The 72,089-nt window shown below is 38.5% G+C and overlaps 2 protein-coding genes across 2 annotated transcripts in view; one reads left to right on the top strand and one right to left on the bottom strand.

Annotated features, from left to right (window-relative positions):
• The first annotated feature begins 29,994 nt into the window (after nt 1-29,994).
• LOC120769582 (myosin-G heavy chain) lies at nt 29,995-58,570 on the top strand. The gene is made up of 7 exons (XM_040096641.1): nt 29,995-30,281; nt 47,216-47,853; nt 48,008-48,613; nt 48,716-49,423; nt 52,142-53,750; nt 53,860-54,011; nt 57,692-58,570. The coding sequence occupies exons 1-7, from the start codon at nt 30,191-30,193 to the stop codon at nt 58,217-58,219; spliced, it is 4,332 nt and encodes a 1,443-aa protein (XP_039952575.1). The 5' UTR covers nt 29,995-30,190; the 3' UTR covers nt 58,220-58,570.
• A 13,193-nt stretch (nt 58,571-71,763) lies between these two features.
• The window catches only part of LOC120769574 (diuretic hormone class 2), a 55,512-nt gene continuing 55,186 nt past the window's right edge, over nt 71,764-72,089 (bottom strand). The window contains exon 4 of the mRNA XM_040096629.1: nt 71,764-72,089. This exon is cut by the window's right edge and continues 695 nt beyond it. The gene's annotated coding sequence lies outside the window, so the exon portion shown is untranslated.

Raw genomic sequence — 72,089 nt, 5'->3', positions numbered from 1 at the left:
TTAGTTCTGCTTTCTCCAGACTGGATAAGGAAGCGAAGCGTATGTTATCAAACAAACAGTCTTCGCACTCGCTAGGCTCCCACGTCACTGTTGACAGTCATAACTTCGAAGTCGTAGATAATTTCGTCTTACTTGCAACCAGCATTAACAGAGGTCTCGTCGAACAAAGACCAAACTGGTGCAGAGGCATGGACGAGGACAACGGCGATACGAGTTTTCGAGGAAAAGTCTCTCCAGTAACCGCCCTACAACACCAAATTTCTAAAATGAACTCTTATGTAGCGACCACTGTGCACTCTTCCACCGCACTAAGCAGACTAGCCGAGGGTGAGGTGTTGGGACGCAACGCCGCTTCGCCACAATTCGCAATGGCATGAGAATAATTCTCAAAGCATGTTCTTGTAATTTTTGCGCTTGTGATTATACCAACTTGCTGCGTGCTGTCTTCCTTTGGCCAACGAAAGTTTTTTACTGCGATTCCGCCACATTCGTTTGGCAACATTGAGTAGATGAATTGATGTTTTATTCGTGCATAATTCCGGCATACGAGTGTGTGCACAAGCGGGTGGGTTGGACCACACGATGGCCACAATAATCAATTTGAAGCCAAGTTGAAAGCGTTTTCGGTGAACAACGGCACAAAAAAAGGAAAAAGGAAAAAAATTCACACAAAAGAAAGAAGAAGAGGAGAGTATAGACTACTTTTGGCATAGAAAAATGACTGGTATGTGAGAGCGCGTGGTAACGTTGAGCGCAATTACCGCTTGTAATGCGAACAACCACAAATTAACAGCCGTAAGAATTTCGGTTTGACCGCAAGCGTTGCTACGCGTCCGACGTGTGTTTCGCCTCTGCCAAGCCAAGCTATCGATTGTAGACGGGATAGATAGGGGTACAGATAGGAGTACGCCTACAAATCACTACATATAAATATAGATACACACAAACATATGTTTATATTTACTGCCAAAGCATGCATGCTTCCGGTCGCCAATGTGTGGCATGCCACACTCAACACATTGCATGATTTATGCGTTTTATTTAGTTTCGCTTTACATTAGTGACTAACGATTAAATATTCCGCATGTCAGCAACACAATTGTTGCATTTAATGTTGCAGCACACATACACATATACAAATACATGCGCGGCATGCAGCACAGCAGCAGCCGCCAAGGTCCTAGGGCGCAAATGTGCGCTGGCGCGCTGTAAATTGCCACGGAGAGTGTGAATTGTGTAAAGTGTCTGTTTAAAATTGCAACTTCATCAGTGTTTAGTGCGCGTTTCCGCCGGCGTCTGTGCCACTGTTTCGCTGGTCTCCAGTGCTGAAAGTTCCCACATTCGTTTGACAACAGCAACACGTGTTGCACAAACAGCTATTCATTAATGTGCGAAACAACAAACCTGCTGCCGTTGCAACACGGGTTACATATGTTGTACATGAGTACAGTGGCGGACAAAGAGTGAGGCACTAAAAAAAAAAATAAAAAAGCATTGTGGTTAAGGCATAAAGTCATAGCAAGAAAAAAGTGTACTTTGGCTGGACTGAAATAAGTACAATTGCTTATAGTATAAATGGTATGAAAAGTACTTTATATTGATTTAAATCGGAAAATTTGCTTGCCGTGTCGACACCATAGTCAAACCCATTATGTTCTATGGAGTCTTTACCACACACCAAAAAAACATCGAGAGCGTTCAACGGACGGCGCTCATTAGCATGCGTGGTGCAAGGTCCACTTCAACCATGGCACTTAACGCTATCTTGCACATACTGTTCGTAGACATCGTCGGAAGGCGAATAACTGCGAAAGTTACCATCCGACTCAGAGAATCTGGGTTCCTAAAAGAACACGTGTCTGAACACTCGGAAATCCTTACATACTTTGACTTCATATCGGATCACTTGGATCTTGGAGTCACCAAACTGAACTCTGTCGGCTCCTTCTCTGCTCATATGCCGGCGAGAGAGTTATGGTTGGAAAGAAGTCGGTGGAGGGCAGTGAGCTTCTCTACGGAGTGCAACCTCCTTAGAAAGAAGAGTGACTATCCACTCAGATAACAGTAGAATAGGAGCGGGTTAGTGATCCCGTATCTTCTTGAGTTCTACTACTAAATAGCTGACCTTCGCGGGAGTTTGACCAGCACTTGGCCACCGTTGGTACCATATATGCGCTGTCGCAAAAGCCTTAGAACCCAAAATCTATAGAAAGCGATCTATTGATCTCTTTGCCCTCCGTAAGGCCAGCTCTCCCTAGTTGTGGGGCTTTCAACAGGCCATTTCCCTACCTGCAGAAGCCATATGGAAGAGGATGTGGTGAAAAAACTATACACTTACATCTTGACTGTCCCGCGTTTGGAAGCTCAATACTTAAATACTTGACCACATACTTGTACATACCTTCAGACATCCCAACAAACGGGCGGGAATGGAAATTAAATGCAAATTTGTATTTGCTACTAAGCATTTTCCTAATTTATAAGTATGAACACAGGAGTCCTTCATTTCTATGCCTTCACAAAGGTCTACATATAACATACACGTGCGATTTCCCTAGATCAGTCATCTAACCTAACCTAACCATTACCTTGAGCAAAAATTTGTGCCAAATTTTCCGAAGATATTTTGCCAAAAGAAATTTTTTCACCCAACGACCCTTTTCCCTCCATAAGTTTTTGTATAATACCGACAGTAGTCGTTAATCTTTGTGCTATGCACCGGGTAAGCAAATATCCCACAGACCTTAAGTTGAATCCGAATACTTGTTCACTGATGTTAAGTTTGCTGCCCTTATGTTTCTAAGTCGATTTACTAAAGTTTAAATCAATCTAATGGCGATATTCGACACATTTTATCTGCTCTTTATTTCAATTCCAAAAACAGAACATCTTCGATTTTAATCCATTTCCGAAATCTGCAGAGATATTCTGATTTTTCAAAAAGACGGCCTTATCTTTCATTTATTGCTTCATTTCAAGAACTCTCTGCGCTTTTTTGGCGAAACCTCATTCGAATTATCAAAGAAGACTTAACCTATTCTTCTAGTAGTATATTACATTTTTTGAGAGGTTTTGTAATTACTTATATTGTGTCTATTAGACGTCCTTTTTATATACGGTTTCTGTTTCTTTGAAACATATGAGGCTCTCCATTCCAATATGGATCCGAAAGGACTCTTTTTTTTCTTTCATCTATACAAAGAAGTACTACTTTGAATTTTTTCTCGAGCTCCTTTGAATTTGAGTCTTTTTGATCTGTTTATGAAATCATTTGGAAAATCGAACGAGACTTAACGGCTTTCAATCAAGAATTTTTCCCAAAAGAAATGCTGTACAAAGTCTCCGAAACTTCGCACATTTCACAGATTCTTATAATTCCAATACAAGGTATTTTTTAGACATGTGGTTTGCAAGGAGAAATAAAACGCGTACAATTTAGTTCTATGACCAAGAGTTTAACTTCATTATGAAGCCAAGGGTTTGCTATTATGTTTTGAAAATGATTTCGGGTGTGTGACCGGGCAAGTGACTATAGGAATTGGGGCCGTATGTTAGCAATAATTCGCCGAATAATTTCTTACAAGTCGTCAATCTTCTGGGGCTGATCTGCGTAGACAAGCGACTTCCCATAACCATAAAGACCCACGACAATACTATGTAGATTATGCGCTCACCAAAAGTTCCCTTCAATAAATTGATTGTTTCATATTCTGTAAGGCATGTAACGCCGTTGCCTTGTTAGAACCATAGAACGTCCATATCAACATCCTCCAAATCAGTAACAAAAAAGTCATTCATCATGGCTCTAAAGCGTTCTTCATTGACTGTAGTATTACTGAAAAAATATGGTCCAATGATTGGATTCCCTCTGCGCATAGAGTACGTCAAACGTTTGTGAGCTTCATCACTGAACAAAAATTTCTTGAGAAAATCGGAATACATGACCATCTCGTTTTGGGTCCATTTACCGAATTTTTGCACGAGTAGGATTTCGTTAACCCGCAAACCAACATTCTTCCGAAAAACTTCATAAAGTAGATGGGCATTGCTTCAATTGTTGTGCTCGATGACGGATGGAAGCTTTCGGGTCTTCTTCGATATTTCGCTCCTCAAGAGCAACTACTTCTTCCTCGGTGCACACTCCTCGGCGGCTTTGAGGATCATACGCTAGAGTAAAAGAGGTGTGACATAGATCCATGGTTGCCCGAATTGCCGGCTCTGCTGAGCGTATATGTCGACCGAATATTGGATGCAACGTCGATGCAAACTGAACCATTATTTATAGCCGAGTTTATAACAGCGCACCAGCCGTTTTTCCCTTTCATTAGTTGTTGCCAATTCGACCTTCCAAGTGAAGCCAATTCCTCCTACGCCTGGTCCTTCCAACTGACGTCATCCTCTTCCTTGGTTTCCCCCGGGTACTGCGTCGATTACTCTCAGAGCTGGAGTGTTCTTATCTATTCGAACGACACGACTTAGCCAGCGTAGTCAATGTCTTTTAACTCACTGAAATATGTCAATGACGTCGTATATCTCGTACGGCTCATCGCTCTACCGACTGCAGTTTTCGCCGTTGCCAATGCGCAAAGGACCATGAATCTTCTGCAGAATCTTTCCTCAAAAATTCGTAACGCCGACTCATCAGATGTTGTCATCGTCCATGCCTCTGCATCATTTAGCAGGACGGTGGTGATGAGAGACTTTTAGAGTTTGGTCTTTGTTCGTCGAGAGAGGAGTTTACTTCTCAATTGCCTACTCAGTTCAAAGTAGCAACTGTTGCCAAGAGTTATTTTGTAGTCTTCGAAAACTACATGGCTAAAAACATATCCTTTATAAAGTCAAGCATTCTTAACTTGACTTTTTCAAATGAATTCTTTATGGCTTTTTTAAAAAATTTTTATTCATCTTCATTCTTCACTCTTATTAGTAATACATTGTAGATCCCTGACGCAGAATTTTATAAGAAACCACTCTAAATGAAACCAGATATTCAAAGCTTTAAATATCAACACATCTTATACTTGGGTTCGCCACTGTAACACTGTACCACAAACTCATCTAGCCTAGATGCTCTGCTCTCAACCTTGCTTCTTTCTCCATTGGTGATGTCTTGCTACAAAAACGCCGTTATTGTATTGTCACGCGAAGCTGTCGTTGCAGTTGCACAAACACAGCTCGAAATATGGCCTTACAACTACCTCGAGTCATTACCACACCAACGCCACCGCCGCCTCCGCCACTGCCAACTACTCGCTGTTGTATTCAAAGTTCTTTTGCCACTAAACTGTTGCAAGACATCTACTGCCGGTTGTCATTGTCATGCGGCTCATTAATTCCCATTGTAATGTTTGCTGTGGCATGGCGGAACTCGGCAAGTGTGATGGTGTTGATGCTGTTGACGGCATTAATGGAAGTGTTAATTAATTGTTTGTATAACAGCAACACCAGGGATATACGACTGTTGCACAAAAACAGTACAAATGTTGCACAAAAAAAGGGTTAACGAAAAACATTCGCAATGCAAAATTTACAGTAACGATTATTGCGTTTGTGTGGGCGTGTCACAGCGACAAACGCAGGTGGGAAGTAATCCATGAAGAATTTTCATAATGCACTTTTTTATTTGCGCCGACTTACAGACATATTTACACAACAGACTGTTGGCGACGTCATGCCAGCTTGCCTAGAGAAATTAAGAGACAAATGTCAATTAGTAGCGACTAGAGTAAAGCTGTTTACCGGCAAGTGCACTGAGCCAGAGTCCAGACAAAACGGTTGTACTTACACATGTCGTTGCTTGCAATGAGCTGCAGTTCTGAAGATCGTAAGCCTGTTGCTTCGCTGATGCCACTTAGATCTCATACAACATGTGCGCTTAAAGACAGGTCGAAGATACTTGAAGCGAAGTCAGCGGAAACGTACGCTTATGTTGGTAAAGACCTGCCAGCAGTGGGTTATTGACAGCTCGCGGGCAGTGTGGGCCAGTGTGGTGGCGCTGCTGGCGTATAATGTGTCAATCACATTCACTTTGGAAGATGTCAACGCCAAAACAACATTACGATCGTGTACTTACACAAAGTTTATACATTGTTGTTTGGAATGATTTCTTTGAAATTCACAGGAACAGTGTGTAAATCAAGCTGTATCAAGATAACTAAGAATTAACTGTAGAACTGCATCTTTTTTGGCGTAAAAATTGTATGAATATCTGGTGATAGCGGAATAATTAGAAACTATGAAGCTGAAGATCTTGTAAGGGTTTTGTGTCGACAAAAAATGTTGGAGCTTCGTCTACCTAGATGGCAGGGATCAACTGAGCCCGTTAAGGTCTTGTCAACCACCAGCTGTGTAAAAGTTCCATTGTACTAGTTCTAGGTCTTAAGGGAATATTTGGAGGCTATAAAGCTACAGAGTTTGTACGGAGATTCTATCGTCAGTCTAGGCCGGAGCTCCATCACCTTTAGTTTTTAAGTGTAGACGGCAGGGATCACCTGAGCCCAGTGAGCGCTTGTCAAACACAAGCTGTGTAAGAGGTCCATTGTAGTAGTACAGGTCATAACGGAATAATTGGAGGCTATAAAACTGAAGAGTTTGTAGAGAGATTGTATCGACAGACAAGGCTGAAGCTCCGTCGTCTCTTGTTGTTAAATCTAAATGGCCACCACTACAAGGCTGCAATATCTTTCTAATCCAAACTAGATTGTAAGAGTCCCGTTCCTACGACAGTCGGATCTAAGTAAACGGAACGGACCCGGATTTTTAACGGCCTAGAACTGTCGACACTATTCCTAGAAATTACTTCAGAAATATTTTCTGCCGCTGCAACAACAACAACAACAAATGTTCTAACCTCAAATTGTCCAATAGGAATCCATTCGGTGAGGCGCTAAATATTTTGCCGAACGCCAACTGCCAAGTTTTTTGGAAGAAGACGTGGGAGAAACACCTCGTTACTGTCCAAGACAAAAGTTGAAAAATTACAGTTGTTATATCTTCCGTCATCCGAGCGCATTTACTTCAATTGCAGTTATCCATGTCAACAGATTCTAATAGCTTAGTCGATACGGTTTTTGATTTATTTCTTCGACATTCTTCTGGTATCAGAAAGCTTCGGTATTCTAACTGTTGCCAGAAGATCGGCTGAAAGTGCTCAAAGTTGGTCGTATTTAAAGAAAAGGAACATGTCTTCAAAGCCAAAGCTAATTAAAAAAAAATTGAGTGTGAGCTTTTCTGGTTTATAATAAAGAGAAACTTTCGTTTCTTTCTTAGAAAACTCTGCCTTGAACCTTTCATGTAAGGGAGTTTCAGCATCGTCCGAAAAGTATTCTATGATTTTTAAGCAGCTCCAATGCGGTTCAGACACTATAAAATCATCCAACCCATTCTAAAACATATAAATTCCTAGCTTTCTGCTTTCAAATGATTCAATTTTATTCCACTATCCTTGTCCGTTTTATGCCTCATCTTGCCACATAACTATACGAAGATGCAACCAGTCTACCATTGTTTGCTTCTTTGCATGCCACATTTTTTTCGCACACTTAATTCTCCAACTGACAAGTTCGATTGTCAATCATTGGACTGGTGACGAATGTCAACACAACACCAAACGGAAGGGGAGAGAATTGGTTGGCAGTTATTCGTTTCTACACAGGAGCTCAACAGTGATTATGCTCCGATGGGATTTACATATTGAGACAATAGTTAAACAAAAGATTTACTGCCAAACATTTACATATTTACAGTGGCAATATTTTAGGTAATGCTTTGAGCACGTGTAGAAGGAATTGAATAACAACAAGATTAGTTAGGTATTTCGAAAACTTTTCTTGCAAAGATTTTCCAAACGGTGGATAAATAGCCAAATCCAGCGCATAAACCTGGGGAGGGATGTTTTGCCTTCTCACATTAGCTCGCATTCAAACGGATATTTTTTGGTTACCCAGATGATAATTGGTCTAAGACAGGAAGTCGTGAACTGCTTAAGTCATATGTAAGAGAATCGTTTCCTGCCATTCCCAAGTCAATGGCAATCAGAGAAATTTCCTCATTTACGTGACTCCATTTTCCAATAGAATCTTTAATTTCAAGCAGTAATAATGGGTTTGGACTGCGCTGAGAAATTTATACTCAAAAGGAAATCTCCAGAAGCTTTGGATATCATCAACAATATAACATCCATTGGCTACCTTTTTGGGGTTTCGAAGATAGGGAAGTAAAATGTCTGATTCTTGAACCTTTGCCTAATTGGTTGATGGTACTGACCCCACCCACGAGATGCGATGTCTGGAGATTAGCAGAAAGTAAACATTAAAGTCGGTCGGCACTTCTTTTGTTGCTCTTGTAGACTAAAAGTTTTCAAGCATTTTCTGGAATGCCGATAAGGAGACAAATATTTCGGACCGTTCCCTTTATGGAATTTCGATTTTTTCGAGAGAAATGCCTTAATTTAGGTAACATTGTAGTGTTAAAATGTATCCCAAAAGATTTCGAGGAATGATGATAAGGTCACAGTTATTTGAAGGAATAAAATACGAGTTCGTTGCAGTTATGGACATCCGATTGCCGAGGACTTTCGACATCTTCTCCAGCGGTTATTTAATGACACTCAGGTTTGGTGACAGTCCTTGCCTAGGTACTATATTACATGTTCGTTCTGGTTATACGGACTCGCTTGTTGAAAGGGAAGAAGGCACTTTATGTTTACTTATGTTAGGTTAGGTTAGATGGTTAATCAAAGATCGAACGTCAACGGCTATATGTAGTCCTTTATGAAGCAATAAAAAATAAGAATTCCTGTACTCCAACACAAATTTGCACAGGCGTTTAATTTCCCTTCCCGCCAGTTCGGTGGTATGTCTGAACGTATTCGCTCCCATGTGTTTAAGCCTTGACCTTCCAAACGTGGGACAGTCAAGAAGGAAGTGTTGAGTTGTTTTCACTCCATCTTCTTCCGTACAGCTTCTGCAGATGGCGACTGGTAAGACTTCCAACCTTACAGTATGGACGCCAATATTAATAGCTTATTAAAAGCTCTTCATCTAGGGAAAGGCTAGTCTTGCTGAGGGCAAAAAAATCACTAGATCTCTTGCGATCGATCTTGGGCCAAAAAGATTTTCCGACAGCGTATGTACCGATGGAGGCCCAGCGCTGGACAAGCTCCCGTCAAGTCCAGCTATCTAGTAGCAGAACCCATTAATTGATAGCTGTTCTAGGGTGCCTTTCCTTGCTAGCTCATCAGTTTTGAAATTTCCTGCGATTCCGCTATGGCCTGGTATGCTATTGATAGTGAGGTTAAGCACTCCTCGACCAACCATGAACGCAATGTTAATGAGTTCAAGGATAGTATCGCCGCTCTGCTATCTGAGTGAATGGTCACTTCTCTGAAGGAGGCTTCACTCCTAAGCAGTAAATCTACTGCTATCTTAATGGCTGCAACCTTGGCTTGAAAGGCACTGAAAGAGTCAAGAAGTATGTATCTGGAGTTGATAGAGAGCACCTGACAGTAAACCGCTCCACCAACCTTCCCCCAAGCTTTGACCCATTCGTGAAGAAGCTCAATGCCTGTCTCCTCTAACGGCATCTTCCCATCCATAACTTCCTCATCGTTCTATGGGCATAGAAGGAGACGCCAGAACTCGGTTTGGCGACTCAATGATCCGGTATAAAGTCAAAGTATGTGAGGATTTCCGAGTATTTAGGCACGTATTCTTTTAAGAAAACATATTCTCTAAGTCTGATAGCAACTTTCGCAGCCATACACCTTCCGGCACTGTCCACGGGAAATACATATGTGCAAGATGGCGTTAAGTGCCATGTTTGGAGTAGATCTGATGAGCAGCCGCCCGCGCTGCACGCTCTTGAGTTTCTTTGCAAGTGTGGTCTTTTTTAGATCCCTCCACCACATAAAGACTCCATAGAATATAATGGGCTTGACTTTGGTGCCGTAGAGCCAGAAGACCACTTTCCGTGAGAGTTAGCGTCTTTTGCCAATGGCCCCTTTTCAGCCGTATAAGACATTTGATACTTTTTTTGCTGTCTCTTCAGTAACCGGCTTCCACGAAAGCTCTCTATCTAGGATGAGTCCTAGATATTTCATTGTATTCGTCGTTTTCAGACATTTAAAATTTAAAAATTATGTTTACTTACTTTGTCAATTTTGTTTAGTCGTAAAACGTATCCCAAGGTCAAAGTCTTTTAGTAAATGAAAATTCAAGTTCGTTCCAGTTATGTTCATTGGTCAAAGAATTCCGATATTTCCTTCAGCGGATGTTCAAAAAACTCATTTTTACTGGAGATTTTTTCAGGAGAGATTCTGATCCCTGACTCTTTGGTGGATAACGTCTCTCTATAATCAAATAAGATTCTGCAACATTTTGTTGATTTTTTTTAGTACTGTCAAAAACCAGTACGAATCTAAGAAAAAATCCCGAACGCTGAGCTTGATATTATCTAAATATGAAATATTTTGGGGTTCCCTGCTGGGTTCAGCAAATATTCCAATTTGTCTTTTAACTTCAAGCCACTTGGGGTGATTGAGGATTTGAATAGTATTAGCCGATTGTTTGCCAACAGGAAATTAACTTGTAGCATTAGTACGAGTATATATCACTTGCAACAATACAATGTAAAGATGTCTGTATACATATGTCTGTATGTTATGCAATGGCCAAATGTTTGTCCAACTGAATATTTATTACAAGTGTTTTGCTAGCGAATTTATTTGCTTCGCAGTTGAGTGAGTGATGATGCAATTGAAAAGTGCCGTACAAAAGCAATGTTGCAGCACTGTGTTGCAAGTAACTCCATTTAACTTTATATACATATATATGTATATGTGTTTGTATAGAGTTCTAAATAAAGAGTATCGTTGACATTCATCAGCTGGCAGACAAAGCGCAATTAATTTTAGCAAATCGCTAACACGCTGCTGCCACAATAAGCGGCAAGTGACAGTGCCACACGCAAGCAGAGCTTAGAAAATGAGCACAGAGGAGACAGTGAGAGAACGAAAGAGTTGAAAATTCAAAAATAAAATACTTACATTTTTTTTAACAATTTTTTTTTTCTCCTACAAAAGCTACAGCTGTTCGTTGCCGCGTTGGCAACATTTTTTCCTATTTCCTTTTGCAACGCTTCTAATGCAGAATTTATGATTTCGCTTAGTTTTATTGTAAGCAATGCATTTAATAACTCATTCAACATATGTGTGTGCTGTGGATTTCCGCTGTTTACTGGCGCCAACAACAGCAACAGCAGCAGTAGCTGCAACAATGTCCGTCTAGCAGCCAGGTGAGCGCATAGCGGTTTTTGTGGGTACATAAATGCATAAATTTTGTGGCATCACCTGCTCTACCTCATTGGTGTTCATCTGTTTGTCAGCGGTCTGCTTTATGCCGGTGTATTATGTTTTACAAGCTTTACTGCTACCTTTTACCTGCTTTTCCAGGCATTTTATCGTTTATTATGCCACAGCGTGCAGAGTGTTTATAACGCTTGCAACACGTTGCACTAATGATTCTATTTTTGACCGCAAAGTTGCGTATGCCGAGAATAGTGGGACATTTTACAACAATAACTGTTTAAAAAAATGGATTTTATTAGCTATTTAACTAGACCGTTACTAGTTAGATAGGATGATAACTAGCCGATCTCGCCGATTATCTATGATACTCATATTGGACTAAAAACAAAAAAAAACCTAAATTTCGGCTGTAATCGAACAGTTTGTATGGCAGCTATATGCTGCAGTACTCTTATCTGAAAGCGTTCCCTTGGATAAGAAATAATGGCAATATTTGTGAAGATATCTTTTCAAATAAAGACGTTTTCCATACAAGGTCTTCATTTTGATCGTTCATTTTGTATGACAGCTATATGCTATAGGGTCCGATATTGATGGTTCCGGGAAATGAGTAGCTTCTTGATATCTACTTCGTATATACAACAAGTAGACTGACAGAAGACAGATGGAAATGCCTAAATGGACTCAGCTCGTCACGCTGATCATTTATAAATGGTGATCTATTCGATATTCCCTACTTTTTTTTAGAGAAAAAACACAGAAACTTCAATTTTAATTGGAATGTTTATTATCATTCGAAAGAACATTCTTTAGCGTTTATTTTTCGAAGATCATCTCTTTCAAATGTTGGCCGCGCCTACGTTTCAGATGATTCATCCAATTTTAGACGACTCGTTCAAGTATTTGGACTGGTAACTGGCGAATGACATGAGTGATATTTTGCTTCAAAGCCTGAATCGAAGCGGGGTTAGACCTTAGACTTAACATATCCCCAAAGCCTAATGGTGTGATATCACCAGATCTTGGTGGCCTATCGATCGGCTCAAAACGTAAAATTATCTGCTCTCCGAAGTGTTCTCTCAATAAATCTATTGATTGATTCAAAATGTGGTAAGTGGCGCTGTCTTGTTCAAACCAAATGTTGCCGAGATCATAAGCTTCAATTTCAGACATGAAATAATCGGTTATCATGGCACAAGAACGGTCGCTATTGTCGGTTACGTTCTTATCGTCATCATGTTTGAAGAAATGTGAGTCGAATATTCCACCGGCCCACAAACCGCACCAAACCGCTGTTTGTTGTGAATGATGAAATGGCAGCTCTTGAATCTCTTCAGATTCCTCTTCGTCCCAAATGCGGAATTATTGCTTGTTACATACCAATTGAGCTAGAAATGGGCCTCCTCGCTGAACAAAATTTGGCTCGAAAACGTCGGATCTTCTTGGAACTTTTTAAGAGGCTATAGAGCGAAGCGATGTCTTTTAGGAAGGTCAAGGGGTTTCAGTTCTTGCACAAAATGTATTTTCTACGCTTTTAATTTAAGATCTTGACATAAACTGGGTCAAGTCGTTCCATACTTCAGTCCAAGTTGTCCTGAACGGCCTCTCAGCTACGGCAGCTATATTTTCTTCCCTGTGTGCTGGACGTGGGCTATTCGGTTGAATATTATCCTATAATACATGCAGGGTCTCAAGATGGGTGATGGTGTTGCGAATAGTAGGCCGATTATGTGGACCAAAAGTTAAGCGAAGCGCGCGAAACACATTCTTTACAGAACGCGAATTTTCGTAATAAAGTTCAACGATTTGTAAACGTTGTTCAGGCGTAAGTCTTTCCGTGATGGAATGTCAAACCATACTGAACAAAAATAACATGATGGCTATTGAAGAAAGTACCACTACTGGGTCCACCCGTTATATACAAATATATATTTAATAGGGTCTCCCCGTTTCCTTTTGAATATAACAACATTAGCTCATGACTCCAAAATTTGTAGGTTGTTTCATTAGAACTCGATAGTTCGTTGCAGTTCAGTTGTACAAGTCGGGCTTGTCGCAGTAAAGTAGTAGTAATGCTGGGATGATGAAGTTGAGCATAGATGGTGCTTGTTACAACTGCATTACCCGCAGGAGCGGTTATCGCTCTTGGATGCGGCTCGGCGACGCCATCGAAGTTTGTTGCGGGGGCAGACTCCTATAGTAAAAAGCTACGAATAACACACTCCACTCATCTGTAATGCGCAGACCGGAACATCTCGGAAAATGACATCAGCCTGAGCAACAATTTCGTCTAATGTAATAGTAGTCCGTGTGAATCACTCTCTTTGTGCCTTAAAGCCTGAACAGGTCGATGCCACCTCGAATCAGGAGAATAAGGAGCAACCCTGCTGCTTGGTGCTACTCTAAAAGTGTTTACAGTATTAAATGATTACTTACATATTCAAACAGGATTAGATCCTCGAAATAACAGTCCTTGGCTTGTAAAAACTCTGTTCAATTCCGGCACCGCAAAACCGGTTTTAGTGGGAACTTATTGGAACACTATTTTTTTGGCTTGTAATCGCTGGCACGGGCGCACATAATAATGAAAATATGTCAGCATAACAGTTTGATTTGTCCGCAGCTCAAGCTTACCGGCAGTCGTACTGAAATGACCCTGGAACATTAGATTCTCTGCAGAGTTTAATTGGAGCCTTATTGAATATGTCTATGAAAACCCAAAAGAATACTCGTATTTTTCAGTTCTTGTTGCAGCTTAAGAGCAATGGACCAAATATATTGGGTAATAATGTCAAGATTATAATCTTATACAGGATACTTAGCTGCGGTTTTTGTGTAACGTCATATAAGAACTGTTTCGATAGTCCTGGGAGTAAATATGGCATAAAAAGCTTTGTGGAACTATTAAAATGGGACTGGATATAAAGGCTTGATGTATGGATACCAAACGAGTTAACCCAAAAACAAAAAATGTCTCATAGAGCGAATTCGGAGTAGAGTCGCAACAAAATCGATCCATTCCTGGGAACCTTAATTCGGTACTGATCTTTCAAAAATTTAACCGTCGGAAGGAAACAATCTCTTAAAAGCGGCCAGCTTTGACCAATAGGTGAATTTTTTTGTTCCGTTAGCACAACACCACGCCGTACACCTCGATAGTGACTCGCCAGAAGAAGGTTGAGAGGTTCTTATGCATTTACCATTAGTCCGATACTGATCCCACTCGGGATAAACTTCCTATATTTGTCTAAGAACGTTGCTGGGGAAAACTTTATGAAATTATCTTGAAATGACAACAAGTTATCGGACATATCTATGGCTATTTAGCTTAAAGCAGATTACTCTAAATTCTTCTTCATTGGCGTAGACACCGCTTATAGCCGAGTTTACAACAGCGTGCCAGTCGTTCTTCCTTTTCGCCCCTTTCGCTGTTTGGAGCCAATTAGAGATTCCAAAAGTAGCCAGGTTCTTCTCCGTCTGGCCTGTCGTCGTCGTCGTATAACTCGTGCAGGTCCTCATTCTGTCGAATGCGATATTCGCCGTTGCCAATGAACCTTCAACATTTCCGTTCCGTCGTTATTTTTCACAAGCCACACTGACGAGGTAATCATTCCAATCAGTTGACGATGGGTCTTAATTTTTCACACAGTTTGCTCGATAGAATCTTATATGCGATGTTGATGCGGCTTATCCTACGGAAGTTGGCACAGATTGTTGATTTTGTAAATTGGACCGAGCACACTTAAATTCCAATCGTCGGGCATGCATTCGTCCGATCATATTCTACAAAGAAGCTGATGCAAGCTCCTTATACGTTCTTGTATAGCTCGGCCGGCAATCCATCGACCCCGCTGCTTTGTTGTTCTTCAGATGGGTAATTGCTATTCGAACTTCTTCATGATCGGGCAATGGAACGTCTACTCCATCGTCATCAATTGGGGGATCGGGTTCACCACCTCCTGGTGATCTGTTTTCACTGTCATTCAGAAGGCTGGAAAAGTCTTCCCACCATAATTTTAGTGTGCTCTAGGCGTTAGTCACTAGATCACCTCTGGTGGATCTACAAGCGTTTGCTCCGGTCTTGAAACCTTCTGATAGTCGCCGCGATCATTCTAAAGCCACGAAATAAAATCTTCAATGAAATGCAAAAAGAATGAAATGAAATAATGTCCCACCGTGCGTGGGTTGCTTCATTCAACTGAGGAAGCGGAAAGTGCACTAAATGCGTGCGGTAGGTAATCATTCCGAGAGATTTATGGAAAAGTGACCAACCACTGACTTCGTACATATTTACATACCATATACATATAAACACGTATTTATATGTGTATGTGCAACATAGAATATCAGCTGCCGTATGGACTTGCAACTGAATTGAATTAGACGCCACGGCCTGGTGGCATCTCCGCCATTCGAAATAATCATGCCGAGCGGCAATTTAGTGCCACCGCGTGATTATGCCACTTCCTGCCGCAATTTAAGTATCATTTTCATTAAGCTTATGGTGAAATGTGGCAAACGTGTTTCTAAGCGGCAGCTTGCAGATGCTCGGTGATGCTTTTAAGTCGAACAGCTTTTGAAGTGTGCCACATTTACCGCTGCTATCGTATAATCCGTCATTTATATTGATTTGCGCGACGACAGTAGCCAACGCACTTTATCACAACAACAACAACAACAACAACACATGCAGCAATTAGCCGTTGAGCTTGTTAAAATCGCAATTGCGTTCCTTTTCTAAAGCAACGCCGCATTTCCGCTGTCGCCAGCAAGCAAAATCTTTCCGCGCTGCGCGTATGTGTGTGTGTGTGAGAAGCGAAAGTAAATGAAAAGTAAATAGTTGTCACATCACCATGTAAACGAGGCCATGACGTACAAAACTTTCTTTGACCATCACTCAAAATGCGGCCGCAACGTCATCACATACACACACAGACGCGGCGGCACTCTTGGACGGCAGTCTCGAATTATGCACGGTTGTCGGTTTTGGTCGTGACGCCACTTGACATACGACGACTTGACATGCGCCATGGGAAACAACATGTCACAATGCAGGCTGTGTATGTGTGCGTGTGTGTATATGCGTTGAGTCGCGCCTGCGCGGTTCCGAAACACTTTTTCCTTGCACCGATTAGCTGCTGCTGGCCGTGGCTGCTCGTCGTTGACTGCTGCATGCTGCTTAGCTGTCGCTCACAAGTGGCAGTAAATGCCACTAATCTGTGTGGCAAAGTAAACAAAAATAGTTGTTGCATTAAAAACGAGTTTTATGTGTTGGTTGCATGCAACAAGCGCAACAGATATATACATGTATGTTTGTGTGTATATATTGTCACCTCCTGCATTGGCGGCTGCAGCTACTTAAAAAGCGATTTTACTGCCAAAACTTGATGTGTTGTTGTTGTAGTCGGTATTGGTGTTGGCGTGTGTGGTGTCTAATGTGGCATGTCTGACATGCGGTAATGTCAACTTGCTAGTATGTAGATACGATTTGGTTACAAAGTAGACGCTTTTGTAGGTTGAAAGCGGCAGCTTCTTTCGCTCTCTCTCGGACGTGGGGTTTCAATGGAAAACTGTGTCGATTTTTGTGATAGAAAAAGTTCAGGCTTGCTGCGTAAAAGTTAAACTCGCTTGCTGTTTCCACGCAAAAATACGAGCATGTTGCGACAAATCAGTGACATAGCATAGTGTATCCTGATCAAAGTGAAAATCTCGCTTATAACTGAGTATTTGAACTCTGAAAAGTTACTTTCTTATAATATTTGGCCAAAGATATGATCAGCTGTAGTCTCGAAGATGCAAAGTGGACTGCAAGCAGAGTTCTCTTGTGAACATACTTCTGTAAAACGAACTTCAAACTCTGCGTACATAAGCCCGTTCGCTGTAGCGCACTGGACACAATGATAGCATAAGTGCAGCCACCTGCGTTTTGAAGCTCCTGTGCCTCCTTTTTCAACCAATCAACCCTGCGCTATAAGTTTATGATTATTTCAGAAGATCTCAAATGGGTGCCCTCTTTGTCTCAGAGTCTACCAGTTTGCAAGCATACAGATTCTACGCAACTTTCTGAGATTACTAGAGTAGGGAAGGGTAAAGAAACAATAAATAAACGTAAACTTCGGAAGATCATTATCTTGTATATGCTATAGTAGTGCGATTTGTGATTTCTTCAAAGATTGTAATAAAATGTTGTCAAAACACCTTATGAAACAAAAAAGTTTCCTTACATGGGCTTCATTTTGATTGGTCAGTTCGTATGGCATCTAATTGCTAGAGTGATCCGATATCAGTGGTTCTGACAAATTAGCAGTTTCTTGGGCAGGAAGAAGGATGTATGCTAAATTTCAGATCGATATATCAAGGTCTAGTTCCGATAAATACAGACTCCTACGTTTTGTTATACCCATGCAAATTTCGTGGCAAACTTATTATGCCCTGTTCAGAGTATAAAGATCAGGAAATTGGTCTCATTAAGATCACCCTAACACAGTAATCGCGAACTGTCAGCGAAACCATTCCCAAGGAAGTTTTTCGGTTAGGTAAGGTGAGGTTCGGTGGCTGATCCTCAAGACAAGGATCACACTTGGACTCTGCTGCATGTAGACCTTTGTGAATCCATAAAAATAGAGCTCCTCTAACCGATCTTATAAGCCGACAAAGTGCGTTGAGGTTAAAACAAATTTTCTCAGACGTTTAATTTTCATTCCTACCAGCTCAGTGGGATATCTAAAAATGTGAGGTTACAAGTGTTTAAGCCATATACGTATTCTTGCAAATGCGGAACAATCAAAAATAAAGTGCTCAGATGTTTCCACGTGGGCTCTATACGGCTTATATACATATCTGGCATAACACCGCGATTGCTGATCGATCAATGATCTGTTTGAACCCCCACAACTAGAGAGAAGCTAGCCTTGCTCAGAGCAATATCGCAAGAACCCAAGCACCTGTAAAACCCAGCTAACTAGTAGTAGAACGCATGGAGTAAGCGGAGCACCGACCCATTTCCATTCTAGTGACAGTGAGGAAAACTCCTTTCTTGCAAGCTCGTGAAATGCAGTGGCCTGGCGCCCATATTAGTTTCTACAAAACATTACTCTGACTCTATGCCATTGATAACGAGGTTAGACATTCCTTTTTTAGCCTCCTCTCAGTTTGGAAAGTCACTTCTCTGAAGAATCTCATAACTCGGAGCAGTAAATTACCTTCTGTTTGAAAAACGCAACAATAGACGAAGATTAAACGAAAAAAAGTAAAATAATTTAAGTTTGAAATGGTGACATAAAAAATTACTTCTTAGGAAAAGGCAAAAGGTTAACATTTTTTGAAAGGTCAAACTGTCCAACTTTTCCTTTATTCCCACTGATAAATTTAATTTCTGTATAGAACATTCCCTCTGACATTTCTCAAATAGAACATTAGAACTGGATTTCTTTCATTCGGACCTCTGTAATCATTGATCGGAACCAGAGATCTATATTTATCTCTCAATAAAACTCACACATACGAGTTCCATTATTAACAAAATCTTATATTCACATCTGCAAATATTATTATCTTAAATTATCTCAACAAGATCTGTGGAACAAGATTTAGTAATATAAAACTATTTATAAATCCCAGACCAAATTGCGAATGAACACGATTCCGAAAAAAATATATAATATTACGAAAAATGTTATATTAGTCCAAAAAGCCCACTGACATATCAATTTGCCCCTGTAGGCACTGAAGAGTATCAAATAAATGTGCCAATTACAGTTTTATTCGCATACAAGTTACTAAATTTATACACTATTCGGGACCACACCTGCGAGTACGCATTAATTTCACTTCTAATATACGCAGTATTATTTCTTTCTTACGGCCAGAGAAAAGTGGACGAACAAGTGGAGGGGTTTATAAATTATGCAGTTATTTCTTCTTCTTTTTTATCAAGAAGGTGAATAGTCTACTTTTCCTGATAGGAATGGATTTCTGCATATTTATCACACACCAGGTCTTCTTTTTTAATTGATCTGCGTGGTTCAATGGTAGAATGCTCGCCTCTAAATTTACAATATAATTAAAAGGGGGGAACTACTTCGTCTGCACTGGTTTAAGGACTGTTTTACGCGTAAGACTTCATAGAAGATACTATCTTATGTTTTTTTGTGGACAAAATTTACATGTGACACAAAAATATTCTTCTCATTTTAATGAACGATGACAAACTTCTAGTGGAATACTAACTTAGACTAACGCTGAATTGTTTACCGAAACTGATGCTGATAATGAAAACATATTAAATTTGAGAAAGATCTCTTTATACCCTTTTGTTCTTTTTTATACTCTCGCAACAAAGTTGCTAAGGAGAGTATTATAGTTTTGTTCACATAACGGTTGTTTGTAAGTCCTAAAACTAAAAGAGTCAGATATAGGGTTATATATACCAAAGTGATCAGGGCGACGAGTAGAGTCGAAATCCGGATGTCTGTCTGTCCGTCCGTCTGTCCGTCCGTCCGTCCGTCTGTCCGTCTGTCCGTCCGTCCGTGCAAGCTGTAACTTGAGTAAAAATTGAGATATCATGATGAAACTTGGTACACGTATTCCTTGGCTCCATAAGAAGGTTAAGTTCGAAGATGGGCAAAATCGGCCCACTGCCACGCCCACAAAATGGCGGAAATCAGACGGAAGCTGCACCCAGGCTTTTTTTAAAAATTGAAAATGGGCGTGGCGCCGCCCACTTATGGACCAAAAACCATATCTCAGGAGCTACTAGACCGATTTCAATGAAATTCGGTATATAATGTTTTCTTAACACCCTGATGACATGTACGAAATATGGCTGAAATCGGTTCACAACCACGCCTTCTTCCAATATAAAGCTATTTTGAATTCCATCTGATGCCTTCTCTGTATAATATATACAATAGGAACCAATGATGATAGCGGAATAAAACTTTACAAAAATACGGTATTTGAAAAATATATAAATGACGTATAATGAAATCTCGATTATCACTTTATCATGCGAGAGTATAAAATGTTCGGTGACACCCGAACTTAGCCCTTCCTTACTTGTTGAAGATTGAATTTCATAAGGTTTAGTTAAAGAGAGTGGGAAGTTTTTTAAGAGATAATGTTGAGATTACTACTTTACATTTGATTTTAGTTGGTTAGTTCGGACTGAGTCGCTCTGACGGTTATTTATCTAAATTTTAAATCCTCACTTTACACACAATGTAACCTAGAGTTGTTTCATCAGATCAGGTGGGTGGTTAGGTTGGATGTCTGGCGACTCATTTAGGCCTTAAAGGGGTCCATTGTGAAACCATCGGAAGTAAAAACCTCTCACTATGTTATGACTTCTCTGAACCGTCCTGTGCTCTTAATGAAATTTATCAGTGCAAAAAGTTTTATGTGTGCGATTTCCGAGACGTTGCCAAGAAACCCACGACTGCTTCTTCTCCTATACAAAAGACTTGATTTCGAAAATGGTCCGCAGTCTCTATCATCAGTCTGCCGGCAGGTCTTTGAATTACGATAATCGGGATCGGGATCGGGGCACCGAGATTCAGTTACATCCTAAGGGGCTATCCCGGGTTCAAAATAACAGCTAAGGGCCTAATAACGAGTTTTTCGATTAGAGCACTAAAAAAGCGGTTTGGGTATCAATGAAATTCTTTACTCCTGTAAAAGTACATTCAATGCCATTATGTATGGAACTCGATTTCTTTTGTATGGCCACCAAAGGATCGCTTGCATAAGTCTAGACGCTGAATCCAATTTTCGACGGTTTTCAAGCATAAATCGGCTGATATTGCTCTAATTTCACGTTCGTATGAAGTTCATTAATCGTCGCTGGTTTATTGGCATAGAAAATAGACTTGTCGTAGTCCCAAGGAAATACTCTAATGGGGTTAAATCGCACGGCCGAGGCGACCAATTGACTGGACCATTTCGTGAGATTACATGTTGTGGCTGGTGGCGCCGTCCGTCCTATTGTCCAAGTCCATATCATCCCAATCTCATGCCAAAAATATTCGGTTATCATTGAGCGATAGCGATTCCCATGCACATTAATGTGCATGTCTTGATCATCATTAAAGAAATACGGCCGGCCCATAAAACGCACCAAACCGTAATTTTTTCGGGATGCAATGGTGACTCTTATACGTATGGATTGCATATTTTGCTCATTGACGAAGCCATTCAGCCAGAAATGAGCCTCATCGCTGAAGATGATTTTTCGATGAAAATCCGGATTATGTTCAAGTTGATGTTCAAGTTCAAGTTCAATTAGAAACTGATTTGGATCTTGCCCAATTGGTGCGCTACGAGCATTTCTTTGTCTCACTGGCACGGGAACTTTTTGTACTGTGGACTCTACTAGACGCTCAATTGTTGATTTGACATGACGATTATGATGACCATAAATTGGACGTAGCGCTCTTAAAGATGAGGCTACTGACTCCGAATTTTGTAAGGACATTTTAGTAATTTCGATTAGTTGTTGGATCGTATAGCTTTCCATGATGAAATGACAAACGAGCGGGAAAAAATATCGCGTCATTTGTTCCTCCTATCGGTCTACTCTTTTTGCGACCCTATTGGAAACCCCCGTAAATATAGAGTAAAAATTTGAAAGCCCTGTGTTTTTTTATTTTCCTATAAACAATTTCGAAAAAAACGACCGTTACACGAGATGTCCTCTTTAACATGTTTGTCGAATAAATATCATATTTTTTTAACTGTTTACTGAACACTACTCTTTCAGTCAAACTTAACCACTCGATTTTTAGAAGAAATTTTTAATTAAAATCTATTTATTTTATCTTCACACAGATTTGTTCTAAATAGAGTTACGGCAATTTCGGCACGCAAAATGATATGTTGCTGCCGGATGAGACTTACGACGAACACATAGAGTCTGCAACACAAGCAGAAGTCAAGCAAACACCACCAACAAATAATAAAACAAATAAAAGTAAAAGTGTCAAAACCAAAGTTCGATTACCGAGTAATCAACGAGAGCGTAATGACTCACTCTCAGGCAGCGCTGAGACGCATAGCGGTACTGGCAGCGGCGATAGCAGCATTAGCAGTGGCGGCATTATCTCATTTCCTTATTGCACTTCAAGTTTCTTCACCAATATCCTCGACACTTTGGGCGACATCTTGCCGCAAAATGAAGAATTCTCAACACACCAACAACCTGCGACGCGACAAAGCGATGCCGAAGCGACTGACGAAAGTCCACGCCTCAGCCCCAACAGCAGCAGTGACAGCGCTGCTGATTCGCCTAGTGGCCAACGGCTAACAGCGAGTGCCGATATGCTGCGTGTCGTTTGCGATAATTTCCTGCGTCGACATCGCATACGTCCGGACTTTTTCTGTCAATACCAACAGGCGATCAGGTGAGCACCTACAAATACCAATTGCAATGGAAAATATTTTTTAACGAATATTTTTTTTCTGGTTGCAGCGCTGCTGCTCTATTGCAGCAAAACAAACCAAAGAATGTGACAACAACAGCACCAACAACGGTTGCATGTGAACAACCAGCGACTGTAGCTGCGGCTAAGCAGTCTGTGATTGCAACAACAACTACAACAGTGGAGGCCGTTGCGATGACAATAAAATCCGATGAGGCGACGGAGCTGGTGAACCCACAGCAGCGACAAAATGTAGAATTGCGAAATCTTTATACATTGCCGCTGGTAAAACGCAAGAAAGCGCGCAATGCGACTGAAACGACAACTAAAACAACAGCGCCGACAACAACAACAACAACAACGATAGCTGTGGCAGCAACAGGTAAGCGCAATACGATCGCGTGTCGAATATTTAGAACAACAGCAACAATGATATCGTCAAAGTATTTTAATTGCAACAACGTGCTGAAATTCTCACCACGTTTTTGTTGTACTTGTTAATGTTATTGGCCAGTTGGTTAGTTTTTTGCGCTGTCATTAGCTATTCCATGACTGCCAATTAATTTACAAAAAGATGTGTGTAATTCGAATCGAAAGTGTTCGACAATTGCTTTCTGGCAAGAAGTTTTGAGCATGAGGGTTACTGAGTGGAAGTTAAAAATGGTGACGTTTTAGCGGTTAGTTAAAGTTCTTTGCTGATTGTGATCGACGAAAGGTAATATCAATTGCTTTCTCCCGATTCCTTTGCTCTTCCGATATGGACTTCCCACAGCGATCTCCCAATCACCTTATGACATAGTTTCCAGACCCTGTTCGTTTTGTGAAAACTGAAAAATTTAACTAGAGCAAGCCTTGTTGCAGATCATCAGGTCTCAGCTTATTTTTAACGATATATAAAGAGTGATCTATTACGAGGTTTACTACTTAGAAAAACACACACAAACTTCAAATTCAATGGGAATGTTTATTATCATTCGAAAGAACATTCTTTGGCATTTACTTTTTGAAGATTATCTCTTTAAAATTTTGGCTGCGGCTACGTCTCAGAAGGTCCATCCGTTGAGTTCAATTTTCGATGACTCATTCAAGTATTTCGACTGGTTTTGCTCCAAGGCCTGAATGGAAGCGCGATTGTCCGAATAAACTTCACATATCCCCTCATAAAAAAGTCACACGACCTTTTAAGTCGATCGACCATATTAAAACATGAAATTATCTGCTCATCGAAGTGTCCTCTCAAAAAATCGATTTATTGATGTGATGTGCGGGAAGTCGCGCCGTCTTGTTGAAACCAAATGTCGCCGAGATCACTAGCTTGAATTTCAGGCAACACATAGTCGGTTATAATGCCGCTACAACCGTCGTCATTGACGGTTACGTTCTCACCGACATTAGTTTTGAAGAAATATGGGCTGAAGATTCCACCGGCCCACAAACCACACCTAACCGTTGTTTTTCTGGATAAAATGGCATCTCTTGTATCTCTTCAGGTTGCTTTTCGTTCCAAATGAGGCAATTTTGCTTGTCGGATCTTCTTGGAACTTTTCAAGAGGCCATAGAATGAAGCGATGTCGCTTGGGAAGGTCGAACGGCTTTAGACGTCAGTCCGAGTTGCTGCTGTTAATGAAAACTCATGTTGGATCTGTCAAAAAAATTCTATTGGAATTCTACCTCTACTAAATCACCCGTTTTAAGTGAGATCGGGTTACGCTATAAAAAGTAAACGATAAGATTTTATGCCAAAAAATATTTTCAGACAAATTCCTAATAGCCTGGCTCAGTATTGTTTGTATTGTTCGGACATGCGTCTAGGATGGACACCATCGATTGTCCAGAAGCTAAACATTGCACAAAAACTCTTTAAAACCATGTGGTCAAGCCAATTTTGTCAGAAAGCAAGCGTTTGGTATGTTTGTTGGTGGTATTGACAAAGATTCATCTACTCTAAGCTGCTTTGATATAGTAAAACTCTTAATTCGGATCACTACTGTCAATAGCTGGACCGCGTGAAGGAATTAATCCGATAGAATGCGCCATCTCTGGCCACTGAAGGATAGGATTTGTGTGCCATTATGACAACGATAGGCCGAACACATCGATAGTGACTGACCTAAAACTTTGGGAGCTTGACTAGAAGGTTCATATGCATTCTTAAAAGTAATTGATATATGTTTTGATTTTGAAGAGTAGTCGGTTTTTGAGGAGCACGAGGTTATAGGGGACTCTTAATGTACGAACGTGTACTCCAGTTGACGTGATACCTCTTTGTATTACGTAAAGGCAGGTTGTCTCTCCACGGTGAATATCTCTAATATGGTTTAACCGATGGTTAGAGCTGGCCTATTGACTTTGAAAGCGCTACGATCCTGTTTTGATGCTGGATAATCCAGGCAAGGACTGCCATCTCATCATAATTCTTGTATTTTTCTCACTTTTTTATATACGCTTTATGAATTTCTATAATTAGGATCTCACTTGCATGAAAAATTTTCGAAATCGGCAATTCTTCTTTTATTATCTCTTTCAGAGGTTACAAAAGTTCGCCGACCGGAAAGTTGGACTAAATACTCATGTAGCTTTTTACGTATCACTAAGAGGTCTTTTGCCACTTCTTCAAAGCCCACCTGCGCGGTAAAGTGAAGAGTTATTTAGTTTATAGTTCCATAGAGCACAAGAATATTGATATTTTCCACATTGAGTAGTTGGTTGAAAAGGAAGGCACAGAAACACTTAAGCCATCATTAGGCCTATTGTGCTCTCAAGTGGTTACCAATTTAGCTGTGTTCAGCGACTTAATGGATTTGACAAAATGTTTGATTTTTCCATACTAACTGCCCAATTGATGGAGTCATGCGAAGAAAGTTCTCTGAAAGCAATTCACTTGGGAGTGGCCAGAAATAACGAATAACGACTGGTGCGCTGTTGTAAGCTCGGCTCGGCTATAACCGTGTAAGAGGTGTCTAAGCCAATAAATAAGAAGATGAATAAAATACTGTTAAATTTCTTTTGAGTTGGAACATTGAAAGCCGTGAAAGATATCTCTGTTTGCCACTCGCTGAAGTAATTATCCAGTGTCTTATCGTTCTCTGCACATGCTCTGCATTCTGCTAATTATACTTTAGTATGTAGTTTTCTTAAGGTGGGATTTTAGATGTAGTTACCCTGGAATGAGCTTTACAAAGTAGTTAGTTCCCTCTCACCTCAAATTACTTTTGTGGTGTACCCTGTGCCTTGCGAGTGCACCTAGACTTTAGATGGTGTTTTCTAGATTTCAAGTAACAATTGAAGGAGCTGAGTGGTCTAAAGCAATTGAAGGGAACTTTCGGGCTATTCACAACAGAGCCAAATCATCTCCCTTTTCACTTCCTTCTATTCCTATATGATTGGGCACACAGATGATGTTTACCGAAGGAAACGCAAAAGTTTTTTTAACCTGTTTTTACTATGCTATTCATTGGAAAGTTACTGAATTTGTTGATTAGAACAGAAGTCCACTTCGCGTTTGCTGTTATTTCAAGAACTTCGACCTGAAAGCATTGTAGTCCTTTAGTTTGAAGCAGACTTCTTTGTGTAAAATTCTACGGATGAAGACTGCTTATGTTCCTACATACAAGTAGATTTCGGTCGATCATAGTACTTGTGCTCCATTCTTCTATACTGGGGAAGAAAAATGATCTATTTAACTCCACGTGGATCTCATTTTCTCGGTCTTTGCGCAAAATTCTATGGAGGAAGACTGCGACTGCTCAGTTTCCTGTTTCACCACATATTCCTGTATATTCCGTCGTTGAATACATAGATTTCGCTCGATTACAGTACTGGTGGTTCATTCTTCTATACTGGAGAAGAAAACTGCTCTTTTAACTCCACACGGATCTCATTTTCTCGGTCTTTGTGCAAAACTCTACGGATGAATACTGCGACTGCTCATGTTCCTGTTTCAGCATCTGTTCCATCGGTGAATACATAGATTTCGCTCGAACATGGACCTCATTTTCTCGTTCGCATTACCTCCGTTACGTTACGCTCCTACTAATTCAGGCTTAAGTAACTTTCTAAGCATTACACGAAAATACTTGCATATTTATAGGCGCACGCCATGCAGTTCCAACCTGAGCTTAGTTAGAATTTCATAATAACATAATGACAGCTGATTCCACAGCACAAACATACACACAAACACATTGACGACTGCATACAACACGTGCAACAAGTACACAATGACGAGAGAGTCGTTGCTTATTGGAGGCTGCCTTTTTCTTTGTTTTTTTTTTTTGGAGTGGCAATAGAGGCTGCCTCTTGGATAGTTGGAGTTCCGCTCAGTGTTATATCTGCGCTCAGATTTGCTTGTTTTGTCTGCGCTTGTTGATATGTATTGTTTGTATATGTTTTTTGGTGTATGTGTGCTTGCTCAGGTGTTGCTGCGAGAGCGCATATCGCAGGCGCATGCACGACCTGTTTGCCACCACACCAGCACAGCACACTGTTTAATTGTTTCGCGCAGGTAAACGTTTTTGCCACAAGAGCACTTGCGCCAATCGGACGCGTTTAGTCGACCGAGAGCAGCGAGAGTGTTAAGTTGAAAAAGATTTTGCGGACGTACGCCAAGAAGTGAAGATTTAAAGGTGTAAAAAAAAGAATATGTACATATATATGTACATATATGTATGGAAATATATGTAAAGTGACCAAAATAGCTGCTTGCATGTAAAAGCAATGAGCTAGAAGTGCTGGAAAACCTAATAAGAGGTGTGCAATTGAAAATTAAAAATTTAAAAAGTAATTTTTGAAAGAAATAAAATCTAATTATATGTAAAAATATATAACCAACGCTTTGCATATAGCCGCAAAGGCATTAGCTGGCCACAAAAAAGTGTCTGTATGTACATATGTATGGTGCGCGGTGTATACCCATTTCAACGAACGCTGTGTGGCGGTGGCCAAACACGCCAGCTAAGAAGTGCTCATAATGGCTGTGCGCGTGTGCAACGATGTGTCTGTGTGTGTGTTTGTGTGTAGTGTGTATCCGTTGATTGGGCTGACTGGCTGATCAGCAGCAGCAATAACAACAACAAGTGTGCGGCAGTGGCGCATTGGAGCCGTCGAGCAAGTTACCAGTTCTGAAAAGTGTTGTTCAAAAATATATGTATTTACAAATACAACAATGACAACAACAACAATGACCGCAAGGCACGACTAATGCAACGGCGGCGACAAAGCAGCGTGTAAGAAAAAAAAATATGAGAAAAGAATTAAAAATAACAACAAAAAATGATAACAACAACAACAAATGAAAGCCAACAACAATAAAAACAAATAAAAATAAAAAATTAAAAAGAAAAAACAAAAACAACAACAATCATTAAAAACAACAACAACATATAAAAATACTAAAAAAAGTTCATGGATATAAAAAATAAAAAAATGAAAAAACGATATTACAAATACTAACGAAAAAATTAAAAAAAAAAACAACAACAAAAAATAAAACCAACAAAAATAAAAAATACAAAATTATAAAAAATTAAAGAAGGATATCACAACTACTAACGAAAGAGGAGGAAAACATGAAAAAAGCAAAGTAAAACAACAACAACAACACTGCAGCGCAACAAATAATCATCAGAATTAAAGCAATCGCGTAAAATATTCGTGGAAGGCTGCAAACGTCCAGACGCTGCGGTATGCCATCTAGATATGTACACATGTACATACATACATATGTATAGCGGATATGTGCGTATGTCTGAGCGTGCAGCTTGCTGCCTAAATCAGAGTCTTCCACTCGGTTTATTTGTTTTGTTTTGATTTTTTCCGCACATTTTTCCCGTGCCGTTGCGATTTTGGTTGTTTGTGCCTTTAGTTGTGTTGCAAGTGTGTTGGTGTGGTTGTTAGTATTAGTATTTGTGTTGTTGTTATTGTTGTTGTAGCTTGTTGTGCGGCAACTTTATGGACAGAATTGTAGAAATTCCTGCGAGACGCGTTAAGAAGTTGGAGCAGGGAGTCAGAAAAACAACCAAAATAACAACAACAAATATAAAAAATGTAAAAAACACAACAACAACAAATAAAATGTAAGCAGCGGCAAATCTTAAAATTCCTGCGTCATGTTAAGAAGCTGGAGCTAAAAGTTAGAGACACAACAAAAATAACAACAACAAGTGAAAATAAAATAATAATAATAAAAAAATATAAAATAACATCAAATAAAAAATATAAAACAATATAATTAAAGAAAATCACAACGAAAATATAAAAACAACAATAACAAAGAAAAAGTATAAAACAACAACTAAATGCAAGCTGAAGCAGAAAGTCACAAAAACGAAGCACAACAACAGAATAAACGAAAAAAAATTAACAACACAACAAATGAAATCAAAAATATATGAAAAGCAATAACGGTAAATAAAAGGTATAAAACAGCAACTAAAAAGCTGTATCAAAACACAGCAACAACATAATAAATAAGAAAGAATAACAACAAAAAAATAAAAAAATGACAAGAACAACAAAATATAAAAATAACAACAACAACGAATAAAGTTCAAAACAACAATAGAACGCAACAATTAAAACAAAAAACAACAGAAAATAAACAACAACAAGTAAAATAAAAAATACAACAACAAAAAATATTCAAAACAACAATAAAACCCAACAACTACACAAGCCTCTGCAGCATTGCTGCCATTTCAGCGGCGTTGCAAGTAATAGATACAGTTTTGGGCAGCTGCCGCGCCGCCACCCGCGCGTCACTCGCACGCCACCATAAAACCCGTTGAATAACTGCCGCGCCGCCAATTTTACACTCACTTGTACACACGCACACAGCGTACTCTGCATAAACCTGTTCTGTGCAACGTCAATGTGCCACATTTCGGTGTTATCCGCAACATTTGAATTTGCTGCCGCGTCGCATCGCGTCTCGCGTGAAGTTAGCTAAGCACAGCGCGCGTTCTGCCATTCCCATTTCTACATATTTACTTTACTCGCTTATGCGCCCGCTTGCACACACTTGCAACACAATGCTGTGGCAGCACAGTAATGCTTTATTGTAGTTGCCCTTTGCTTTGCTTTGTGGTGAATATTTTCGAATTCCATTTCGATTCCGCCATTCCATACGTTTCCGTACGACTGCTGCCCAATTTGAAGGCGCCACCACGAAGTTGCTGTGCTTGCTACATATCTTACATACACACACACACACACACAGATAGTGAATTTTTGCACTATCTTCTCAGCCTTTAAATTGCAACAAAGGCTCAAATCAGAAAACAAAAAAAATCAATAAAAAATACAAAAATTAACAACCTGATTCCCGCTTTCCAGTTTATTTTAGCCGCGTTTCGCGTGTGTTGCACCTTTACCCACACATATGTGTGCACGTGTGTTAGTGGCTTTTGTATTTCTATACATTCACAACGTTCATACAAGATTTTGGTGTATCGAAGACAAATGTTAATCAACGATGGCCACATTAGGCCTGTCAAAAGTTTTCATTCTGGATAAATATTTCACCGAATTGCAGAAGTTTTGGGAGACCGAGAAAAAGTTGCAAGGTGAGTTCGCTTATGAAAAAGAAATAAAGCAATAACTTAGGCTGCTAAAGCTGTAAAATGTATAATGTTTGACATAGACCACCTGCAAGTCGAATTAAGTTTACTTAGTAAGAAAAAGAAAAAAAAGCTAGTATAGAAACCTTCTTATTCATTTTATACGATCAGTTTGTATGACAGCTATATGCTATAGCGGCACGATTTGAACAATATGTCCGCTGGCAGTAATGTTATCTTGTACAAAAATTCATGCTAAATGTTGCGCGGATAACAGGTCAATTGAGAAGTTCTCGGCCTGCGATAGTAAAACACATTATTTGGGCAAAATTCGTTTTTTTTATTGAAAATAGTTTCCTTTAAAGGTGATACACTGATTATAGCGTTTCTTCAACCTTTGGATACCACTTTTGTAGGACGATTTTTTGTTAGCTTTAAAATAGGCCTCAATTTCGATCACTTCTTCATTTACATTAGCTGCGAGCCAGATCTGGAGAAAACGATGGATACGGATGCAATTCTAAGCCCAATTAAAAAATTTTTGCTATCGTTTTCACTGACTTGTTACACGGTGCATTATCTTAGTGAAACAGAACTTTCCTTTTCCTCAAATGCAGCCCGCTTTCGGCGATTTCGTCCTTCAAATGGTCAAATAACGCTAAGTAATAGTCGTTGTTGATAGTCCTTACTTTTTCAAGGTAGTCAATAAAAATGATTCCAAGGGCATCCCAAAATACAGACGTCAAAACCTTGCCAACCGACTGTTGCGTTTTTCCACGCTTTAGAGCGGGTTCATGGTGTGTAGTCCACTCGGATGACTATCAATTGGACTTCGGACTTTACTGATGGGGTCAAGTTTTATCCGTTGTTATACATATGTATATCAACGCACACACTCGGGTTTATTACGCTCGAACATATCCAAACACTGCTCCGAATCATTAATCGTCGTTGGTTTTGGTCAATAGTGAGCTCGCGTGGCACCTACTTTGCACAGAGCTTTCTCATACCCAAATATTCGGGAATGATATGTTGCTTAATATCTCGAACAACTTCTCTTTATGGTCATCCAAAATTATTGTGGGGAATTTTTTGATGTTTTCGTCGGTGAAAACCACCTTTGAGTGTCCACAGCGTTTATTGTCTTTGGTGCTCATTTCACCATGTCTAAACCTATATTTTATACATTTTTTTTTACAAAAACAACAAAAGTTACTTCGCGCAAAATGATATAATTCACAAACTATTAATTTGACAGCTGTCAAATTTATACACGCGTCTTTTGAAGTTTAGGGCGAACTAAAAAGTATACGGATTTAATTTTAGGAGCGCGATATATACATATATATATTTGTCAGACCAAGGAAAATCGATCTCATATCTAGTCAAATAAAAAAAGTTTTCCATACCAGGAATGATTTATAGCTATCACTTTGTGTGACAGCTAACCCTATGGTGATCTGATTCCAATGATGAACGGCAGTTCCAACAAATGAACGGACTTTTGGGATGAAAAGAAACTGCGACAAATTTCAGAACAACACCTCAATAAGTGAAGCCAGTTCACGTACTATATATACAGATAGACAAACAGGCGGACATGGCACTGACCATTTATTCCCTTATCTACAAGCTTCGTGGCAAACTTCATATAACCAATTCAGGATATAATTACTTTGTATATTTTGGTGGTAGTTATTTGGGGGTAAAGCACTCACTTTAATAAGGTATTTGTTTCACAATTTTATATTTTTCATTAGCGACTATCACTGGCAGCCCGACAATGCCTCAACAAGTTTTACCGATTGATCACGAATACGTTTTGTCGACAAACATACAAAACATTTGTAGCACAGGTCACATAAACAATTTTATTCGGACTTACCAGAATCATTCAAGAATGAAGAGTTGAGTTGCTTTCCTCCTCCAAACAGCTTCTGCAGATGGCATCTGGTAAGATTCCCAGCAATACAGCATACAATGGGCAATAGGGCAATGGCCTGTTAAAACCCTCTCAACTAGGGAGAGGTTAGTCTTACGACAACGCATGTACCAATGGTGACCCAGCGCTAGCGAAGCTCAGCTATGTAGTAATGGAACACAATAGGATATGGCAGCATCGACTAGCTTCCATTCTAATGATAGCGATTTAAGGTTGCCTTTCCTTGCTAGCTCATCAACTTTACAATTGCCTGCGATTCCGCTTTGGCCTGACTCCCATACCTACCGCTCTTATAACAAAGAGAGTCGATGCTATTGATAACGAGGTTAGGCATTTTTGAACAACCCCGAACGCACTGTTAATGTTTTCAAGACTAGTATCGCCGCCCTGCTGAGTGGAGTAAAGGAGGCTGCGCTCCGGGGCAGTAAATCTACTGCTACCTTAATGTTTTTCCCACCCACAACTCCCTCTCCGGTATATGGACAGAGAAGAGCTGCCAAAGTTCAGTTTGGCTACACCATGGAGTTTTTTTAGGAACGTATTCTTAAGCGTAACTACAAGGAAGGCAACTTATTAGATAATTGTATTATTTGGTTGGGAAGATTGGAGAAAATGGAACAAGAGCAGGTGTTCTACTTAGACCTAAAAGGCTTTCGGTCTTAATAAGCAGAACAGTTCGGTATATATCAAGCTAAATAATATGAAATAGCTCTTAAAGGACAAGATGTTTGAATTTAAATATATTTCATATTTTAATTAAATTATCTTTAAAAATACGTACTTGCCCTTTAGCAGGCAAAATAATCTCTGAAGAATCTTTTCAAAACAATGCAACTGTCATTTAAAGACGACTTTTGAGTTTGTAAGGAAAATCCGCTGGTCCAAAACTATTTTGGACTCCGTAATCAGTTTTATGACTTTAAATGATTTCATTAGGTAAGCAAGAAATTTTTCAACATTCAAAATGTTATACCAGTTGTATTACGGGTCTCTAAAAGTTATTTAAAGTTTGATTAATCACGACTTCAATATTGGAGTTTTGTATTTTTTTCTCTATAAAATTCTAAGATTTTCGCTAGTAATATATAATACAATCTTGTTTACATTTAACCTCCTCCATAAAAATAGAAAAAATGGTTTTGGCCACTTTTAGTATGGAATTAGATGCACTATGAGATTTACTCCACATAGAATTATCTTTTAATTATTATTTAGTTATTCGACATTTTAGAACCACCAACAATGATGATCTTTTCAAGAAAGATCTAAATTTCAGTTTCAGTTAACAACGCACTTGGTCACATAATTGACTGTAGTACATTTTAAAACACCGGAGTGCACCATTATTTTGCAAAAAATCCTTGGGACTCACGAGTTTTGTTCCATCTCTCAAGAGAGTTCGTTCATTACTAGACAGTTTTTGCATAGATACAATCTATCTGTATTTTGATGTAAGCAGTTTTTACTTGAAGCACCCTGTATTAAAGGTTTTCATATTGTTTAGTGTATATTAGTTATCAAATGTATAAATAATTAGAAAATAAAAAATTAGAATATATTTTCAATACATAAATTATTGTGTTTCCTTACGTTCGGATAAGTAATTATTACTTCTCTTGCAAGAAAGGAGAGCCATTAAAGATGGAAATTAAAAGTCAACTGTTAAATTCCGTTAAACCGTGAAATTAATATTGTTTAAGCAATTTGAAAAAGTAAACCAAAATAGATACTTATCAAACACAACATTGAAAAGGTAATCCATTTTTGAGCTTCCCTACTCTTTTAAAGAAAAAACACAGCAAGTTCAAATTAAATATTTTAAGGAACATTCTTTGGCTTTTTTTTCGAATATTATCTCTTTCAAATGTTGGCCGCGGCTGCGTCTCAGATGTTTCATTCATTGAGTCCAAGTTTCGATGACGCGTTCGAGAATTTCGACTCGTAACTGGCGAATGACACGCGTGATGTTTGGATCCAAGGCGTGAATCGAACCGGAAAATGTCTAACGGTATGATATCACATGATCTTGGTGGCCAATCGACCGGCCCAAAATCTTAAAACTATCTGCTCACCGAAGTATTATCTCAATAAATACATCGATTGATGCGATGTGAAGGAAGTAGCGCTATCTTGTCGAAGAGAGCAGTAGCTCCAAATTCAGGTATCAAATAGTCGGTTATCATATGCGATAACGGTCGCCATTGACGGTTACGTTCTCACCGGTATCATTTTTGAAGAAATATAACCCGATGACTCCACCGGCTCATAAACCACACCAAATCGTTGTTTTTTCTGGATAAAATGGCAGCTATTAAATCTCTTTAGGTTGCTCATTGTCCCTAAGAAGGGAATTTTGCTTGTTTACATACCCATTGAGCCAGCAATGGGCCTTATTGCTAAACAAAATTTAGTGCGAAAACGTTGGACCTTCTTGGAACTTTTCAAGAGCGAAATGATGCCGCTTGGGAAGGTTGAGTCGCCTCAGTTCTTACACAAGCTCTTTCCATGATGAAATGCCAAACAATACTTAATTAAAAATAACATGACAGCTTGACACGATTCTTGCGTCATCTGTCAAGAAAAAGCTATTGAAAAAAGTTCATCTACTTGGATCACCCGTTATATCAAAATATCACATATCACACAGAAACTATTCGACGTTTTTGAATCGAAATGGCATCCTATTTTTACACTCTCGCATTAAGTTGCCACAGATTACATATTAAAAGCCTTTTCACGTAACGGCTTTTTGTATCACCTAGAACTAATGGAGACAGATATCAAGTTATATAATATATATATATATATTTTTTTTTGTACTTGTTTTTGTTTTTTTTTAACTATTCATTTTTTTCTTTCTTGTCATTAACGAGATATATACAAAAAATGTGAATTTCGTGGAAAAATCAGGTTTAGAGCCCCGTACTACCTCGCCGGTGTGAGTTTCGACTTTGTCGCAATGGGCACTTTTGTAGAGTGTTCAATTCTGAGGAATATGTGTCTAAAGTCAAAGCGATGCCATAAAATACCTCTGAGCTATAGAAATCTAAAGATAAAAAATCACGATTGTCGTGTATTTTCAATGGACAATTTTTACATACCTTGGTCCATTCCTTAATGTTAATATTAAGGGCTAAAATTGTCAGGGAATTTTTTGTAGGGTATTTCCAAGAAAATTTCATGATGGGAGTGAAAAAAATGAATAGTTAAAAAAAAAAAACACCCTATTATATAAATTCAGGACGGCCATCCACTTCAACCGATGATCATCCCGCCAATGAAATAAAGAAATTGTTAACGAATAACAGTCAGGGATCTTACGGACATTGTTGGAATATCGGAAAGATCAGTGAAAACCATTTGGGTCTAAGAAAGGTGGAAGCACGATTGTTCTCCAACTACCATGCCATGAAAATCATTATTACTGGCGATGAGTCTTCTATTTATGCTTACGACGTGGAAATATACGATCAATCGGTCAAATATTGTGACAAAGGTGAAAGGAAGAATAAATTAAGAATTTTATATTAATGAACAAAGTCTTACTATTTTTTGCTCACAGTAGTATATCACTCATTATATATGATACCTTGGAAAAAGTAAGTCAATACTTTTAAAAATCAAGTACTTGCTTGTGGGAACTTGAACAAAGTGGTGATTTTGTTCAATAGTTTTAAAATATTTGCCACAAATATTCGACAACATACTTCTCCGTTTAAAAATATGCATTTTTCATGTACTTCTTAGCTGTAGATTATATGTTTGAAGGAAAATTATTAGTTTCCTTTGAATTTAATTCAGTCGCCGCTACTTTTACCAAACACACTGCAAGCATATGCGCTTTTTCACACAGCTAACCAAATTCCTACCAACAACAACTACTACTTTCTCTTAGAAAATTTGTATTGAACTGTGGAAGGTTATAATTAACTGCAAAATTTACCGTTAGTATTTATGAAGTACCTTTGAAGTTGGATTGCCACAAAGGAATATGCTATTAGCTTCGTCTAAGTCATATTTATATACAAACATACATATGTATTTAGAGAAATACATAAATGCATATTTGTACAGTGACTCTTTTCAATACAATTACTTGTAGTATCGATAGCTAAAGCGAATTTCAAAATGCTATAATAAAGGTGCACATATATGTATTTATAACCAAATTTATAACTATACTTCGCTATTGTACATACAGCCAGCTTGGTATGTACTTATATATTATATGTGTGTGCATGTATATGTGTATTTCTGTAAGCATGTCTGTATGTGTTTATATTTTGAATCACGCTTTTATAACTGATTTTTTTCACACTCTTTCATTTTGATTACCTTTGTCTTTAGACACATTTATCAAATCAATCCAATAGCCACACACACATACACATGTTGAAATTTAGCTTTGTACCTGAATATCTACACATGCGCAGTTTGCCTGTCGCAGCGCGGCTTAAATACTTTTCGGCTGAGCTTTATGCGGCAGTAAAAGATTTATTACGAGTAACTTGCAGCAGTCCCTCACCGCTGATCTCTAGCGCAACGAAAGGCCCAAACACAGTTGCATACACCAACACACATACACACTATATACATATGTACATATGTATGTGTTGCTTATACAAGATTTTCTTTTTCGTTGATTTTTCTATTACTCAAAGTGGCCTCAAGGTTTGTTATTATTGTTATGCTGTATACCATACATACAAACATAGCTATGTATGTGTGTTTGCTGCTGCTACTTAACGACAGCCTTTTGCTGCTCAAATGCTCAAATGACTGTTTGTTACGCTGTTAGCTATGTTTTTAAGTTTTTTCTGATTTTTTTTTTGATTATTTTGGAGTTATTCTCTTTTGTGCCAAAAGCAATTTTCATAGTCGAAGTTGAAGTTTTCTTGACTGGTTACGGTGGTGTGGCGATCTTGCAGGTCTTGAGGCAATACATGTGCAATTAAATATATGTATGTACGTATTTATTTATACAAACATATGTACTGTGGTTATGCTGGTATGTCTTGTGGCATATTGAAAAAACTGGTTCTCGCAGGTTTGGAACTTTTCAACTTTTCATTACATTTTCTTAGGCTTTTACTTCATTTATGGTATATGCTTACATATACATAAACATATAATTTTGAAATCTGAAATCTATTGACCGTCATTCGAATATTTGAATACGAAAAAACAAGAAGAAACGTTAAATTCGAATAGTTTGGAAAAAATATTTCTATCTTGATTCTGAGAGGATCAGTTTGTATGACATTTATAAGCTACAACGGTCCGATCTGAGTTTACCTTAGACAGTAATGCATGTCAGATTTCGTGACAAGATATCTTGTCAAATAAAAAAGTTTGCCATACAAGGACTTTATTTTGATGAGCCAGTTTGTAAGGCAGCTAGTATATCTTACAGTGGCCCGATATCGATAATTCCGACAAATAAGCAGCTTCTCAGGCAGAAATGAACACGTGCAAAATTTCATATCGATATCTCAGAAACTGAGGGACTAGCTTGCGTATATACTGACAAATGTAGATTACTAAATCTACTCAGCTGATCCGCTGATGATTTACATGGGAGATCCATTTAGATGGTGCCTACTTTTTTAAAGAAAATCCACAGAAACTTCAAATTTAATGGGCAATGTTAATTATCATTCGATAGAACATTCTTTGGCATTTATTCTTTAAAGATTATTTCTTTCAAATGTTGGCCACGGCTACGAATCAGAAGGCCCAACCGTTGAGTCCAATTTTCCATGACTCGTTCGAACATTTCGACTGCTTACTGACGAATGTCACGCGTGAAGTTTTGCTCTACAGAAAAAAATCAAACGATCTTGGTTGCCAATCGACCGTCCCAAACTTGAAATTATATACTCACCGAAGTGTTCTCTCAATAAATCCATTGATTAATGCGATGTGTGGGAAGTGGCACCGCCTTGTTGAAATCAAATGTTGCCGAGATCACGAGCTTCAATTCCGGGCATCAGATAGTCGATTATTATGGTCGTCATTAACGGTTATGTTCTCACCGGCTTCATTTTTGAAGAAATATGAACCAATGATTCCACCGACCCACAAACGACGCCTAATCTTTGTTTTTTTCTGGATGAGATGGGAGCTCTTGAATCTCTTCAGGTTTTTACTTCTCCCAGTTGTGGTAATTTTGCTTGTTCACATACTCATTGAGCCAGAAATGGGCCTCATTACTGAACAAAATTTGGCTCGACAACGTCGGATCTTCTTGGAACGTGAGTCCATAGAGTGAAGCAATGTCGTTTGGGAATGTCGAGCGACTTCAGTTCTAGAAGAAGTTGTATTTTATATGCTTTCAAGTTAAGATCTCGACATAAAATGTGACAAGCCATTCTATGCGTCAGTCCGAGTTGCTGCGAATAGCGCCGAATCGACTCTATGGTCTTCGTGTACACTCTTAGCTACGGCTTCTATATTTTATTCACTGCGTCTTGGATGTGGTCTGTTCGGTCGAATATTATCCAATAATGAATGCTGGGTCTCAAGATGGGCGATGAAGTTGCGAATAGTACGCTAAGTAGGCCGATTATGTTGACCTGTCTAAATACCAACTTATCACCGAAATACATTTTCTGCAGAACATGAATTTTTATAATAAAGTTGAACGATTTGTAAACCTTGTTACTATAATATAAACTCTTCATAAAAAAACACTCAGGCGGTGGATATTGCTTGCTGATTGAGAAATCAATGAGACAAAAAAAGATTTTCTAAATTTTTTTTATATTTTCACCTTTACACCTTATGTGCTATCCTCCCAGTTTGGAAAAGTTGCATTCCAATCTGGGATACACTGGAAATCGATTGACTTTCTCCAGGCTGGAAATGACTCAATCTTATTCTACTAAGATCAGTTGTTACTACTGGCTCGCCCACAAGGACTGCATAATAAAGCCAGTGTAAGATTTTAAACTTCAGAGTGTTAGTGATATAAACAGCTTCCCTCTCGGCATAAATTCCTTTTAGCTGAATCTTCCGCGCGTGTATTAACTAGGCACAGTGTGAATCATGGCGATGTCAGTAGGCGTCATTTAGCGAAGGTATGGGAGCTGTATCGTCCATAAATGGGGATGGAGTTAGTGGGGGAATATGCTGTCCATTTACGCAGCAATATATTTCAAGCAGAGGTGTTTGCTATTGGGAAAGTCGTCGAGATAGCCACGGCAATTCGTATATACATAGGTCAAAAGTTTCTGGGACAGCAGGTAGCAGGCCACAAAGGCAGCGAGGGTAACGAGATAATAATCGAGATTGTCAGAAATGGTGTACAGCTGTCATCTGGAACGTGACCGACATTGATAAGCCCATGCATTTTCTGAGTAGCAGCTTGGTAAGGAAGGTCACAGCGCGATGGAGGCACTAGGGCAACAATGGAGCATCTCTAGTGCACTTACCTGGCATTGATAGGCAATGCTTCAAACATCTGGCGTCCCCACGGTATGAGATGCAATAGAAGCTATCATCAGTGAGGTCACAGAAGATATATGGATATTGAAGTTAATCGAACTTTTTTCGGTTTTTCGGTTGAGTTCTTAAATATATGTATACACAAACAAACTCTTTTTACGGATTTCCAATTGATCAGTTAAATGCCGAATGTTGCTAAGGGTCAATATCTCGAACGAATGTCTAGGATAAACATGGGCTCAAATACCAGCTAAAATGAATTAAAGCTTTAAACACTATTATCGTATAACAACCAGACTTACCTGTCTAACTGCCAACTTATCACCAAAATTTATTGTTGGCATGACCTTCAATGACATTAATGGGTGATCTTAGATACATCGAATCTAACATCTTTGAGATATTTCATTGAAAGGCCATATTTACCACAAATCGGTTCAAACTGGAAAGAGGGGTCTCTCATCAGAGGGTGTTTTCTTTCTTTGATTGGGGGTGTTTTTTACGTGGTGAGTCCCAAACCCAGCGCACTAACCTGGGGTGGGATGTTCCCTTTCTCACTTTAGCTAAGACCGTAAGTCGTGAGCTCTTTGAGCCATTTGTAAAATAATCATTTCTGAGCATTCCCAAGTGATGGCGTTCAAAGAACTTTCCTCACTTGCGTGAACTTCTACACATGACTCAATCCTCCTCAACATATGACACTCCATCCTACGCTCACGTTACTGTTAACGATAATAACTTCGAAGTCGTATGTAATTTCGTCTATCTTGGAACCAGCTTTAACACCAACAACAACGTCGAAATTCAACCCAGAATAACTCTTGCCAACGGGCGCTACTTCGGAATGAGTAGGCAATTGAGAAGTAAAGTCTTTTCTTGACGAATAAAGACCAAACTCTACAAGTCACTCATCATCCCCGTCCTGCTATATGCGGCAGAGGCATGGACGATGACAACATCTGGTGAGTCGGCGTTACGAAATTTTGAGAGAAAGATTCTGCGAAAGATTTACGGTCCATTGCGCATTGGCAACGTCGAACACCGCAGTCGATGAAACGATGAGCTGTACGAGATATACGAAGACATTGACATAGTTCAGCGAATTAAGAGACAGAGTCTACGCTGACTAGGTCATGTCATACGAGTCGATGAAAACACTTCAGGTCTGAGAGTATTCGACGCAATACCCGCCGTGGGAAGCAGGGGAAGAGGAAGGCCTTCACTCCGTTGGAAAGACCAGGTGGAGACGGACCTGACTACATTTGGAATCTCCAATTGGCGCCAAATAGCAAAAAGGCACGACTGGTGCAGTGTTCTAAACTCGACTATAACCGCGTAAGCTAAAACAAAATGTAATTATTTAGGGGACGTAATAGAAACCCAAAGGCCTGTGAAGGCAATTTATATTTTGAAAAACTTATTCTATTATTGCATAACTATCAGATTCACCCATCAATCTATAAAATTTTCAGAAAAAATTAGCTGATAACGACGTACTAAATAGGTTATCCATCTACTTAAAGTCTCATAGCTCGAAAAGAATTAATTAGTATCGACTTCTATGTTCACATAACTACAACTTTTATATATTTAAGAAAATATATTTAACGTTTAATCGTTACCTTCAGAAATAGGGAAGATTCTTCTCTGCGCGCCAAAAATTCGACAGTGCTTACCTCAAAATTATTGGATGGGTATATTAATGTTTTCCCAGCCAGTCTGATATGCATGTGTGTGTATGTAAACACTACTCATACGTAGCCAAAAAAGCGCAAAAATTATAATTAATGCAAACAAATCGAAAATGATGAGTTTTTATAGCCATAACAAACGCTTCACGTTGGTAAGCGAAGATCGTTGACTCGTAACATTAATTACAAACACAAGAGCCAGCAAGGTGAAGCTGAGCAAGCATCGGTTCGAAATTGTCTAGGTTGTATACTCACTTGACCCATTCAGCTAGTCCAAAAAGTTGACTCTATTCATATTTATCTCTCTCTCTCTCTCTTTTTCTCTCACACTCTCGCTCATTATTAATAGCTACCCCACATACTCTCCAGCACCTACCGACCTTTGCATTGTCCCCATTATGAATGATTTGAATATTTATTAACCAAATTGACAAAAAAAGAATTTAAAAAAAGAGTTAACATATATTTAGAAGCATTCTTCTTCTTGTTTTCATCTCTTCCTTCTAAGTATATACTTTTTGTTTAAATTCTTCTCTCGTTAATTTGGAACGATCGCTTATAGTTATGTTGCGCTTAAGATTTCGTGCTTATCACGCGATCGAGCTCGGCAAGCTGCCATCTGTTCGAAGCTTAGTCTGTTGTTACCCGTTTGAGACAAGTTTTCCTGCTTCAGTACACCATTATTAATAGAATTTTTGATTTCTTTTATTCAACTTACTTTATAGTAAAATCTAGCATGAACTTCCAATCAGCCTTAAGCCAAACAAACCAACAGGTGTGCATATACATACATACATAGGTACATACCATAAATCAGCGCTGAGCAATGCGCACTGTCATTATTATTATTGAATTCGCGCTCCGCATAATGAACGTGCTTCGGCTGCCACTCGGCACAAGACAAAATTTAAATACTCGCCAGATTTGGAGTAGAAAATGTTGACCACGAAATTGCTAATGAAGATATGTACATATAGATATACGCTCACATATACATACTCATTACCATAAGCGGTCGCTTTTAAGTTCAGTTTGATGTCAGCAGATAAGAAGTGGCTATAAATCTCTTTCGATGAGAGCATACATATATATTTATAGATGTACCAATAGCATATCCAAGTTAGTATGGCGACACTCACAGCATCTATATAATTTGTTGTTTTTTCAAAATTTACCGTTCAGGAATTGCTAATGCAGCACTGCAATTGTCAACTGTCAGCAGTCAATTTTATAGTTAAACAAATATTGTAAACAGAAAACCTCATAAATTTTCAAAAAAATTTTCTTAAGTATTATTTGTGATTTTAAAGTACATAATATGAACTTAAGAGAGAATTTCGTGGCTACTACGTTGTCGTAGTTGCAACATTATGAAAGCATGATGTACTTTAGCCAAATACCCTGGCGGGTATTGCGTCGAATACTCTCAGAGCTGTAGTGTTTTCATCCATTCGAATGGCATGACCTAGCCAGCGTAGACTCTGTCTCTTAATTCGCTGAACTATGTCGATGTCCTCGTACATCTCGTACACCTCATCGTTCCATCGACTGTGGTATTCGGACCATAAATCTTCCACAGAACCTTTCTCTCGAAACCTCGTAACGCCGACTCATTGTCGCCGATGTTGTCATCGTCCATGTCTCTGCTTCATATAGCAGAACCGGGATGATGAGTGACTTGTAGAATTTGGTCTTTGTTCGTCGGGAGAGGACTTTACTTTTTAATTGCCTACTCAGACCAAAGTAGCACCTGTTGGCAAGAATAATTCTCCGTTGGATTTCAAGGCTGATCGATTTGTTGGTGTTGATGCTGGTTCCAAGGTAGACGAAATTATCTACGTAGAAGATTCAGTTTGTTGACGGTGGGCTTTAATCTTTCACACAATACGCTCGATAGCACCTTATATGTGACGTTGACGAGGCTTGTCAAACGCTACTTGGTACAGATTGTGAAGTCTCCCTTGTTGTGGATTGGGCAAAGCATACTTAAATTCCAATCGCTTTTTTTCGACCGACTATAATCTACAAAAAAGCTGATGCATGCTCCTTATCCGTTCTTTGCGGTCGTATTTGAAAAGTTCGGACTGGCAATCTATCGGCCCCCGACTTTTTGTTTTTCTTCAGAAGGATAATTGTCATTCGAATTCTCCATTGTAATCAATTGGGGAATCATGTTCACCATCTCCTGGTGTATACTTTCGCTACCATTCAGTATGCATCAGTCACTAGATCACCTCTGGGAGTTCTACATCAGTACGCTCCGGTCTTGAAACCTTCTATTAGTCGTCGCATCTTTTCGTAGAATTTTCGAGCATTACCGGCTGACAGGGGCTGTCAAGCCTTTCATACTTCCGCAATTTGGCCTCTCTCTCTTGGTTTGTCTGCAAATGAGTCTCGCTTCCCTCTTCAACCCTCCGTATTTATCGCATCCCGCACGTGTTGGGTCAATTTTAACGTTGCAAGGTAGGCAGTCTGTTTCTGTTCACTGCGACGCGGCACTCCTCGGCGTACCAGCTATTCTTTTACCTTTTCCGAAAACCAATGGTTCCGTTTCCCTATAACCGAAATCTAGAAGATATCCATTGGGTAAACTTCTTCAGATGAACTTGGACTAAATTATCCTAAAACCAGAGAAAATATTAATTTCGGATGTACTGAAGCTATAATACCCTTTACAGCTGCATGTGTACATATTTTATATTTGACCCGATGGATTTGTACCATATATGCTAAAGTGTGAATAGCTTGCGTAGGAAAAAGTAACGTGTGCAAAACATCGCTACAGATGGGCTTTACTAAATCGTCTTGACAAACCGTATATAGCCTGTTCAGAGTATAATTACATTTTGTACCGGTTAGATAAGCGTTTTTTTAGAATAAGGCGCTCTTACTTAGAACGATTACCTTGAAAATTTTTCAACAAAACTGAGCTATTGGATGAACCCGAAATATGTTTGCTGAAGTTTTGAAAGCTTCTTTGGCAGCAATAAACCTTGTTATTTGACTTAAATTTCTGGCCGGTATGTGACTTTCCTTGTGCGGCTGTCAAATTTTCGAAATACGATGGGTGGTGCAGAACCGTGACGACGACATAGGTGTGAACCAGTGTGTGCTCATGATCGAAGGGCAATTCTTACTCACTAAATGGTGCAATTTTCCCGCAATTAGACATCGAAACGACCTAATAATTCTACATAGCTAAGATCTGTGAACGCTAGGTAGTCAGATGTAGATTACATCTTGTGTTACCCAAACAAAAGTGATAGGAAATGCATCGCCTTTGCGGAATGAAGTCCATTATTCTTTGAACTTTGGTGTTACCATGTTTCATCGGTGACCATAAAAACTGCAGAAACACTTTGGGATTAAATATACCCATATAATATTAAATAATAGTAATACTGTTGTGAACTTTTTAATGAAGTGAGCACAATTTGCAGAAACTCTATAATCGTAGGTTACGCTAGCCAGTCTCAACACTTCGATGTGTCTTATATCAATTTTGTTTAATACAAGGTCTGTCGCAAAAGAAACAGGACTGTTAAAAAAAAAACTAAAAAATATTAATATTTTTCAAAAGTTATATTTTTTCATTCAAAGTAGTTTCCTTGTGCTTCGATACAGCGTTTAGCCCGGTCAATTAGCATTTAAAATGCTAATTGAAGGTCATTTATCGGAATGCTCTTGAGAATATCGGTCGTCGCCTTTTGGATAGCTGAAATGTCCTGAAACCAGTGTCCTTTCAGGGGCAACTGAAGTTTTCCAAATAGGTAAAAATCACAGGGTGCCAGATCAGATGAGTAGGGTGAGTGATTAATGTTTAATATGGAGTTTTTTGTCAAAAAATCAGTGACAAGCGTCGACTGATGACACGGCGCATTATCGTGCAACAGGCGCCTGGACCCTGCCTCACGGTATTGTGGTCGAGCACGACGAATGCGTGACAAAAGACGCTTCATAACACCAAGGTAAAACAAAGCATTAATCGATTGGCCAGGTGGGAAGAACTCTCGGTGTACAATACGCTCGGAATCGTAAAAACAAATCAGCATTGTCTTTATTTTTGACTTCTGAAGACGACCGACTTCTGATCGTCACAGAGGTCCTCACGACCTCTTGGAATCGCTTAAACTACTCATGCACATTACTACGGGATAGCCACTAATCACCATAAACTTTTTTCATCATTTGAAATGTTTTCCCCAGTTTAAAACAAAATTTAATATTTTCTCTTTGTTCCAAATACATTTTACGACCGATGACCAAAAGCTGCTGTCACTTTTTGATCGATAACATCGATTGTAGTTATCCAATTGTCTTAAAATTTTTACGAAATGTCAACAAGAGATCAAGCTTTTTATTTCATATAGCCACCAATAGGTGGCGTCACCAGAAACAGTTATATTTAAAAAGTTCTGTTTCTTTTGCGACATACCTTGTATATACGTTTAACTACACCCTGATGCTCATAAAAATTACTTAGTGCAGTCTAAAGGAACAGGTGATAACCTTTTTTTCTGACTGGAGGGAAGATATGCTCCTCAATGCGATTAGCATACAATGGATCTGAGGTTTTACACCAGTTACGAGTAGCGAAGTGTTCCTGACCGTTCTTCACCACCTCCCTGACCCAAGCCCTTTTCAACTCTTCTTTCTTCAGGATGGACTAGCCTTCACGACGGTTGCATACACCGAGTGCCGCCATGTACCTTGCTTTTGCCTTCAACTCCTCCTTGCTTGCCTTATTCCGTGACCCTCTTTTGTTGCCAGAATTGGAAACCACGGTCACCTGCTCAAGAGAGCGAGAATGTTCCCATACGCTATAAAGCTGGTTTGGCAGTAGTGCTACATTCAACGCAACTTGCTCCCGTTGCAGTGGAGGTGTGGCCGCTGTCGACACAGCTCATAGAATCGCTGTGACCGCTGGTGGTAGCAAACTCGTCTCCTACCGACTTTTGGACTAATATCCCAGCCCACTTCGTTCTTTTGTTGACTTCCATGTTGAGTTTTATGATTCCGGGGTCTCTATCCCTAGCGTTTTATACCTCCGGCCAGGTACGTTTGGACAGATATATCAGCCCGCTTTGTTTCTTTGTTGACTTCCATGTTGAGTTTTATGATGCGGGGGTGTCTAACCCTAGCGTTTAATGCCTAGCGCCAGGTACTTCATTAGCAATGGCCGTTGTATTACCCAATATCCTACTTCTGGGAATTCAAATAAAGCAGTCCATCATGGTTGGGAAAATACGTCAGCCTTTGCTAGGAGCCGTCTGCCTGCAATGTAATGACTTTGACTAGAGCCAGCTTGAAATCATGACATTGTAAGCAGCGACACTCATTGCCCAGTCGACATCCGCGTGGAGGATACACCTTAGACGAATTTTTGTCATCCTTTTATTATTCTAAATTTCTCAGAAATAATAACGTTGAAAAGCTTAAATAACTCTGTCTATAAGGTAGGGGCGAGTAATAGCCAAATAATATGCCTATCTGAAGAATAGTCTAACATATCTTAATTTTCGGACAAGGCACGGAGGCTGACATTTTGGCAAGTTGCTTGATCATTACTTATATTCTTCATATTCTTCCGCAGTAATATTATTTTTTTTTTTTGGTTTTTCCTCTCCGTCTGACATATATTTTGGAAGGTTCTTTTGAAGATCAATTACGAGATCAAGGAATCCAATTTTTTTTTTGTCTCCCGCTTCTACCACAACTAAAAATTTGTTTGAAAACTCTCTTTCTCGTGAAAAATGTACCCCGAATCTCTAAACCAACCGCTAAAGCGGGAAATTCATAAAGAAATAAATTTCTTTGACTTGAATAAGTAATTTACATCTGTTATCTTATATCGCTTACAGACGCATCCTCATCCAATGAAGCCGTGCACTTGCAGCAGCGTCTCAAGAGCCTCAGCACTGAATTAGTCACCCTACGCAATCGGCTGCATGTTGGACAGGGACAACAAAACAACAACAACAGCAATAATAATAATAACAATAGCAACAATAACAACAACAATAGCCATAACAACACCAGCAATTGCAATGTCACAACGGTGAGTAACTTACAACAGCACCAACAACAACAACAACAACAGCAGCAGCATGTCAACAACACAGCTGGCTTGACCGGCCTCAATTTGCATGCATCCACACCGAATTTGCACAACAGCACGCAGCATCTGAACAATAGTAACACAACAACAACAAATTGCATAAATAATAACAGCTTGCAACAGCATCAGCAGCAGCAGCAACAGCAACAGCAACAACAATTGCAATTAACACACTCCACACTAATTCCCACACACGGCAGCAATAGCAGTAATAACAATAACAACGCCATTAACAAATCTAATAGCGGCAATTGCAATAGCAACAACAACAACAACAACACTAATAATAACAATGTATCCTTGACATCATGCAATAACGTCAACAGCACAAACACCGCATTTACGCACATCAATAGCAATAACAGCAACAACAACAATAAGGTGAGTCAGCTACGTAATCGGCGGCGTTGACAAGGCAATTTGCTGTTTATAGAAAATTACTATGTAATTACCTACCAATTACACACATACTAACTTCTATGTATTACTTGTGCTCTTTACTTCCACTGCTACTGCTTCTTCTTCTCGGCATTAGTCACATTTGCACAGCTTTAGCCACACATTGCCACATAATTCAACGCTTTCCGCCGGCAACACAGCGACTTTGCCGTCCGGCGCCGCTGCGGGCATCGTTTCCACACGCAACACTTCCATACCACATCCATTGCCGTCAACTATACAACAACAACAGCAACAGCATCATCAACAGCAACAGTCACACCACCAACAACACCAGCAGCAGCAGCACCTGCAGCAACAACATAACGCGCACACGCTTCCAATGCGCTCCTCGGCCAGCATTGGCGCGCACGTCCATCACCTTAGCCACCATAATTTGCCACCCTTCATACCGATTGCCCAGAAGCATCCAAGCGCCAGTCATGGCAGCAGTTTCAGCAACATTGTCGCACCCTTCGGCTACAGCAACACCAATGTCGAGCAGCGCAATGTGAGCAACAACTTTTTGGGCAGCCTACAAACACACCACAACAATGCGGGTCATAACAACAACAGCGTTGGCAATGGCGGCGCACACAAGCAGCCGCGTGAGATCGAGGACCTGATACATCTACCCGGTCCACTGACCGAGGATGCCGTGATGCGCACGCTGCAGGCGCGCTTCAACGACAATTGTTACTTTGTAAGTGCTTGAGACATTTTTAATTCCAGAAATTCCAAATAACCTCAGTTGAATAAACAATAATTTAAACACTAAATACAAAATACCTCTAACCACTTGCAGACCAACGTCGGCCCCATACTGCTCTCCATCAATCCCTATCGTGATGTTGGCAATCCGCTCACACTCACCTCCACCCGCTCATTACCGCTGGCGCCGCAGTTGAACAAGATCGTGCAGGAGGCTGTACGTCAGCAGACGGAGACCGGTTATCCGCAAGCTATTATACTTTCCGGCACTTCGGGTGCCGGTAAGACGCACTGTTCGATGCTGCTGCTACGTCAGCTATTCGCTGTCGCTGGTGGTGGTCCCGAGACGGATGCGTTTAAACATTTAGCTGCCGCCTTTACGGTGCTACGTTCTTTGGGTTCCGCTAAGACCACAACTAACTCGGAATCGAGTCGCATTGGCCAGTTTATCGAGGTGCAGGTCACTGATGGCGCCCTCTATCGCACTAAAATACACTGTTACTTTTTGGATCAGACACGTGTAATACGTCCGCTGCCGAAGGAGAAGAACTATCATATCTTCTATCAAATGCTTGCCGGTTTGAGTAGAGAGGAACGTATTAAGTTGAATTTGGAGGGGTATTCGCCGGCGAATTTACGTTACTTGCAAAGCGGCGATATTGTGCAGAATGAACAGGAGGATGCTGCACGCTTTCAAGCCTGGAAGACTTGTTTGGGCATCTTGGGTATACCGTTTTTGGATGTGGTGCGTGTACTTGCCGCTGTTTTGCTGCTGGGAAATGTGCAATTTATTGATGGACAGGTGAGTTCATGAAACGTTTATCAAGACGAAGTGTAGGCAGCATACAGTGTGAGATGTGCTTCATATTGGGACACTCTGTCTCCGGTTTTTAGCAGATTTCTTTAATAAGCCCTAGTATATTGAGTTGAAGAACAACGAGTATCGACTTTTGCAGCCTTCGTTTCTGAGACAATCGGGCATACATAATTGAAATGAAAAATTTATAACCGATCAAAGACCGTCACTCTGAGGAAACTGGGGAAATATTTTTCCAAATTTATAAAAGCTTAACCTCAAACGTACTTTGGTGACCACATTACCCGAGTCTAGAGCTACACTTTGATAAACACATGTTAATTTCGAAAAAAACTTCGCGAATCCCAGTGTTGAATAGGACTACTCAAATGACCCATTAGAAACTATAGAATTTTTCCATCTTTCCTGAAAATTGTGGATTCCACCCAAAAGAGCTGCGCCGTCTTAGTAGTCAAGAAGGAATTAAGCCGATTTTTGACACCCTGCTCTGTATTCCAGTGACGTCGTACTGCATCGACCGAAACAAACGGCTACAAGGCCGGTGAGGCAAAACTTCCTCGCCGCTGTTTTCCAAAAAATTTTTAACCTGTCTTGCAAACATGATGGATAATGGATAGTTACTGCCTCGAATCTTCTCAAAATTTTCGGACGGTTTTCGACAATCGCACGCTTCATTTTGATGAGTTGTTATTAATGGAATCACTAGGTTGTAGAAGCACGTGATACAACACTCCTTTAGGATTCCACCAAATTCAGAGCATTACCTTCATGACAGGTTTCACATATGATTTTTTGTATTTAGAGTTTTTGTACTGGATCGAACTTTCATCATTAGTTACAGTCCCATGCAAAAACGATTTCTTTTTGTAGCGTTCAAGCAGCTTTCTGACATGAAAACTCGGTTTTCAATATCACTTGGCTTCAGTTCATATGGCACCCTATTTTCTTGCTCCGGCTACTGCTACACATTTTCAAATAGCTGATCCCCATTTATTCCGTGAGCTCTTCTTGTGTTTGTAACAATCTTCATCGAGTAGTGCTTCCAGTTCCTCATCGTCAAATTTTTCTGTTTGAGGTTAGGATATTATTCACCTTCTAGAGAGTCAGGCTTGCTGATCTTGGTGTGCAGGAATCTAAATTTTGAGTTGCATATCAGTAGACAAATGCCCTTTGTTAAGGGGGAGGAAGCATCATGAGTCGGATTGCAGAACCTCAATCTACTAAGCCTAACCGACAAACAGAAAAGTTTAAAGTTAAGATATTTCTTACTTTCTGTAGGGTTGGTCATGCGTGCTGGTCTTAGCGTCCAGGAATCTAAATTTTGAGTTAAATATCAGTAGACAGATGTATTTTTTTAAGTGGGGAAAGCATCAAAAACTTGATTGCGGAACTTCAATCTGCCAAACCTAACCTACTGCCAACTCCAGATTCTCCCACGGATTTACCTAATTAAGTATTACTTCGTGGGAGTGATAAGACATTTAAGTCTCTTCTATGACACGGACTGACGGACGCCTACTTTGCTCTATAGGTCTTAGTTTTGTCATGATTGAGGCGGCCGCTTTGCTGATAGCTTTCCAGTTCTCAGTGGACTGACACATGAGTGTCATCAAATTTCCCACCGTAAAACTATCACCGAGTGTAGTTTTAAGCTTTTCTCTTGTGCTTAAAAAGCGAGGGCAATAAAAGAATACATGCTCAGAGTCTTCAAAGCACTCTGAACACGTCGGACAATTGCACTAATGTCGTGCTGGATTCCGTACAAGTAGCTTCTAAAGCACCCATGTCCACTTAGTTTTTGGGTTAGGTGGAAATCTAGGTCCCCATGTCGTCTGTCGATCCACGTTAGGCAAATGGCTTGTGTACGAGTGTCTGAAAGCTATCCGACTGCTTTCAGTTTCGCCCTCATTCGGGTCTAACTGCAAAATTTACTCTTGGGAATGGTGAGTGCGATTCTGCAGAGTCACAGTTTTTCATAAATGGAGCATAGGCTGTTTAAGCACTACCTTGAGGTACCTTCAAACAAAAATTTGGGAGCAAAAACCAGGAAAAAATATATCTGATTTTCTCTAGATGGCCTAACCCCAACAATCAGTCCAAGATATGTTTATCTATAGAGATATCAGAATTCAAATTGTGATAAATACGTTAAAAATCTCAAAAAAAAGGTTCTTAAACATTTCTCCTGGTGCAAATACTATCACTAGCAAAATATACACTTCATCTAAAAATAGAATATAGTTCTACCAACAACAATTAATAAGTTTATACTTGTATTAATAAATAATTATTTAATAAAATTTTCAAGCTCTTGTAGCACCCTGTTCCTACTTTAGCTAAAGTACAGTAATTGGTGTGTGTCTTTGCTACAGTACATCTTAACAAAACGGCAATTTGCCACAACATTGATTACTATGTACGTGGCGCACTGGTAGTACTCTGCGCTTGTAAATTTGTTGCTGTGAGTTCAAATCCCAGCAGAGGCACTTTTCTCGTTATGATGTTTTTATTCGGGTAATTTACGCCTGAATGTGATTTTAAATCGTGTATGTTGCGAAATTCATGACTGAACGGGAAAATATAGAATTTTTTTCTAATGTATTATGTATGCTATATTATTTTTATACCCTGAACAGCGCATATATGTATGTAGCTGTCATTTAAATCTCAATTTCATAAATAAATATATTTTCTTTTCCATAGAGCCTCGAAGTGGACGTCAAAGGTGAAGCCGAACTGAACTCCGTCGCCAGTTTGTTGGGCGTGCCGCCAGCTGCGCTCTTCCGCGGACTCACCACGCGCACACACAACGCACGTGGTCAGCTGGTGAAGTCTGTCTGCGACGCCAATATGTCCAACATGACACGCGACTGCCTCGCGAAAGCGCTCTACTGCCGCACCGTAGCCACCATTGTAAGACGCGCCAACAGTCTGAAAAGACTTGGCTCCACATTGGGCACTTTGAGCTCCGATTCGAATGAGTCGGTACACAACCAGGCGGATGTCGCATCACAGCACGCCTCTACTATTGGCGGCAACTCTGGTTCGAAATCAATGGCGGCCTTAAATAATGCTGTACGTCACGCCACGGATGGTTTTATTGGCATATTGGATATGTTCGGCTTTGAGGAACCATCACACGCACAATTAGAACATCTCTGCATCAATTTGTGCGCCGAAACTATGCAGCATTTCTACAATACGCACATCTTTAAGTCTTCGGTGGAGTCTTGTCGTGATGAGGGCATTGTTTGCGATGCTGAGGTGGACTATGTGGATAATGTGCCCTGCATCGATTTGATATCCTCGCTACGCACCGGCTTGCTAAGCATGCTGGACGCTGAGTGCTCCATACGCGGCACCGCCGAGAGTTATGTCGCCAAGATTAAGGTGCAACATCGCAACTCAACGCGGCTGGAGACGAAGCACGCGAGCGAACCTTATGATCCGCGCATGTTTATGATACGTCATTTTGCCGGGCGTGTTGAATACGATACCACCGACTTTCTGGACACAAATCGTGATGTGGTGCGTGATGACTTGGTCGCCGTCTTCTACAAGCACACCTGCAATTTCGGCTTTGCCACACATCTCTTCGGTTCGGAGCTGAAGGCATTGTACGCACTGCAGAATGTGCCACGCGGTCTCAGCTTCCGTATTTCACCCACATCACATACGGATCTATTGAATGGCGACGAACCGGTCTCGACGCTCACGCAAGACTTCCACACACGTTTAGACAACTTGCTGCGCACGCTGGTGCACGCGCGTCCACATTTTGTGCGCTGCATACGCAGCAATGCCAATGAAACGGCCGGCTGCTTCGAGCGCAAGATGGTCGTCCGGCAGATACGTTCACTGCAGGTGCTGGAGACCGTTAACCTAATGGCATCTGGTTTTCCGCATCGCATGCGCTTCAAGCAGTTCAATGCGCGTTATGTCGCTATGTTGGCGCCGTTTCGCCTGCATCGTCGCAGCGAGGATAAGGCGATGGAAGATTGCAATCTCATTTTAGAGTTTGCCATGGAGAATCCGCCGGTGTTGGATGGTTCCGTCACGCTCGCTTGGGCGCCTGGCAAGCGCCATGTATTCCTTAGCGAGGGCATGCGTCAGCATTTAGAACATCTGCGCGCGGAGATACGCACCAAGAGCGCCACATTGATACAGGCCACCTGGCGTGGCTGGCAGTGGCGCAAGAAGATGGGCGGTGTGAAGCGTACGCGCGGCGTTAATGGCGTCATAACTATGCTACCGACTGCGTCAAGCGCAACCAAACTGACGAAGTTGTTGCCCAACAGCGGCGCTAATTCGCGTAAGTAGTGTTGTTGCCGCTTGGCTCGGCGTGTAAAATGCAATTATGCAATTGAAATTAATTTTTTCATTCTCTCTTCTTTCATCACCTGTTCGTCGCTGCTGCACAGTACCGCGTCTATCGGCGAAATCTACAAATCTTATGGGCACCGTAACGCGTCCACGTCCGCAACCAATCGCAGGCACACCACCACCTGATCCGAATGAGAAATGCGACACAAAGATAATCCAGCAAACCTGCAGCCTATTCGGATTAGATTTGGTGAGTCCTCATTCTTATCCCTCTTAATCTAACAATTGCCGCCTATCAGCTTGCATTTCCTACTCATTCCCCTTGTTCCTTCACTATTAAACACTTGCATGCGCAACTCACACGTACGCCAGTACGAAAGGTAACATAAGTAGGTTTTGGTGATGGTGTAGGAAAGTTGATGTAACACGTTTGCTTTTGCACGTTTGAACTTTTTTGGAACTAAACTTTTATTTACTTGCATGTGAATCGGGTTTTGCTGTTAGAGTTTTTGTATCATCTGATCAAAATTGAATCGCACTGATAAAATAAGACTTCATTGTATCCTATTTTAATACAAATCTTCATTATCGCCTTCAAAATAGGTCCTCTTATTCCAATTTTTCATACACGTTTTTAAGTTTCGGCTAGGCTGGCCTTCAGTGTCTTCAGCGATTTTTATTTTTGGCGTTTTCGACTAATTTTTGGAGCGCCATTCGGTAGATTGTTCGACAGTTGCGATGTCAGACTCATAACGTCGCATATCATTACTAGTAATGAAGCATTTGATGAATGTAGAGAACTCAGTTACATTGTCATCTCTTTTACGACGTCTACACGTCATTGTTTCAGGTCAGTCTAGCATTGACACGCTTCATACCTAAAACATTAACGAGAATGCGTTGAGTCGATTCATAAGGGGTGTTGAAATCCTCTGCTATCTCTCTGATGCCAACGCGATAATTTTCAAGCACTGTCTCTTTAACTGTGCCGATGTTATCGTCATGAACGGTGGTGAATGGTCGACTAGCAGGAGATAAGTTTTCGATGACTTCACAACTCGTTGTTAAGGTTATCAATGATCTGGTGCAGCCTTCTCTCCTCTTCTTCCATAACTTGAGATAATTCTGATTGATTGAATATTGTAGTTATTATAGTGGCTAAAAAAATATCCGAAAAAATAAGTTGACAGCTGAATCTTTCTAATACTTAGTACTTAGACTTGGCTGAGTGAACTATGCGAAGTAAAAAGTCAAAACTGATAAAAATTACTGCAGAATTAGAAATTTACAAGCATTTTGTACACAATTTGTCGTCAAAAGTAAACATTACTAGGCAATACTGATAAAGTCGGCCATAAACCTAAAAGTCCCATCTATTGGAACAGCTTTAAAAAGGCGACTTTTAGGAAAATACGAAAGATTTTTGTAATTGTTTTACAATTATAAAAGTATGTCAGGTTAGGTTGAGTGGTCAATCCTGACATGGAACTCACTTGAGCGGCTTAGAACATCGGTCCGTTGTAGTACCTAAAATACTCCTATTTATTGGATCATAAGATCCTTACAAATCGACAAAACGCTTTGAGCCTATCAGAAATTTGTTGAAATGGCTAATGTGAGTTTCGGCTATATGTTCTTGTTTGCTGAAGATAAGACTATAGAGGTGTTTCAGCCTCAGTTGTACAAAGGCTGGAAAATGGAGGAGTAAGTCCCTAGTTGTTTCCACCTCATGCTAATTCATACAACTTTGACAACTACCTCCCGCCAAGATTCGTAGCCTTACCGCATGAATGCGTATTGGACAGTGTTCAGTATGACATCCAACGATTGCGGCAAGATGAACTTTCTGAAGGCAAGTAGTTCAGTAGATCCACAAATAGGCCAAAGAACCTTGCATTCACACGAGAGCTGATCTTTAACCAGCGCAAGCTGCTAAGGGTCATTGGTTCAGCGCTTGAATGGAGATCCAACTTCAAATGCGAACGGAGGAAGCTATCTAATCAGTTTTGCGGTTGCTGCGGCTGTGGTATTTAAGGGCTGTGGTATTTCGATACACCCAGTAAAATTAAATATTTTTTGAGTTACACGCATTTTACCGGTTGAAGTGATTCTGGTAGCAGTACTATTCATATATAGTATAACCACGTTCAATTTGGTAGAACGATATTAGCGCTGAGCGCACACTATTCGCTCAAGACTAGTGTAGGGGTGTCTAGACTCCTTATTTCTAGCATTAAGTTATTTAAGGACTAGCCTGATTTGTCTAGTGTCTGGCCATAGCGATATTGGCTGATGAGCCAGCTAGAACAGGTAGATAGGAATGCGAACGGGTAGGAGCTCCGTTGGCTTTTTGTCATCTAGCCATAGGAGCTTTTCATTTGGCTTTACAAAAAGTTGAATACAAGAATATAAGCGTGATTCCTCCATTACGCTGAGGGATCAATCATCTAACCTAACCTAACCTATGTTTAAAAGTGTAACCTATTAAAATATGAAAACATACCTGTTTTTTGAAAAATTTTGGAATTTATTTCCTCCGTTTATTGGAGTAGGCTTTTGTAACTTTAGGGATGTCTAAAATGTGACTAAGAAGTCTCAATATTTAAAGCAAAGTATAAAGATGAAGGTGGATTATGACTGAATTCTTCCAAATTCTGTAGTAAAATTTTGTTTTTTTTGGGTATAAGCTAAATGCCGAAATGTAGGCAACATTTTCTCATCAATATTTCAGGGAAGTCTAAAATGTGACTAAGAAGTCTGAATAATCGAACCTAAATAAAAAAGTGAAGCCAGCTAATGACCGAATTTTTACAAGTTCTGTTACACAATCTGTTTTTTTTTTTTGGGTATAAGCTTAGCGCCGAAATGTAGGCAGCATTTTCTCAACAATATTTTAGTTTATCTGGAGTTTCTTGATGCAATTCAATGTTAGTCAAACTTTTTCTCATCAATAATTTTTTAAACTGGATTTTATTTTAACGAAATGTAGAATTATTTTTCATCTTTAACATTTGTATTTAAGAACCCTTTTTTATTTACTAAACGCCGTAGTGTACACTAAGTTTTTTAACAAAATTTTTATCAGTCGCTAATTCAAATTTTCCTAATCACCTTGTATGCTTTTCGGCATGTCATGAGTTATAAGCAAGTTTATGTGTGTTCTTTTCGTTTTTTATTTTACTAAGTTTTTTCTTAAATATTTTTTTTAATTTTCTTAAAATTTAATTAAATTCTAAAAAATTTATATAACCCTAGAAAATAGTTTTCTCCTTCACTTCACCGCTACTCGTAAGCTATTTTTAATAAATATTGGTCTTTTTGTACTAAATGTTCTTTCCTCACTAACTTGCTGACACTTTCACTACATTCACTTCCTTTACATTTTCATGTCCACCAACTTTGCGCTGGTTGGTGTGTGTGTGCATGTAACCTTTCAACTTACGTCAACTAACTCGCCGCCATTTAATTTTGCTTTTTAATTTCCAAGCACTGATTTTTATCTCTTTTATCCCACATACCATGCTAACCTAACGCTAACTGCCAACCATAAACCACTAATCGCCTGTCCAAGCGCCTAACCAACATTTAGTTTGCACTTCCTACCGCACGTCACCCACTCAACACAAAGCTGCTTTCATTTAACCATTCACTGATTCCCATTATGTGGCGCAATAAATTTGTTTTCCTCCGCATTGGACATACTTCATCATTCATTGTTTGTCAAATGCCTTTCAATTGAATTCTTTTCTTATCTCTATGCCGCCTTTGTGCGACGCTGTCTTCTGCCGCATCCTCATCCTACCAATCATAATGCCGCTAATGTCGCTGATGTTGACGACGACAACGACGATGACACCGATGACGTCGTTGCTGCCAATGTTCAACGACAATTACTTACATACATGTGTCTGTGTATGTGTGCGTGTGTAGGAACGTCCGCCACCCGTGCCGCCGTCACGTGGCTACACCATCGCTGGCAGCCTGAAGCTCAGCTATCCGCAGAGTCGCATCATGAAAATGAATTTCCCCGAGGATCCACCCATCGTTAATCCGGCCGAACAACAGTTGCAGCAACAGTTGAAGAAGGGTGAAGCCGTCAGCGTTGTGGGCGCCTCATCGTGTCGCGGACACTTGATTGTCGAGCACAAAGGTCAGAGTTACCACGTACCGTTTCAGTATATGGAGTTGTTGCGTCCGTCTATGCCAGCTGGCAATGTGGTTGTTGCTGCTGGTGGTGGTGGCGGCAGTGGTGGCTGCGGTGTCACCAATAATCCAAATAATGCTGCTAGTGTTAAAAACAACAACAATAGCAACAATATGGCTAATAAAAATAGCAGCAGCACTGGCAATTTGACTAACAATTGCAATGCCAATAACAATGTTGGCGTAAATAACGGTAATAGCGGCAACACGAACAACAACAACGCCAGCAACACCTCGGCAGCTGTCAAAATTTGAAGGGGCGACGCGTTGTAGTGCATGCAGCCAATTGACGTGTGCGGCAGTCGGCAGCGCAGCTGTGACCACCAAAACAAATCGAAACGGCTTCCGTGGCAGCGCGAGTTTGCTGTGTGTGCTGCAGTGCATATCCGTTGAGGAATTTATGTGGCTGCAATATCAACAATTTCGCTTTTTTTCTTTTTATTACACAAAGACTGTAAATATATTTTGTAGATTTATGCACTAGCGTGTATATAAACAGACAGGCGTAGCTGTAAAATAAGTGGTTAGTATGAGTAAGGCATAATATAATATATTACAAGGGGTGTTCCAAAGTAAACAGGACTTTTTGAAACTAGCGCCCCCTGGTGGCGCCATCTATATGTCGACTGGTGCGTTAGAATCTGCTATCTTTATCGATTGTCCAGTGAGAATTTCATGACATTTCATTGATTGAAAGTGAAGTTATTGCGTTTTAAGTGTCAGTATGTTTGTGTTATCGGTGCGAAAATGAGCTGCGAACAAAGAGCTAACATTAAATTTTGTTTTAAAATTGGCAAAACTTTTACCGAAACGTTTCAATTGATGAAACAAGTTTATGGCGATGGTTGTCTATCCACTAGCAGAGTGCGTGAGTGGTTTCAACGTTTTCAAAGTGATCGTGAGGACATAAATAACGATCAACATGTGGGCCAATCAAAATCCGTGATCGCCGGAAATTCCATCGAAAGTGTGTGTAGGGTCATCAAAAATCAGCCGAAATCATCATTGAAGTTCATAGAAATGGAATTGAACATCTCCAAAACATCGATTTATCGCATTTTGACCGAACATTTGGGCTTACGAAGGGTGTGTGAAGGGTTTGTTCCGCACAAATTGACTGACGACCAAAAATTGCTTAGAATCCAACATTCGAAAGACTTCATTGTGACCGATTACTTGACCAAAAATCACATTTTAACTACTAACCACTCCCCGTTTTCACCTGATATGGCACCGTGCGTCTTCTTCTTTACGGAAAAATGCATTTGCCCATGAAAGGAAAGCGTTATGCAGAGGCCATTCAAAAGGCTTGCACCGGCATACTGGCGACCATACTGGCCACAGAGCTAAAACACTCGTTCGACATGCGCTTGGACCGTGCAAAAAGCTGTATTGAAACAGAAGGAGACTTTTTTGAATAAAATAAATTGATTTTGCCGAAAAAACCATTTGTTCTGTTTTTTTTTAAGTCCTGTTTACTTTGGAACGCTCCTTGTATTATAAGTAAAAATATACAAATGGTATTAAGACTTAAAAGAATTTGAATTCTTATAAATTAAATTCAAATTTTTAAATAATTAAAAAATAACAAATAAATGAAAAGTATATATAACTTGTCAATAAGATGAGAAAAATTAAATTGCGGGTTAAAATATTATGATTATTAAAAAAATAAAAAAAAATAAATAATAAAAAAAATAAAAAAAAATAAATAATAAAAGTCAGAAATGATATCATTATAAAAATATTGAATAAAATTCTGACTACTCAAGTAAAAAAATTAAAATACATTTTTAATATAAATTAAAATTAATAAAATGCAATGACTTGTAATAATTTAAACTAAATCATCAGTTTAAACGAAAACAGCCGATTAAAAAAATTTTTCAAAAATTGCATTGGATTAATACAGTACTGTGTCTCAAAACATAGTAAGACTTTGTTCTTAATTTTAAAATTCTTAATTTATTTTTCAAATTCTATGTCATCCTCCTCAAAGTAATCCCCCTTGGCCAATACAAATACGCTTTTGCCAACGTTTTTTCCAATCCTCGAAAAAGTTGTTAAAGTCAATTTCCGGAAAAGACTTCAATGCACGTAGCGCTTCACGTTTAATGTCTGCAATTGACTTAAAACGGTATTCTCGGAGCAGACATTTGAGTTTCCTAAATAACCATAAGTCTGACGGAGTTAAATCGGCGAATATGGTGCTAGCGACACGATATTGGTTGAAAATTTGGCGAGAAACTCACGAAGAATCAAGGTAGTATGCGACGTTCCATTATGGTGGTGCAAAAACCAAAGCTGTCGACTCATAATTCCAACCCTTTTTTACGAATAGCTTCGCGGAAACAACGCATGACCCAGAAATAGTATTTCTTGTTGACAGTTTGGCCGGTCGGAAGGATTTGGGAGTGCACCACAACTCAATAACCAATGAAAACGGTCATCATAACATTGATTTTTGACCTGCTTTGACATGGTTTTTTCGGCTTCGGCTCAGCTTTATCATGATATTCGGCCGATTGATTGTCTATTTCCAGGTTGTAAGCATAAATCCAAAACTTATCGCCAGTAATAATAAGTTTCATAATATACTGGTAATCGGTAATCATCGTTTCGCAGACGTTAACTTGACGCTGTTTTACGAAAAAAATTGAGTGATTTTGAAACCAATCGTGCTTTCACTTTCCTGAGGCTCAAATAATCTTTCAAAATGGTTTGCACTGATGCTTCCGATATTCCAACAATGTCAGTAAGATCTCTGACTGTTAATTGTCGATTCTCAATCACCGATTCCTTTATTTTATTGACGTGTTGATCATCAGTTGATATTGATGACCGTCTTCGACTTGGTTCGTCATCAACTCGTTCTCAATTTCTCTTTTAATAGTTTGTGTCTATCAAAACACTTCCTCGCTACAAGCAATTACCACCGAATACTCTTTCCAACATTTTGTACTTTTCGCCGTCAGAAATTTGATTTCGCACACAAAATTCAATACATATTCTTTTTTGAATAATTTCACTCATCGTAAAAATCGCCGAAAAAGTAAAAAGTTCTACTATTTTTTTCTCATAGTGGTATAATTGACAGGTGAAAAATGTAACAGAAATTAATAATGTTTGAATAATGTTTTTAGCACTCTAAAATGTACTTTACGCCAAAACAAACATCCATTTTTTTGAAAATCCTAGACTGCCCTAATGATTTATTTTAAATAGAACACTGTAAATAATAATAAACAGAATAAAATGTGCAGTTTTTATGAAAATCATTGACATTATAATATATTCTTAAGGAGTTACACCAGTGTGGCCATTAAAAAAACGATTTTTGCTTTTTCGATAGTTTATATTTTCAAAAATATCCTGTGATGTCGGCAAAGTCGTATTTTGAATAGTTTTTGAATGACAGCATTCTAAAGAGCGACCGGTCGTAGGTATAAATCGGATAGTACTTCTATAAACTTTAAACGCGTTTTTTTCGAAACGACATTTTTCAAAATTGCTGACATCATAACTAAACGAGAAATTGACCAAACCTACCTGAAACTGGGTATTCTTAGACATATTTACTATATTTACTATATGTGACCTGGTCTACGAAAAGGGAGCTAACGTGCGAAACCTTAAAAGGAAAAAAAAAAAACAAAAAAAAAATTCATCTTCCGTCCGAATCAACTAAAAAGTGAAAATTGATTTTTTGACACCTAAGCCCCCTTTTCGTAGACCAGGTCACATATAATGACCTACGATCTTTTTGATTGGTTAAAACTTGTAATTTATTACCTAAAAGACTAAATTTTTTCAGAACTTCGCCATGTTGTTAATTTTTGATATTGTAGGTCATTGTGTAGGAAATACCTACAACTTTGATAAACTTTTTGAATTTTTTTGTTTGAGCTACTCATTCGGCCGGCTGTCAGCACCTTTTTTTGACACCTCCGAAAACAGCACATAACTCCGTTATTATTCAATATTTATTCAAAAACAAAATCTTACAATATAGCTGAAAATATACCTTATTATGTCCAAAGAACTTCGAAACGTTCGATTGAGTACTTTCTTTAACAAAAGTCAAGGAAACCCGCTAATTTTTCATGGGCTACACTGGTATAGCCCCTTAAAGCTTCTAAGAGTTGTCTCACATATAAAGTATCTTTTGATTTTTACAGTATGACAAAGAAATATGAGACAAATAAATAATTTATAAAAAAGAAAGAAAACATTAAAGACGAAAAAATAAAGCAGTTGAAAAGAAAGTAAAAAAATGTGAATTTTTCCTATTTTAATAAAATGAAAATGAAAAAAATAAAAAATAATATAAAATAAAATTTAAAATTATTTAAATTAAAACAACTGAGCGATTATAAGTTTGAAAAATTATTTAACAAAATGCCATAAATAGAAAAATAAATCAAATTTTTTCATTATAAAGCGAATGAAATGATTAAAAATTGGTTTAATGTATTATTTTACGCTATAATAAACTATAATATAAAGTTCATAAAATAAAATATAATATAAACACACGTAATATAACAAAATATAATATAACGTATGTATTTGCACTCACTATAAAATATTGTATTATATAAAATCGTAAAACGCCACTTTATTTACACAATAAATTTAAGCTAATGATATAAGGTATAAGTAGTCTGGTAACTTGGGTGCAAAAAATCGAATTTTTTTTTCCTTAATTTAAAAGTACAATGTCTTGAGAATATACTGTGAAAATTTCAGACAGAAATTCGAAATATTTCGGGAGTTATAACGAGTTTCCTAGAGCGCCTCGAAGTTGTTTAAATTTAAACGCGTTTTTCTTAAAACATTGTTTTTCTGGTCGGCCCAGGTTCTAACTTTTTTTCTGCTGAACCAATTGCTTTCAAGTTTTAACAGGCTATATACTTATCGTATAGATCTCATCGTTACAAACGAGATTTTTTTTCAACCCTAACTTTTTATTTTACAACCCGTTCTTTGCCAAAATAAAAGAACTTTTTTTTGTTATTTACCCTTGAAATTTAACTTCGGCAGTTCCGACCAGAATGCCTATCATTAAGAATATATGTGCTATATATATAGGTTAAGAATAATCAAGAATATTTGATTTCAGATAACATCAAGCGCCAAAATCACCCGGGCCACCCACGTGCATTTTTTTTTTTAGGTTCCAACTTCGAGTGACAATAATAATAGTAATAAAGTACCTATTAAATTTTTCCAAAATTTTTTTTTTTTATTTTCAATATGTATATAAAAACATTTTAAATATTCAAGACAATTCATTTTTATTTTCCCATAAAAAACCACCCTCCAAAGAAGTCATGAAAATAGGCATAAGTTACCAGACTACTACCATAAGCCGCAGTATAAGTGAAAGCATGTGGTATATACTATATATCGGTAGTCGAAAAAGTATTTTCGTGTTTTGTCAATAGATAGTCTTATATATCCAGTGCTATCGATCACATTGTGTCATGCCACATAGAGCTGAAAATGTGAGATTTTAAGCTTCGTTTAACCATTTAACCAAAAAAATAAAAAAAATAATTAAATTCAAGGAAGTTGAAAAAAAGTTACAGCTGTTCAAAAATGCGTAAAAATAATGAAGAAATTCGCTATCTTTAAAAATTTTTGTATAAAAAGGGAAGAATGCCACGCAAGCCACCAATAAAATTTACGGAGACGTTGCTATATCAGTTCGTGTAGCACAATGGTTCGTTCGCCTTCTGTTCCGGAAATTTCGAAATTTCGATTTACACTGATGAAATTTTTGCACTGATGGTATAATGTCTCTGCAGAAAAATATCAAAAAGTGGTCGACCAAAATGTTACATATTTGTTTATTTATTTATTTGTATAAATATAAAAAATTAAGTTGATGTGTGATTAGAAATACGAAAAGACTTTTTCGACTACCCAATATATACATACATAAACACAAAAGTATTTATGAATTCTCATATTAATAGTTAAGGCATCACAGACAACACTAAACTAAGTATTAAAGTTAAATATATAATGGAATAGTTTCTAAAAGCATACAACCCTAAAGTGCCAATCTTCTCACTAAGTTATTCAAAATATAAAAATGAATATGAACTACTAACTATTAAGTACTTATGACACATACCTATGTAAGTTATGTTATGAAAAAATACTTATGATATTTCAGAGTTGTTTTTGGACTGCACTTACATATACCTATACACATATGCGCGTATATCTGTATGTAAGTCATACAACTCTATAGAAATATATATAAAATATAATAAATAAGCATTTCTAGTACTCATAAATAGTTGAAAAGATCACTTATGTAACATAAGCACAGTACCCAGTTGCATTTAAATGATGGCACGAGCAAGTAATTACGAATATTTTAAAATATTTCCGCACAAGTATTTAAATGTCATTACCCTCAAAACCGCGTAATTTGTTTAAATATCGATTAATGAAATAATCACAATAGATTAAGGCATTGCTAGAGGAAATAGGGAATTTGCACATCATTTATAACTGTATTTAATTAAGCACACTCACACAAACATATACAACAAAAACGCTATAAGATCATTAAAAACTAAGCATAATTATATACATACATACATACATATAGTTATAATTAGAGTACATACCATACATACAGATAATAGAATATAAAAAAATAAAGTATATACACAACGTTTATAATATGCAAAAGTATACAAGTATATTATCATATATGTTAAACATACTCTCGTACAAACACACTTACAAATGCAAACTAATTAATATACGTACATACATACATATATGTAATACACACCATATATACTAAGAGTGTTGTCAGCTAACATGACAAGCAATAAATGTTCGAAAGTGCAACTTTTGTATTAAAATACGCAAATTAGTTTATACAAATCGATATTAATTGCAATAAACAGAAATATTTTTAGTAAAAAAAAATTTTAATTTTAATTTTTTTTTATTATTAAATTATTGTTTTCTTTTTGCACACGCTTAGAATTTTAGTGCAATAGCCCCTTTTCGTGTAATGTTGGTCACCGACTTTGAAAACTCCATTTAAAGTTTGGCCTTGCACTTGCAAGCATTCGGAAATGCCCTTTCAAACTTCAAAAATATTCACCAAAACGATATGTAGTTCTTTTTAAATACGCAAAAGAAACAGGACTGTTAAAAAAAACACAAAAATATTAATATTTTTCAAAAGTTATATTTTTTCATTCAAAGTAGTTTCCTTGTGCTTCGAAACAGCGTTTAGCCCGGTCAATTAGCATTTAAAATGCTAATTGAATGTCATTTATCGGAATGCTCTTGAGAATATCGGCCGTCGCCTTTTGGTTAGCTGAAATGTCGAAACTGAGTTACTTTTTACTTCGGACTTTGCTCTCCAAAATGGCTCAGAGAGAATAATCCATTGGATTAGCATCTGGTGAATTCGAGAGCCATTGTGTGGTCGTAATGAAGTTCGGAACGTTGTTTTTAGCGATTTTTGGTTCACTCGCGCATTGTGAGACGATGCTGAGTCTTGTTGAAACGTCCATGTTTTGCGACCGAAATGTTTGCTTCGGTGTGAGATCATGGGCATTTTGGATCTTGTAAGGCTTGACCTTGATTACATAACGTTTTTTGATGTTTATTGGCAAAAAAAAAACAAATGCACGGAATCAAACAGGTGATTCAAGTGGACAGATGTCGCATGAGTCGTGCCAAGCTGTCATGTCATTTTTGAATACTATTCGCAACACCATCACCCATATTGAGAACCAGCATTCATTACACTGGCCTACAAAAAAATTTTTTGGTTTGGTGCAGCTCTGTGCGCATCAGTAGTCGGTATAGTAGGTAGGATGAACCACATTCCCGCTACTAGATGTTTTTTTCTTCTTGCTTATGAACAAGAGCTGATATGGAAAATGTGACTTATTTTCTCGTATCAACTCACAAAATTCATCCAAAATCAGGTATAAAATCTTAGCCACCAAAATGAGTATAGGCCAATGTTATTGGATAATATTCGGCCGAATAGACCACGTCCAGGACGCAGTGAAGAAAATATAGCAGCCGTAACTGTGAAGAGTTCATTTGGCGCCGTTCGCAGCAACTCGGTCTGACGTATGGAACGACTTGGCGCATTTTACGTCGAGATCTTAAATTTAAAGCGTACGAAATATTGCTAGCGCAAAAACTAAACCCGCTCGGCCATCCCAAGCGACATCGCTTTGCTCTATGCGATCTTGAAACGATCCAAGAATATCCGACATTTTCGAGCCAAATTTTGTTCAGCGTTGAGTCCCATTTCTGGTTTGGTGTGGTTTCTGAGCTGGTGAGTTTATCAGTCCATATTTCTTCAAAAATGATGCCGGAGAGAACGCAACCGTCAATGGCGACCATTATCGCGCCATGATAACCAACTATTTGATGCATCAAATTGAAGCTCAGGATATCGGCGACAATTGGTTTCAACAAGAAGGCGCCACTTCCCACACATCGCATCAATCAAGAATCAAGTGAGGACTTTCTAAACTTTATTTCTACTGCTTATTCACCAAAACTCTTGAAAATTAAGCAATTTTGAAGACCAAAATATTTTTTCTCTTGTTGTAAAGTTCGTACAAACTTTGTTTTTATTTGGTGAACTTAAGCCATGGACTGTATGATTCCAGTTCTTTTGTGTACAAGATCGTACATATGGGGCTGATAATCACGCCAAAGGTAAGATGGGTGGATCCCACTTGTAGAGCTGGTTCTTTGTTATGCCCAAAACTACTAGCTATTTATTAAAGCGGGTAATATCGACCCTAGACATTTCGTCAGATTAGCTGAAGAATTCGAAAACCAAGTGCTTAGATTACTCCCCCTGGCCTTCTTTCTTACAGCTTTTGCAATTTGCCTTCAACAAGATATGTAACCTCAACGTTTGTGAGTTTATTGTACACACTAGAACAGCTACCATCGCGGCGATATGAAGTAGTTCACGAGCAATCTTCCAATGATACCAATATTGAACAACAGCTGAAGAGAGTTTATATGATCCACTTCTGAACGCCGTTTCCCTAAGGAGTCTACTTAAACATATACATACTTATATATATGTACATATATAGTATATCCATAACAACATATCCACCTGTGCGAAGGTGCAATAATTTGTTTGCATTAGCATGTATGTATTTGGCAATCTGCGCTAATGTTAAAAGGATAAAGATGTTCAATTAATTTCGCTAATTAATTGCGGCAGACCAGACAACAAAATGCCAATAAAGTCTTAAATACAGACACCTGTGGACGCCAGTGCAGACAAATATAAATATAATTGAATTTAAGTGAAAGTGCGAAATATTTTGGTATTGAAAATCGAAAGTGAGACTGAAATTTGTGGGCGTTCTTTGAGATAAAGCATACAAATACGGGTCAATTTAGAATTCATATTTACCTGTATAGAAGACTGCCAATAAGTATTAAATTTTGATGAAGATGTCTAGCAAATGGACAAGTTTATTTATTACTTACATCTCCGGCTTTGTCTCTGTCAAAAAAAAATATTTTTTGGTAGTATTTACAGCATAATCATGGCATAAAAAGTTTCGAAAAAATATTTTTGAGTTATGCAGCCTAGGTTACCTTCCTACAACTTCACACACTTCCAAGATAACACTTACACTTTATTCCCTTTAATTACAACGAAATATTGTTAAGTTGTCTTTACTACATAATTTTATTTTTATTATTTCTTCTATGCTGCGTTAGTATAAGTTCTTTCACGAACTTCCAAGCAGTTGTTACTTTGGTATAATTTGTTGTCGTAGACATTTATGGCCTTATAATACAATAGTAGTCTGAAGTTACGTATGGATGCATATACATATGTACATATGTATTTATGTATGTGTAAGTATAGAAATAGTAGTAAATATTTAATATTGATTTAAATTAGTACTATTCTCACATAGTCGTTATAATGTTTGTGTGCGTGTGTTAATGTGGTTGTAGTTATGCACATAATGGTTATTCAAGCATTCCTTGCCTGGAACACTTTCATTCAACTACTCACCAGACGCTTCCGTGTGACTTTATGACTTTCTTAAGTTCCAAATTTTGCAGCAGATAACAACTAAGATGACTTTTGCTTCTACCTAAGTATGAGTGCTTGTGTATATAGCACGGTGTCTCTTATACAGCTAGTATTTATTTATCGCTGTATATACTTACATATATATTTATGCATATATATTTTGGAATCGCTAAAGTAATTAACTTTAAAATTAATGCATAAACACTTGATTAGCAAAAGAGCAATACTGTGGGAGGCAAAGAGAGTGAAAGTGGTGGTGAGCACACGTGAGACTTTAGCAAGGAGCAGAGCAGAAACAGCTACACAAACAGTATTGTTAACAGAAGACCGGTTGTCATAATAATATTTTAATATAATTATATTTTTATTTTAGAGTCGTCATCAGAAAATAGACATTCAACAAATCAAAATAAGGTAAAAAAATAAATATTTTAAATAAGAAAATATAGTAAGTTTGGAAAATAAAAATAATTATTTACACCAAGTTTCTTAAAAGAGAAAAAATAAATCCAATACATTATAAAAAAAAAAATAAAAACACAAAAACTTTGTTATTTCAAATTTTCAAATAAATTTTAAGTTTATGTGTAAAAGGTGTCAGAATAAAAGTTGTAAATCTTATTATTATCAACTACTTTACAATTTAGCTTTTTTCCATAATGATCAGCGTGCCGAGCTGAGTTAATTTGGCTATGTCCATTTGTCCGTCTGTCTCTATATACGCGAGCTTTTTGAGATATCGCTCTGTAATTTTGCGTACTTTTTTCTCTGCAAGAAGCTGCTCATTTGTGGGAACTGCCGATAATGGACAACTAAAGCATATAACTACCATACAAACTTAACGATCGGAATCAAGTATTTTCCATAAAAAATACTTATTTACTTTTACGATATCAATAAGTATCTTCACGTATTGGGACATAGATTATTACCTAAGATTGTGGTGCCCTCTTATGCAATAAAAAGTTAAACTTTCAAAGCCGGTCTTTATAAAAATATAGGGTTATATACAAGGTGCGCTCCAAAGTAAACAGGACTTAAAAAAAAAAAACAAAAGAGAAAAAATGGTATCCAGTCTCCTTCTGCTTCAAAAGCTTTTTGCACGGTCCAAAAGCATGCTGAACGAGTGTTTTAACTCGTTGGCCGGTATAGCCGCTAGTATGCCGGTGCAAGCCTTTTGAATGGCCTCTAAGTCTGCATAACGCTTTCCTTTCATGGGCAAATGCATTTTTCCGAAAAGGAAGAATTCGCACGATGCCATATCAGGTGAATACGGGGAGTGGTTAATGGTTAAAATGTGATTTTTATCAAATAATCGGTCACAAGCGTCGAATCGAATGTTGGAACACACCTGTTGCACACCTTTCGTAAGCTCAAATGTTCGATCAAAATGCGATATGTCGATGTTTTGGAGAATGTTCAAGTTCATTTCCATGAATTTCAATGATGATTTCGGTTGATTTTTGATGAATTCACGACAGTTTCAAGTTTCAATGGAATTTCCGGTGATCACGGATTTTGATTAACCCACATGTTGATCGTCATTTATGCCCTCACGACCACTTTGAAAACGTTTAAACCACCCGTGCACTCTGCTACGGGATAGGCAATCATCGCCATAAACTTGTACCATCAATTGAAACGTTTCGGTGAAAGTTTTACCAATTTTAAAACAAAATTTAATGTTGGCTTTTTGTTCGAAGCTCATTTTCGCAACGATAACACAAACATACTGACACTTATAACGCAATAACTTCACTTTCAATCAATGAAATGTCATGAAATTCTCACTGGACAATCGATAAAGATAGCAGATTCTAACGCACCAGCCGACATATAGATGGCGCCACCAGGGGGCGCTAGATTCAAAAAGTTCTGTTTACTTTGGAACTTGAGTGAACATTGAGATATCTTGATGAATCTTAGCATACATGTTCCTTGGCAAAAAAAAAGTAAAGTAGGGTGGGTGGAGTTCGTAGATGGACGTAATTGGACCACTGCCACGACCACAATATTCTGTGGTACCATAACAAAGCACAAAATTAAGATATAATACTTTAATTTGACGCAGGGAATTGCAAAGCAAAATGGGCACCTACGGGCAAAAAATTTTGAAAAAATGAGCGTGGCCTCGCCCTCTAATAAGTTTAATTTACATATATCTTAAACCATTTAATCTACAATAACCAAACTCGCCTAGCGCAAATATTGTAAGTACTCCCACCAACATACCAGATACATTAGTTTTTACCCTCGAGATGATGCGACAAGGCCTTAAGGTCATTTTTAGGTGAAAACACATATCTTGAAACCCGTCTGACCGATTCTAACCAAATTTGGTATGTGTCCTTCTCCTGATATTTTTATTTTACACTGTGAAAATGGGTGAAATCGAACTGGGTCGAATCGAATCTACTTCTACATAAATGTGTCAGATTTATAACTTAATTGCAGAGAGATTTATGAGAGATGCCAGTGTGCGACAAATGGTTTGAACTGGGTCAATACTTCTTTAGGCCTCATATACCTTTTATAAAGATTTCGAATTTCCGTGTGACTTCATACCGCATATATCGGCAAATAGCTTTATAAAATTCAGAGCACGTGTTTTTCCAATAACTGTTCATATTTGTGGTTAAAATGAATAAAATCGGGAGAAAACTAACACTAACGCTATAATATCTGAATAAATTTTCTAGATGTGATCACTATATCATATAGCTGCCATACAAACTGAACGTTCAAAATGAAGTTGTTGTAAGGAAAACTTTCATATTAGAGAAGATATCTTCAAGAAATCTGGTATATATTATTACTCAAGGCAACGCAACAATATTCAAAGAAAGTTTTCAGATAGGGTCACTATATCATATAGCTGCCATACAAACTGAGCAATCCTAATGATGTTCTTGTATGAAAAGCTTTCTTATTGTCAAGATATCCTTACGAAATTTTGCTCCGATTATTTTCGAAATCATCGCTATAATTTCCTAACATATTGTGCAGATCGAACTACTATAGCATGTAGCTGTCATACAGACTGACATACCAAAATGTTGTCCTTGTATGACAACTTTTGTGTTTGACGAGAGATTTTGTCCATGAGATTTTAAATTTTAAATAATTTTTTAAGAAATTGTTTAAATCGGATTACTACAGCATATAGCCACCATACAAACTGACCGCTGAAAATAAAGAAACTGATATTTACCCTCATATGCTACAAGAAATTACAATTCAAGGTCGATCTTCGGTCTTTTCTTGTTTTTTTTTGCTTTACTTATTGTTATTTTATCTTCCTTTTGCAATGGGTTCCACAATACAGCGATTTTTTTTGTTTGTCAAAATTGTCGTCGCTGCTCTACACATTATAACTTGAAAAACGCTTTGTTTATTGGTTTTTCTCAGTACAATTTATTTTCATTTAATTTTTTTATTTTGCTCATAACTGTTTCACATCGTATGTATGCATGTATTTCGTCACTCTTCATATTATACAAGTAAGTACATATACATTTATATATATATTTTATTCGTTTCATTTGAATTTTGTATTTGTAATATTAAGTATGCTTGTAAGTTTACATGCTGGTAGTAGTATGTTGTTTTTGTTATAATACAGTTAATATAATGTTGCGAAATTTTCTAAAATTCTCACTTTCTCTCGGGGGCCTTAATGTGTGTGTGTGTGTGAAATTTTTCGTTTGTGGTATTTTTTTTTTCGTGGCTTCGGTGGCTTAACTGGTGTTGTTCGTGTTGTTTTAAGCCGTGTTGTGCTGTTGTTGTTGCTGTATGTCTGCTTAACCTACATACCTACTTAAAGATTTTTGTTCAAATAATGTGCATTAAATACTCTTTAATTTGTTATTATTTTACAAGTGTTTTTTCGTCTACTTCTCGTACGCACTTTCTGCATCATTTTTACTAAATTTCTCTAGTAAATTTTTCTAAAATATTTTTTATGCATTTGTCGCATGTTTTGTGCACACTTCTTATAAGCTAGAGAAAATGCCAACATCGATCGTTTCGTTTCACTTT

The sequence above is a fragment of the Bactrocera tryoni genome, chromosome 2 (genome assembly GCF_016617805.1).
Source record: "Bactrocera tryoni isolate S06 chromosome 2, CSIRO_BtryS06_freeze2, whole genome shotgun sequence".
Classification (NCBI taxonomy): domain Eukaryota; kingdom Metazoa; phylum Arthropoda; class Insecta; order Diptera; family Tephritidae; genus Bactrocera; species Bactrocera tryoni.
Note: the sequence above shows the minus strand (reverse complement) of the source record. Positions and strands in the feature narration are given on the sequence as shown.

What these genes read in the sequence shown, in the direction of transcription:
- LOC120769582 (XM_040096641.1), top strand. Translation starts at nt 30,191, where the DNA reads ATGGCCACATTAGGCCTGTCAAAAGTTTTCATTCTGGATAAATATTTC. An exon ending in CAACAGCGGCGCTAATTCGC is followed by an intron (nt 53,751 to 53,859) that starts GTAAGTAGTGTT and finishes GCTGCTGCACAG; the next exon opens with TACCGCGTCTATCGGCGAAA. An exon ending in GCCTATTCGGATTAGATTTG is followed by an intron (nt 54,012 to 57,691) that starts GTGAGTCCTCAT and finishes GTGCGTGTGTAG; the next exon opens with GAACGTCCGCCACCCGTGCC.